The 72089-nt window shown below is 34.8% G+C and overlaps 3 protein-coding genes, 1 long non-coding RNA gene, 10 other non-coding genes and 1 pseudogene across 20 annotated transcripts in view; 6 read left to right on the forward strand and 9 right to left on the reverse strand.

Moving 5' to 3' along the window:
• Positions 1 to 326: 326 nt before the first annotated feature.
• Positions 327 to 446, reverse strand: LOC128190932 (U5 spliceosomal RNA). The gene has a single exon (XR_008244409.1). It is a non-coding gene; the product is annotated as a U5 spliceosomal RNA (small nuclear RNA).
• Positions 447 to 2385: 1939 nt separating this feature from the next.
• LOC128188542 (uncharacterized) lies at positions 2386 to 3870 on the reverse strand. Its single transcript, XM_052859648.1, has 2 exons — positions 2916 to 3870; positions 2386 to 2704 (listed from the first exon to the last, which is right to left on the reverse strand). Exon 1 carries the CDS (start codon positions 3745 to 3747, stop codon positions 2935 to 2937), a length of 813 nt encoding a protein of 270 aa, XP_052715608.1. The 5' UTR covers positions 3748 to 3870; the 3' UTR covers positions 2386 to 2704; positions 2916 to 2934.
• Positions 3871 to 6245: 2375 nt separating this feature from the next.
• Positions 6246 to 6317, reverse strand: Trnam-cau (transfer RNA methionine (anticodon CAU)). Its single transcript has one exon. It is a non-coding gene; the product is annotated as a tRNA-Met (tRNA).
• Positions 6318 to 8500: 2183 nt separating this feature from the next.
• Trnam-cau (transfer RNA methionine (anticodon CAU)) lies at positions 8501 to 8572 on the forward strand. Its single transcript has one exon. It is a non-coding gene; the product is annotated as a tRNA-Met (tRNA).
• A 1279-nt stretch (positions 8573 to 9851) lies between these two features.
• On the reverse strand, positions 9852 to 27697 carry LOC128188141 (uncharacterized). Of its 6 annotated transcripts, none has more exons than XM_052859006.1 (17): positions 27494 to 27697; positions 24951 to 25019; positions 17581 to 18478; positions 16991 to 17173; positions 16793 to 16877; positions 16575 to 16662; positions 16030 to 16157; positions 15484 to 15563; positions 14841 to 14957; positions 14586 to 14634; positions 14260 to 14389; positions 13589 to 13717; positions 13234 to 13302; positions 13064 to 13145; positions 12842 to 12936; positions 12627 to 12755; positions 9852 to 12528 (listed from the first exon to the last, which is right to left on the reverse strand). In XM_052859006.1, the coding sequence occupies exons 3-17, from the start codon at positions 18233 to 18235 to the stop codon at positions 9979 to 9981; spliced, it is 4569 nt and encodes a 1522-aa protein (XP_052714966.1). In that variant the 5' UTR covers positions 18236 to 18478; positions 24951 to 25019; positions 27494 to 27697; the 3' UTR covers positions 9852 to 9978. The 6 variants fall into 6 exon arrangements, with proteins under 6 accessions (XP_052714966.1, XP_052714965.1, XP_052714964.1 ...); XM_052859005.1 differs by lacking the exon at positions 27494 to 27697 and adding an exon at positions 25684 to 25951; XM_052859004.1 differs by lacking the exons at positions 24951 to 25019; positions 27494 to 27697 and adding exons at positions 21075 to 21090; positions 23198 to 24282.
• Positions 27698 to 30754: 3057 nt separating this feature from the next.
• Positions 30755 to 30827, forward strand: Trnav-aac (transfer RNA valine (anticodon AAC)). Its single transcript has one exon. It is a non-coding gene; the product is annotated as a tRNA-Val (tRNA).
• A 1630-nt stretch (positions 30828 to 32457) lies between these two features.
• On the forward strand, positions 32458 to 35877 carry LOC128189360 (uncharacterized). Its single transcript, XR_008244228.1, has 2 exons — positions 32458 to 32589; positions 35576 to 35877. It is a non-coding gene; the product is annotated as an uncharacterized LOC128189360 (long non-coding RNA).
• A 7850-nt stretch (positions 35878 to 43727) lies between these two features.
• Trnam-cau (transfer RNA methionine (anticodon CAU)) lies at positions 43728 to 43799 on the reverse strand. Its single transcript has one exon. It is a non-coding gene; the product is annotated as a tRNA-Met (tRNA).
• Positions 43800 to 45561: 1762 nt separating this feature from the next.
• Positions 45562 to 45633, reverse strand: Trnam-cau (transfer RNA methionine (anticodon CAU)). The gene has a single exon. It is a non-coding gene; the product is annotated as a tRNA-Met (tRNA).
• A 1007-nt stretch (positions 45634 to 46640) lies between these two features.
• On the forward strand, positions 46641 to 46712 carry Trnam-cau (transfer RNA methionine (anticodon CAU)). The gene has a single exon. It is a non-coding gene; the product is annotated as a tRNA-Met (tRNA).
• Positions 46713 to 48977: 2265 nt separating this feature from the next.
• On the forward strand, positions 48978 to 49050 carry Trnav-aac (transfer RNA valine (anticodon AAC)). Its single transcript has one exon. It is a non-coding gene; the product is annotated as a tRNA-Val (tRNA).
• Positions 49051 to 50711: 1661 nt separating this feature from the next.
• On the reverse strand, positions 50712 to 50783 carry Trnam-cau (transfer RNA methionine (anticodon CAU)). Its single transcript has one exon. It is a non-coding gene; the product is annotated as a tRNA-Met (tRNA).
• Positions 50784 to 51191: 408 nt separating this feature from the next.
• On the forward strand, positions 51192 to 51263 carry Trnam-cau (transfer RNA methionine (anticodon CAU)). The gene has a single exon. It is a non-coding gene; the product is annotated as a tRNA-Met (tRNA).
• A 13621-nt stretch (positions 51264 to 64884) lies between these two features.
• On the reverse strand, positions 64885 to 66227 carry LOC128190744 (uncharacterized; annotated as a pseudogene).
• Positions 66228 to 70119: 3892 nt separating this feature from the next.
• LOC128188938 (beta-1,4-galactosyltransferase galt-1-like) overlaps positions 70120 to 72089 on the reverse strand; it is a 3233-nt gene continuing 1263 nt past the window's right edge. For both annotated transcript variants that reach the window (XM_052860271.1, XM_052860270.1), the window contains exon 3: positions 70120 to 71453. In XM_052860271.1, the coding sequence (XP_052716231.1) occupies positions 70517 to 71453 (937 nt within the window). In that variant the 3' untranslated portion in view covers positions 70120 to 70516. The remainder of the gene's footprint in view (positions 71454 to 72089) is intronic.

Raw genomic sequence — 72089 nt, forward strand, 5'->3', positions numbered from 1 at the left:
TATTCAAATATATTATAATACGAGTTTGCCAAAGCACAATTTCTAACTATATTCAGTTTTTAATATATTTAACAAAAAATAAGAAAAAAAATATTGCCTGAAATGTTGGTGGTATCGAACCCATACCATAAAACCCCTTGATATGAAAGGTTAACTTAAGTCAGGAACTCTTTTTTTTTTTTTATCTTTTATTGATATTCAACATAATACACACTGTACATATCAATTCTTAAAAACAGCAATGTCTAATAAACAAATGAATTTATACAAAAGGACAAGCATTAAAAAATAAATATCAACACACCCTCCGTTTCTTTATTTTTTTGACCCTGAATGAAATCAGGGCTTGAAAAATAAGTCTATAGACTCATTAGATGTTCCTCTCCACGGAAATCTTTAGTAAAAGGCGAAAGATTTAAACGTGGATTGAAGAGAAACCAGAGTAAGTCAGGAACTCTAACCACTGAGCCATTTCAGACACAACAAAGTAGGATCTTTAAATATTATGTGTCACTTTGGCAACGAATTTACGGACTTGCATTATTTTTTCAAAACGTTCAATTGTTTGGATACAAAATAATATTTTTAATGTATAGTGGGTCATCTCTCCACGTTTTTGTTGATTGAAATCGGTTTGTTTTCCATTAGACCTTAATTTGACCATGAGAAAAATATGGAGCCCAGACCCACTCTATAAAAGAAAATGCCTTAAAGTTCTAAAAAATGACATTATTTGCAGGTTTTGATACGTATACGCCTGTTTGAGTCAACATATTCCAAGTATTGAACATATTTATAGGTTTAAAATCAATGATATGTTAAATATATATTGTTTTAAATGATTTTTTGTTAAAATATAAGATTTATTGATATTTTAATTTTTCAGTAGCTTGTCCGACCGTGTATGGGCATTTTACACGCCTTATCCACCTATCTTCTTTATAATACCAATTAAACTATCTTAAATAAAATAGTAAAGGAAAAATTACATATTTACAGAGTTTATTATGGGACTATTTTTTGTGGCGGAAGGTTTTTAAGAAGAAAATGAACATTTTTCGTAACTCAGTTGTTTTAGAGTACCATCACTTTACCTTCCTTATTTTCAGTTCAAACACAATTTCCAGATAGTTTGTGCATTAGGATATCTTCATTTTGTTATGAAAAACATTTACAATTTTTCAATATTTCTATCGACATATCCTGGCAAATTTAACTTATAATTCATAAAAGTCAAGGAAAAATGAATTCCAATTTTAGCCTAATATTAGCTTATTTCGTGCCATATCTCAAAGTTTACACAATAGACCCATACTTTTTGTTTTATTTTCTGAAATTTTAACCTTTTTCTGACAAGTTTATCATAATTTAAGAACAAGTTTGAGACTTTTAAATAATTTCATTACATGTTAATTTGGTACTGAAAAAAAAACCCGTTTTATCAGTGCAAAAAGGTCAAAATATCAATTAGGTGAAGACATTGTAACATTTTTCTTTATAATAATTTTAATTTTATTTATTCTTAATTGTATATATTTGTATTTGATGCCATGGTTCATTCCGATAATAAAATATAGAGGGAAAAGTGATGTATGTGCAATCTGCACTTTCAGTGCAGAAAGGTCATTTTAAATACACCCTAGCGCCAAATGAAGCATATGGAGCCCAAAATTTTGTTTTGAATTTTGATTAAGCTATGTTTGTAGATTTTAAAAAAATACTTTAGAAAAAACTTTAAGACTTTTGATTGCAGGATCCAACGTCCTTAAGTTCAAACTCAGTCTGCTGATTACAGATTCGTTAACCTGCAACTCTTAAAACATCTGTAGCTCACCGACCCGACATTCCAACCTAAAGCTCACCAACTCATTGCTAGCAAAACCATCTCAACACACCTATCTATTCACTCTCACTTGAAGTTGCTAGACTCACAAGGAAACAAATCTGTTACTGCTCACTATATAAGAATATAAAAAAATCACTTCATACCAATTCATATGATATCAATAGGATTCCAACGGAGATGTTGTTGTTTTAAGAGAGACAACTCCGTAAAATTTGCCAGTGTTGATAATATCTACTCAGCGCGCTGAACATGTATCTTTTTTACGATAGCAATTTTAAAATCACCTAATTAGATTTTCGCAATACTAATGTAGCCTCAATGAACAATGTTATCATGAAAACAATAATTTCCAATAATATTCAACTATAGAATCCATTTGCATTGTGGTGGAAAATTACATGTACATGTATATGTATTCCTGTACGCCCAACACCCTACCCACTCCAAACAAGTCCAGTTTTGTTATCTCCGACAATCACAATTGTGCTAACCCATGAAAACCAGAAGTCATATCTACGCAAAATATTGCAACTCAATGATTCATGTTTAAATGAGTTTATATTGAATTATTATACATAATAATTATTATAAACAGTTTCATTTCATATTGCATTCATGTTGTAAAAACAGGTACATTTTGCATTAAATTATTATGTATATAACAAGGTATATCAACCGGTACAAAATGAAAATAAACAAGTTCTCAACATATAATCTGTGTAAACTGTGTGTTTATAACTTCAGTTACACTGTCAGTGTGTCAAAGCCTGGACAACAAACATTATCACAGTTTGGTTTGCATGTAATGTTCCCCGTAATGTTCCACGCAATGTTCCATGCAATGTTCCATTATGGGCACTTAAAAAAAAAAGATTAATCTTAAGGTAGTGTGGGACAGCTCCATATTGTGAGGCAATTCCTTTCAGAATAAACAATGAAATCAAGTATAATTTCAAAAATCTTTTTCTTCAATGGCAAAACATTGTGAATTTTGAAAATTCTGAACCAGTGAAAGTATTTTGATTTTTATGTACTTTTAACCACAATAATATCAACAAGTGTCCCCTACCACCCTAAGTTTTTGACAATCAACTGGAATCTTGGGATTTCCCGGATTTGTACTCCTGGACTATTTGTCGGATAAGCGTATCTTGTTCCTGGAATATCTGAGCAAGCGTTTTCCGGCCGTACTTGATGCTGTTCAGCTGTTGCTCACACTCCCCTGTGATCCCGAACCGGTGACAATTCTCCAGCCAGAGTTTGAACTGAACACACTCGTCCCCCTGTATTCCCTGGGGAGACGCCACATTGACTAGACCGTGAAGAATGTCCAGACCCTGGACTCCCTGCACACAGCTGTCCGAGGAGTCCACCGTGGCGCAGTAGCCGTACCCCTCCTGGACCCCCTGACGGGACACCTCACTGTCAACAGGTGCGCTAGACTTCCTCACCTGTGAATAGTTTCTTGCAATGTCTCTGATGATCTGATCTTGTTCCTGAAACACTTGAGAGATGGTTTTTCTGCCGGACACGATGTGGTTCGCTTGTTCATCACAGCCTGGCAAACCATATCGCCGACAACTCTCCATCCACAGGCGGAAGTTGACACAATCGTCCCCCTGAATGCCCTGGGGGGAGGGGTCACTTGCCTCCCCGAAGTCCACGGAAGCCACGGCTGCTTGACTCTGATACATTGTCGATAAAGACAGCGGTCTAACTGTGTTAACGCGACCTAGATTTCGTGACCTACTGTCAAACAACGGGATCGAGGCCTTCGGCCATTGGTCAGTCAATGCGAAAAATGCACACGGTAAATTTTGTGTGGAATGAGCACGTTTGATGTATGACAGGAAAGAAGTTGTTTTCATCATTAAACTCCTGTTTCCGACCGTTGTCCACATATTGTCTGGTTAGTCTGGCTCCTGTTATGCACACACTGAACATTCAGCTTGAACGACTGATCATGCAATATAAATAGGCCTACAGTTATATTTACAAATTTTCCACGCAATCTGTGTCTGCCTGGCGCTTTAAATGGTAGATTATAAGATTGAAATGGAAAACGCACGAGAGATTCCATGCTGTCGTCCACATGCTTTCAGCGTGATCAGTAGACAATGTTCATGTACGTCAGATGGTGATACGATAAATAGGACTTCTAAATTATGATCTCGGAATTTTTTTTAAAATACTAAATACTGCACTTTATAACTTATCAACCTACTTGTAAAAATCGTGATATGCAATATACATGTCATAGGCGTCGGAAGCAAATTGAAAGTGGGGGGGCTAGACTAATCCTCAGAAATATTGAGAAAAAAGTAATTCCCAAAATCATGGAAATCCTAATCCGTGGGGGGGGGGAGTATACCTATACTTCCAAAAATTTTTTTTTCTTTTTTCCAAAATCATGAAATTCCTAATCCGTGGGAGGGGGGGGGGTTCTTTTTTCCAAAATCATGAAATTCCCAATCCGTGGGAGGGGGGGGGGAAGTATGCTTCTGAATCTAACTTCTCAATCTTTCAAGGTAAATTTAGGAACAATAATCTTTCCTGCGAGAAAAAGTGGGGGGGGGGGGGGTTGAACCCTCTATCATGCTATGTTTCTAATGGTAGGTATAACTTTGCAAAAAAGTGGGGGGCTAAGCCCCCCTAGCCCCCCCCCCCCCCCCCCCCGGTTCCGACGCCTATGCATGTATCAGGCACGTAGCAACATTTTTGAAAGTGGGGGGCCAGACTCATTCAAAAACTCTTGACATGCAAAAAAAAAAAAAAAAAAAGAAGGAAATTAGGTATTTCCCAAAATCTTCAAAATCCTAAACCGGGGGGGGGGGGGGGGGTGGCTGGCGTAGTGTATAACTTCTATTACAATCCTAATTTCCTTATTTTCATATCAATTTTTTACATACTCCCGAAAAAGTGGGGGGGGGGGGCCCAACTCCTTGATAATTCAAATTGTTATATGTAATTTTTAAAAAAATGTCTTGTTGCGAAAAAAAGTGGGGGGGGGGGGGAGGGAGCCCCCCACCCCGCCCCCCCCCCCCCCTCTGATGCTACGTGCCTGTGTATACGGTAACGAGAAGAATTAATTATGCACTGCAAGCACCCCCCTCCCCCGTGAAAATTTCTTCAATGCCATATCTCTATCAATTACTATATATTTATAAACAAACAATATTGAATTTTATTGATCCCACTGAGTGCACACTTTTTTTCGCAGCATACCTTAAATAACTGAATTTGCAATGCGTTCCCCCCTCCCCCGGCCCCCACCCAACTTTAACATGGTGAAGTAGAGAACTACGCACTCAAAATGTTCAGGATTGGGACATTTTTTTTTCTTTTGGTTTGTGGTTGTCAAAATATCAAGATATTTCAAGATATCAAGATACATATCAATATATACATGAATTAAGGTCAGACGACACGTTCTTCGAGAATCTTTTTTGTATCTCCTCGTAATAAAGAGTTCCAATAAAAAATATTAATTTTATAATTACTTTAAAAATGATCAAATTAACTTGAATTTGGTAATATGTGTACATGGTAGAGTGGTTAGAACCGTGGCCGCTCACTGCCAGAAGCGTATAGGTTCTAAAGGTCGTGAGTTCAAAGCCCCGCCCCGGCGGAGATATAGTTCTAATTTAGTGAATTTCTCTGCTGTAGATGTATTTATTTTTATATCAGCAATTCAAGTGTATTTTCAAGAAGATTATATAGGAAATTGCATACTCTAGTATTTTGCAGAAATGCCTGGTAAGGTACCCTAATTTTTTGCAAGAAAGCTTGTCAAAGTAGTAGTAAACCATTAACAAATTCCTAGAAAAAGTTATCTAAAATTGAGGAACGTGTCGTCTGACCTTAAGATATTTTGCTACGTTCCTGAGCAGGTACAGGTATACAGGTACGTATAATATAATATTTAGTATGTACACGTCCCTGATTCGTACGTATATTGTCATCCTCAGTAAATTTCTGATGCCGCATTGATCTTCCTTGTCATCATTAGTTTTTGACATCGATAATTTTTCTTTTTTTGTAGGCTTTTTTTTTAAACTTAATAATTTTTTGAAAACTGAAAACGAGTTTGTAATTTATAAGAAAATTAAAACAATTTTGATATCAAACTTTTGTTAAAAAAAATATTCAGCCAAGGTACTACTTTAAATCAATTTAATGGACAAAAATACCTCACAAATACCAGTTCACTTTGGCCACCGATTTGTCATGTTGTATAGATTTTGCATTGAATATACTGGGTGGGTGTAAATACAAAATTTACAACATGATTAAACATGTATGTTGTGTAAATTTTGTGTAAACTTTGTAATTACACCCACCTATAGTTTATTTAAAATTTACAACATTGCACATAAATGAAAGCAAAACTAAAAATTTTTAGCAGAGCGTGGTTTCGATCCACGGACCTCTGGGTTATGGGCCCAGCACGCTTCCACTGCGCCACTCTGCTTGTGTCGTGTTTCGGAACTGTACACGTATTTATTGTGACACATGCAATAGTTTACCATTATTGCATCATCAGTGGCGAACAGTACTAAGGGAAATAATTCAATGTTGCGGTCAGTCATCAGTCATACATGTAGAATAATACTAGTACTATATTAGATGATGTATTATACAGGAACTAGCCATGCCGTTTGAAAGAGGTAAAAAATAAAAATGCATTTTGAAATACAGAGGAAATCACAAACAGATAAATTAACCACTGTCATCACTGACTAATATTAAACTTAGTTTGTTATCAACTTTTTGAAAAAATGTTTTGTCCAGTTTTATTTCTTTTATACAACGGAAAGTAGGAATTACTGACTGCACAGAGTTGAAAAAAATATGCTCGCTTTGACAGTTAATTGTCAATTTTTATACTTTTGTTCAAAGGCCCCTGTAAGTTAGGGTATTTCTATTATTATAGTAAGATAAATCTCTCTGCCATAATAATACACCTTTTCTTCACAACTGAGATGTTTATCAAAGTAGCGCTATTGGCCCTTGCTTAGAAATTTAAAATTAATTTTTTGGTCTACTTAACTTTGAAATTTTTTTGACCGATAATTTTTTTTTATTATAATGTACATTCATCTACGGTAAGTTCGGGAGGCCGCATAATCAGCAAATTAACGATCAGATTTATAGCCTTAAAGTTTCAATATGATATTTAAAACTGAATCATTTGTTATATTTTAATACAATTATAGCTCCTTAATTAAAGGTAAGGAGAGAAGTAAGGTATAAAAATGGCCTCCGCCATCCAGGCCTCTAAACTAACATATCAAGGGATCGTAAAATCACGTCTCCTACTCACTTATTTGAAGAATATTTTGTCTTTTTTATGCTCGATTCCTTATGAATGAATGAATGAATACACGTAAATGAATGAATGAATATTATAGTATAAAACCACTCGAAACTACTTGGATATGTCACGCGCAATCGACAATGGGATATGAAGTACATGGAGCACATGTACAGCGGTTGGTTGACCGCAACATTGAATTATTTCCCTTGGCACTGTTTGCCACTGATGATCCAATAATGATAAACTATTACATGTTTCACAATAAATACGTGTACAGTTCTTAAAATTTACGTAAGCAGAGTGGCGCAGTGGAAGCGTGCTGGGCCCATAACCCAGAGGTCCGTGGATCGAAACCACGCTCTGCTAAATTTTTATGACGCTTTCTTCTTCATTATAAAATCTAAATAACAAGAACCTTTCTAAGAATGCAGTTGTTAATTCCGACGCTATTTTCTTTATTAGAAAATCAAAAAACGAGCTTTTGAAGAATGCAGTTGTTATTTCGGAATGCCTTTATTTATTATTTTTGTACATAAAGAGGGCTGGTGGTACTGGCCATTGGTAGACTATTTTATTCTCCTTAGAAAGAGAGTTTTATAAAGATATAGCACACTCTCTTTTTAGTTAATTCAGCATTTAATTTAGTTCTACAAAAGCTTAACGAAGGTATACACTGACAATTGTTTGCTGATTAAATATAGCGCTTCTTGTAATATAGTTAGAGTGTATACTTGGAACTTATGGTCTACAGATTAATGTTGATACTTTTAATGTTATATTACTTACACTATAGTATCTATCTTTGTCTCTAACAACGGGTTTGTACAGCTTTTATTAAAGTGTTCCCAGTTTTTTTTCATTAAATCAAAAAGACAATTATTTTCATTTTAGGATAATTCAATATATCCGGTATATTAACAATATTTAGTTAAAATATACACGTACAGTACAAAATATCAGATCTGATGGCAAATATCTATAAGAAATTTAGAAGTCTGTAAAAAGTAAAAAATAAAATTCTCATTTAATGGAATGGAGCTCGGTGTTCAAATTCCTGTTCACAGAGGTAGCATCGTTTGATGGTGTGTTTTTCTCAAATCGATTGATCAGAGAAGTGATGGCATGGTGTTGCTGACCAAGAATGAATGAATAGAATATAACCACTCGGAACTACTCGGATATGTCACGCGCAATCGACAATGGGTATGAAGTACATGGAGCACAGCGGTTGATTGACCGTAACATTGAATTATTTCCCTTGGCACTGTTCGCCACTGATGATGCAAGAATGGAAAAATATTGCATATGATATGCTTTAATATCCATACATATCCACAAGCAGAGTGGCGCAGTGGAAGCGTGCTGGGCCCATAACCCAGAGGTCCGTGGATCGAAACCACGCTCTGCTAAGTTTTTATGACGCTATTTTCTTCATTACAAAATCTAAATAACAAGAACCTTTCTAAGAATGCAGTTAATTCCGAATGCCTTTATTTTTTTTTGCTAAATATTTTTGACGCTATTTTCTTTATTAGAAAATCAAAAAACGAGCTTTTGAAGAATGCAGTTGTTAATTCCGAATGCCTTTATTTTTTTCACCTAAAGAGGGCTAGTTGGTTCTGGCCATCGGTAGACTATTTTATTCTCCTGAAGAAGAGGTTTTTATTTAAGCATTGAATCCTTATTTTTTGAAAGATATGGTCTCATGACTGCAACGGTTTGTGCATACAAATTGAATAGTGCGCGCTAGCGCGTTATGAAAATTTGTTTGCACACACCGTTGCAGTTATGAGACCACATCTTTCAGAAAATAAGGATTTAATGCTTATATTTACGTTTTTTAACATTTGTTCTCTTTCCGCAAATATGATTTATTTAAAAAAATCTCGGCCTTATTCAACGAGTAATGCGTAATTAACGGAAGAGCCACTGGAACAGCCGAATTATGCTAACAAATATAGTGCACAGCGTTTTTAATTCAATTAACACAATTCATTTTTCATTCTGTAATTTGATGAATTTATATTTGGTATACTAAGAAATTAATCAATTGAATTCATTCAAATCATAAAAAAATATTTACATCCATGAAATATTAATCAGCCCACGTATAATTATATCAGGTCGTGATCCGGTTTGAAGTCGAGATGAGAGTCAGTCATGTTCTGAAGGAAAACTGAATGTATACATACGCACCAGATTGAGTGATTGGGTCTTCTGTGTTATGCGTAAATATCACTCAAATCTATCAATGCAATTTAATAGGAGGAAAGAAAGTAAATGTAAAGATATAGCACACTGTCTTTTTAGTTAATTCAGCATTTAATTTAGTTCTACAAAAGCTTAATGAAGGTGTACACTGACAATTGTTTGCTGATTAAATATAGCGCTTCTTGTAATATAGTTAGAGTGTATACTTGGAACTTATGGTCTACAGATAAATGTTGATACTTTAAATGTTATATTACTTACACTATAATTGTATCTATCTTTGTCTCCAACAAAGGGTTTGTACAGCTATTATTAAAGTGTTCCCAGTTTTTTTTCATTAAATCAAAAAGACAATTATTTTCATTTTAGGATAATTTAATATATATATTAACAATATTTAGTTAAAATATACATGTACAGTACAAAATATCAGATCTGATGGCAAATATCTATAAGAAATATAGAAGTCTGTAAAAAGTAAAAATAAAAGTAAGAATCAAAATATTTGGTTGAAAATGTGTCAGTAAAAAAGGCGACATGTATAAAGAAACCCTGTAAGGCTATGACATCGTAATGTCTAAAAAGACCGAACTATTGTGCTGTCTTAAAAGTCCATGACCGCTCCCTGCATAACTGTTGGTTTAATAACTGCTGTTGCACTTTCCTCCCTCCGCGGGTTTCGCTGGCTATTGTAAGGGGATGGAGATAAAGTCACGTGATTTTGATTCAATTTGGCATGCTGAGGAATATTGGTCTGTATGGAAGGGGCGTGGCTTCCATACGAGGTTAAAGGTTGATGCGTATTTGACGATTGCAGACTATAGTTTGAATTGCTTCCACTTTGTCTATCGTACACATGATTAAGGTTCCTGCGCGCGGTCTCCACGTTTGATTTGGCGTCCTTGTCGGTCTGAGTCGGAGTTTTGTGGTGTTTGTATCTGTCGAACACTGAGCTGCTGGCCGCCTTGCGTAGCTGGTCTGTGTAGCCATCAATGTCACTTAGACCCGTGCTCTCTCGAGAGTGAATCGGCTTTGGTACGGGAGCGTTCGAAGCATCACTTTTGTGTACGTCATAGCAATTGGAGAATTTGGAATGTAAGTAGTTTGGTACACTTTGTGACTGTTTGCTGTCGAGCTGACCGCCACTGTTGACAGGGGTCTTGACTAGGGTGGATTCGTTAGAGTGGGAGTTATACTGGGCTTTACCCTCGGAGTAAGGGTAGTCCAGTCGCGGGGGGAGAGGGGGCGGGTCTTCCTCGTTGTTACCGATCTGCTTGTTCTCATTTATTGGAATGGAGCTCGGCACAAAGTTCTTGGTTTTGTTCAAATTCCTGTTCACAGAGGTAGCATCGTTTGATGGTGTGTTCTTCTCAAATCGATTGATCAGAGAAGTGATGGCATGGTGTTGCTGCCCTCGGAGTCTCTCGGGAATGATCGGTTTCTCTGGGTCGTCGGTCGTTTGTGAGAGGTCCATGTGGCAGTGCGACCGCTGCATCTGCGGCGTCCGCGGTGGTTTTTGTGGTGGGACGTCTCTTTTTATTGCGTTGCTGCCCACACTGGCCGTCACCGGTTTCAGGTTGTTCTGTTGCTGATATAGCCTCTGCTGTTGCTGGGCCGCCTTTTGCTGCCGTTGATGAGCACGACCCAACGTGATCTTTACCGGCTTTTCTTCACTTGGTTTCGACGATGGGGATTCTGAATATAAAGCACTAAGTTCCTTTCTCCAAGATGATTCTTTCTTTGGGTCTCTTTGGGCAGGGGTGTTATCCACTGGAGGAGGAGGTCTGTGCTCGCGCATCGGTACCTTAAGATCTGTGTGTGACAAATCGGAGGGGGTCATTTCCGTGAGCTGTTGCGAACCCATTTCTGACTGGTATTTCATGGCAGACGACACGTCCAGTCGGACCTGCCTGGGGTTACTCTTTGATTTGTAACTTGGCGCGCTCCCTGAGTTAGGCTTAACGGAATCGTTGTCTCTAGATTGAAAAGAAATGTTGTGATGATCAGAATGAGTAAGGGGCGCCCGGGAGAGAACGGGAACACCTCTGTTTCTGTCAGAATCCGCCTCGACGTTATTGTGTTTTTCATTGTTATTAATATCACTCTTGGTAAACGGTCCAATCACATTCGGAGAAGCATACCCGTCCCTGTCCACCGACGCAGTAGTTGAGAATGGCGGAGTGTGGTACAGCCCCGCGTACTCAGTAGAGACGTCCGACCCGTCCCTTCCCGGGTGTCTCCCGCGTCGTGCAGCCGGCACCCGGTGGTCGAACGTCCGTCTGTCGGCGGAACTAGTGAATGGGTAATGACGTATACTGCTGCTGGACGTATCTAAATGCTGCCGATCGTCGCGGCCGAGGCTCGTCATGTAAGGGTCAATGTTATCAAAGTCTGTGGTTATCTTCAAAGGAGTAAACGATGGCGACACTTCCAGAGGTCGACAGAAAGCCTCGGGGGCCTCCGAGTTCTGGTGGACGCTGAGCTGACTTGGTCGTTTTGGCGTGTGGCCACTTGATGAGCCAGTTATCTTCTGAACAAAATTACTGCGTAGTTTGCTAAAGGTGGTGCTAGAGGGACGCTTCGCTTGCTGTTCCGGAGTTTCAAGAGTTCGACCGTCACACAGGGGTTTATTGTCATTACCTCTCTGGGGACGACCTGGCTCCCGTTTTAACCAGGTCTTAATGGAGAACGGTCCTTGTTTGTCCAGGAGCTTCTGATCGCCGGCGTCAGGGAGCGGCATTGGCGGCCTCTCGTCAATGGGATCCACAGGGACGTCCTGCTGTGGCCCGGGGACCATCTTCTCTATGTCCTCGTGGTTCTCATAGTTTGAAGAACCCTGTAGATGAGAGGGCTCCTGGTGGCCGTTCATCAGTGGCTGGGGCTTGTGAAGACTTGCAGGTGGTTCGGAAGTGAGAAGTTTGGGTGAGGAGGATGATGTTATATCCAGATCAGGCTTTTTCTGGCTTAAACTGGCTTTGTCTGGGGTTTCCTGAGGGGTTTTAGCGTCGACGGAATCTGCCCACGTGTTAGGCTGTTGAGGTTTGAGATTTTGATTACCGGATGGCGGCCCGTCAGGGACACTTCGATGTAGCGTGGTCAGACGACGAAGCATGCTGGCCCGGAAACTGTCGTAACCATGTGCCGAGTTCACAGACTGCAGGAAGAGTAAAGTAGACGTATCTAAGTTATAATGTCTTTAATGGTATATTGTTAATAATGTAAAGTGATGTGTAATGTATATAAAATAATTACCATTTGACCTTTGTATTTGAACTCGAATTCAAACCGGTCTTTTGAAATCTTTCTGTGAGCCAGCTTCCAATAGTATTTACAGTCGTGGAGAAACACAGCCCAGATTTGGAAAAAATCTTGTGGAGGACACTAGAAATGACATAAATATTAGACATATAGATATTAAACCACAACAAACAGTCGGAATTCTGTAGACAGAATAACTGAACACACACCTGAGGATTGTCGTACATAAAGTAGAGCTTGGTCTTTTCGAACACTTCCTTTGTTTCCCTGAGATGAGTATCGGCGTCCGTCATGACCTCTTGAGCTGCAAAGAATTAACCAGAACAGTAGGTAAATTCAACATTTAACTTGTTTTCAGATTGATGGCAAAAGTCACAAAACCATCGTTTTTAGTGATCTATGAGGGTTGGCACAAATAAACAAATTTTTACCTGAACTGAAGAAATGTTCGGCAACTGTCCGGAAGTTGTTAATGGAAGAAGATGACTCGGCCTTGGTCAGCTTTTCCAGAGTCTAAACGTTAACAACAGAATTTATAAAATCAGGTAAGGACAACGTGATACAGAGGGGGTATTCAGATAGTGCACGGTATTACATGTACCTTGTCCTGGAACGAGCGGAATTCCGCATGGAGCGAGGCCAGAGACTCGTGTATACTGTCAAAGGACACCTGAAATCAACCAACAAGCCTGTTAGTTTACTTTTTCAAAGCCTGTGTTTTATATCTGATGTTCGGTTATTTATTAGGATCTCTGGATTATGTACAGTCACATAGATTATTTTTTTCATAACAGAAACAGCAAGAATCTATTTATCATCGATAGTCAACATCGACTGCTTGGGGAAATAGTTAATAAAAAACAGCAATCAAATTGAATTAACTATTTACTGCTATGTTTTTCAACAACATTGCAGTAAATTATGGCAAAAGAAGATTTAAGGTGATTGTTTCTGACCTGCGCAGCGTGCCTCATGTTGGAGGGTTCGGGCAACCGGAAGCGCGTGGGACATCCGATGTCTATTTCCACCTCGTAGAACTGACAGTACATCTTCATAATGAACTCCAGCAGGTTCCCCTTGTCATCCTGTCAGAACACAACATAACAGGTCGGTAAGTTGGGGAACAACGAATTTATTCTTTATCAAATAAATAATTTGAAAACTTTACATATTGTATAAAGTGTACATATATTAGTCTGCTGTCATATTGTAAATTTTGAATTACTTGGTGGGTGTAAATACTAATTTTTAAACATAACAACTCATGTTTTATAAATTTTGTATTTACACCCACCCAGTAAATTCAAATAAACATGCCACTGCCCCTCAATGATTCTTGTATCATTGGTATCTGCGAATAAACATCTTTATGTAAGATTTTATCGCTCGCAGTGTCAGTGACAAAACACGTGTGATATCAGCAAGTTTAATTACAATATTGATACAGAAAATCTTCTTACAATTTTAAGAAATTCTTTCAGCATTAAAAGGACTAACAAAATCTTGATTATACATCTATCTACATTTGTTTGAAAATTCTAGGAAATCAAATGTAGATAGAAAATGTTCAAATTAATATAGAATATGATTGTCTATATTTTTATCCCTCCCAACAGTGGAGACTTACGATGTCCTTGATGTCCTTGAGTTTGTTCAGGATGTTGATGCTGAACCCGTCAGCCTGTCCATTCTGGGAGGATCCATTCAGGTAGTTCCCCACCGCCAGCAAGGTCTCCAGGAGATTCTTCAGGGACAAACTGAAAGGTCAAACACACGGTCAGCATGTATATCTGTACGTATACTTAAATACCATCTTAAAATCTCGTTAATTTATATCAAATTAACATTGTTGATTTTTGCAGTGCTTGAAAAAAAAATTGAATATTGCGACATTACTATTTGAGGGTACAAATATTTATTTCTTTTCTTAATGCTTTAGTAGAATTGGTTTACCTGTTAGTAATTTCGTCACACGCAGTGTGAAGCTCTCGGAGTTGTTGGTCTAAAAATAATTATCCATATAACGTCAATTCGTCAAATAATGTACATTAACATTAAAACATTAAAATAATAAAAAAACAAAGATTGAAAAACTTAAATAAGGAGTCAAAATTGGAAAAATCGAAATAAAAAAAAATCAAAGTTGGAATAATGAAGATACATAAATAAATCATAACATTTTAACTTTAGGTCAAAACTGGGTCATACCCATCTCAAACAGCTGCCACTGCGCCCTGTATCGGAACCGGAGAAAGTCGACACGCTCTCGGAAATGTTCCATTTTGGACAATTCATACAGAAGATACTCCGGATGATCCAAATTCCCTACGATAAACCGGTAATTCTTAATCTCAACCACATTTAAATAAAAGTACCGATAAGATTTTCTGAAGGTAGTATGGGATACTTCCATGTTGTGATGTACTATTTATCGAAATAAACAATAAAATCAAGTAATTTTATAAATAGTTACTTTCCCAAAAGTTGTCACCTACATGTAACAGCGTAGCACATTAATTGGGTTAGCGGGTTCACTATGAATCTGCAAGTCATGAATTCGAATCCCGCTGGGATTTTAAAATTTTTACCTATCCAAAGAAACTTTAAATGTATTTTTTAGTCAGATATAGTGAATTTGAAAATTCTAAACCAGTGAAATTTTTTTTTTTATAACAATGAACTTTAATTTATATCAATATCGACAGATGTCCCATACCACCTTAATCTCATTAAAATTTTAAAGTAACAAAAAGTATATCATATTTTCTTTAAAAAAAAGGATATTCAATAATTATTTTCCCCATTTATTATAACTACAAAATAGGCTTATAAATTAAAGCTCCATCGATACCTGGTCCTTTTCTCTTGACATAAGCATTGATTTTGTCCACATCAGAGCCAGCTCCGAATAGTTCCATCAGTTCGGCAAATCTAAATGTGTGTAAAATAATGTATCATTTTCTGCCATCTTATCGCACTCAGTAGGTTGAATGTCAGATCGTTTTCACAGATTAAACATGATTCCTTAAGAGGATTTCATTTCCTCCGATTAACCCCGTAACCCGCCACAAAACAACTTTACATGCACAAAGGAGATAAAATACTGGAGAAACATTTTGTTTTTAAATGATTATTTTTAATGTTTATTCCAGAGGAAAAAAAAAAACAATTTTCACTATATTTTGTGAAGTTTGCAAATCAAATGATCCCTCCTCATGTTAAAAATATATTTAATTCATCATCATTTGTATAATTAATTAAACCTGTTTCTCATGCAAACGACATGTACATGTATTGAGCACACACATTATTATTATAACTTCCTATTGTTAGTATGCGTATTTATTATATGTCGCCTATAACTAATACAGATTTCAGCAAACAAACTTTACTATACCTGTCCGTGTTGATGGGGGACACCTCTAGGCTGGTTATGGCGTGGGTCAGCCTAGACACGGGGTGGGGCAGGGCCTTCATTGTGAACGCCAGGCGACCCGACTTCTCTCGCTCCAGAATAGTGACCAACTAGTAATTAATAGAAAGATAATTATCAGACAAAGTCAGATTAGTTACCGCGGCCGGTACCAATGGGTAATCTTAATGGGTAACTTTCAGATAACAACCGCAGTATATTAGTATTTTCGGTTAGAATGACAAGTACGTTTTGTAGTTATTTCAATCAGTTTTCCATTACTCAACCGGTTATTAAAAAATCAATATTTTCCGACAAAGTGTCCATTTACTGGATAATCTACCGCAGATATTTCTACGACAAGCTCGGGCACCTGCTCTTTATCGAAAAGTTCATCAAGAGCAAACTATGATTTATCATCAGCGTTAAGAGCTTCATTAACGCAAAGTATTTGAATTTGAAATTTCATTTTATTAATACTACAGGTTGGCCCAGTCAGGACTGCATCGTATGTATTTAGTACGATATACCTGATGCTTAGTTTTCCCACGTTGTGCTATGACGTCACTATACAAGGATACTCCATTTGATGTAGTCCCATCTTGTTGCCGAAACAACCTATAAATGTCAAACACATGCACTATCAAAATTATTGAAACATGGACATTTTAAATACCATGATAGATCAATGCGAACAAAATCTCGTTGAATGCTGGACAATTTACTAAGAGGGCACTCCATTACAAACCTTTCTACTTCTTCGTTATCAATCTTGGGCTCCAACATACTGTGCCATATTGTACTGGTAGTGGGGGTTCTGTCCGGCTCGTCCCCTGAAAGAAACGAAGAAATTAGGTCAATGTGTGTTCACTCTAAGAAACAAGCTAAATGGCTCTCTCCATGGACCGGGGACACGGGGAGAGGAATGTAGTAGCACGTGTCTTACCGGGACGCTGGAGGATGATCCTGTTCCAGTCCAGGGCCTTCATCCTGACGGTTGGCCGGACCAGGGGCTTGTTGGGATACACCACGTTCCCCCTCCCGGGCCTTGGTGGGAGGGGAGGGGGGAGCTCCAGACTGTATGTGAGCGTGCTCTCCGGCTGTCGCCTCTCCTGGTCCAGTTTTGTATCTGTCAGACAAAAGTTGTGTCCATCAACATCAGCCTCTTTCATTGGTCGAAATTCTAATTTAACTCTCACAGAATCATGCCTTTACTTTTACAATACATGTGGAAGGATGCAGGAAATAGCGTAAGGGAGTGTCAATTGTAATGGTGGTAGATAAAAACTTTTTTTCGCATTAACTGTTTTATCAGATACTTTCACACCGATGTACATATTTTGGGTAATGAATTTAAAAGTATTAGATAAAACTTTTTTTTCATACACCAGTTCTGGACTACTCGGTGTCTGATCCAACAAAATGTTTCGCTGGAGGGCAAATATTCTTTGATCACCCAAACGTAAATGAGAAATGGAATTTTTCTCAACTTAACAATAAAATTTTTATGTAAAGAGGTTTGGTTTTCAATCTTACCTATTAAATTGAGTAAAGAGGATTTCTGAAAAACTCCGCACGAATTAGGTTTTGTCCCTGAGTTTTCAAGCATTTCTGCAATACTACGTAACTCCCCCATCTTGGTCATTAACTTAGACACCCTGTCCTCGTAGGATTTCACGATCTCCGTGTGGTCCCTCTTCATCCGTTTCATCTCCTCTATTAACTGTTTCTCGTTATCAGAATAACAATACTGAGAGTCTGGCCATCTCCGTGTGGCAGACGGCTCGCCCATCCTCTGGAAACTCCGATCGAGTTCCATTTCCAAGGAATGTCCCTCGGCTCTTTCTATCGACGTTTCCTCTGGGATCGCCTCGTGATCCCTGGTGGTCGCCATGGAGAACGGCGCCGACGCCCGCGAGGTGGTGTTCTTGTATTTGGAGTAGCTGTGTGATATAGTGTCTGCAGAGCTATCACTGGACGCGGTGCTCGCCCTTTGGATGGCCCACGGCGTCAGTGAGGCGTAATGTCCTGATCGGTCAACATCCGGGGTATTTTTAGTGTCCGGAAAATCTTCCTCAAGGTCTTTGAAGAAATCATTGATCAAAGATTTCTGTTTGGTTTCGGCCTCTGAAGAAACGGTGTCCGCGTTGTTGTTTCTGTTGATTGATGACGTAGGTTCTGATGACGTCATGCTTCGATAGTGCTTGTCCAGATGCTGATTCTCATCCTGCCACACATACAGCAGCTCAGAATCTTCGAAAAAGCGGGCACCATGAATACTTTTGATGGTACCCTTGCGAAACAGATCCTGAGCAAATTGTAATGCAGCAGTCCGCGTTTTGAACCTGACTGGATTTTGCACAATTAATGTCGTCACGAGGGACGAGCCTTTGAAAGTTCCACTCGTTCTTCCGGGGGTCGGTCGCTCAAACGCCTACAATGGGAAGGAAAACCATGAATTAACATTAGTACTACAAACACATACCAGCTGTTCTCAGGTATGGCATTCCTTCATGCTTTGGATTTATGTTGCTACACATGAATGATTTCGAGGTTATCTGATATTGCCGATATACTACATTAGAGGCTTTAAAAACATGTGTACACACAAACAAAGGCACAAAGATAGAGTTTCCTAAAATGGGACGACATTACAAATATTTATCGATGGAATTTTTAAACACGCACGCATGTAGTTATTAAATATTTGATTGCTTTGAAAGCAACATTCCAAGTTGTACTTCTAAATGCAGCAGTTTAGTTGTTGCTGGAAAAAGGGAGGGGGAACAGTGCTGTAAATTAGTTTATATTGATGGGTATAGCGAGGCAGTACTGTAGCATTGTTGGTAGGTTAAGCCGTGCAGCACTGTGACTGCGTTACCTGTTCGGAAGAGTTTATCCAGTTATATATGGCTTGTTTCCTATAGAATCGAGCATTCTCATACAAGTCGTCCCCCTGATGCCGCTGTCTGTACGTTTTATTGGGGCTAGTTGCATCGCGAATCTCTTTGGGTTCAGCATGTTTTGGGGGACCTTTGTCGTGTACGAACTGTGTGCCAGACTCTACGCTAGCGTGGGGGTCCCTGACTCCTCGCGAACTGCTCACATTGTCCCTAGAAGAGGTCATGCGCCTATATTCTTGCGCCAGTTGCTGTACATTCCTGTATGTTGGTTGTCCCGAAACTCTGCTTAGGCCACTTAATTCCTTCCTCGAATACATGATTCAAGCACAACACTGAATGCACCAAATCAGATATTTGTGAAAGTGAAAGTCCAGCAAACAGTTGAAAAGGTATTCGATTATCAGTATCCAAAACAAAATCGTTGTTGATGTTTCACAAACCCGATCAGACATCGGACATGATATACCGGCATGTTATTCAATCCGTCATAACTGAATTCATTGAATACCTGTGGAGGTTTTAATTTTACTGCACACACCTAGGCGGCCTTCTGTTTTCTACTGTTTTACATATGTCCTCCAGATTCCTTTTTATGTAGCACTTAGTAGATAATCTTTCTACATTTTTTGTTCTTTAAATCAAGACATTAATCGTACACTCGCCCAGATTCCAGGTTGACAACAAAAATTCAGAAGAACATTCTCCTGTCGTCCCAAAAGAATCGTCGGCAAAGAAATTCCAGTTCACAATAATCTTAAACAAACATAGTTCTTGGGATCTGCGAATGCTACCTCATCATTTTATCTATAGAGAACTAATCCGCGCTAGTCTTTTTTTTTTACTTTCCCGGTCTTTGGCTGTACAAGGTGCGTCCATTGTGTTTGTCCGGCGATCGATCCATCCACACTTTGTCCTCGTCAGGTCTCTATAAATGCCAGAGCTCAGAACAGGACCGATTTCTTCCCTAACTCACGGTAACTCGGTCTGTCTCTTTGTCAGCACTAGCCGGTCTCCAGTCGGGTGTTAGATCGACACAGTTCAAGTGGATTTAAGATGAGAAAGTTATTCTATCCATTGCAGCCCCGTGAATAATGGAGAGCGGTAGGCCTCCCGAACCTTTCACGACTCGTCTTTTTTATATGTTGTGACAGACGACGGGTTCTCCTTAATATGTCGCCGCCTGTGAAACCGACCCCTTGTTGTACACCAATTTATATAAATAAATTTCCACTAGATAAATTTTCTCTATTGCGACCTAAACAACTTATGCAAATGAGTTGACGGGTCGGCCTAATCATCAAGGTAACAAGAACTCTTCAATAGATTTCGACTTCATACGTATATATATTTCAAACAAGTGTCAATACAACTTTTAAATCGAAAAATTGTAAAGGTTCACATAGGAGACTGAGCGAGCAAACACTAGTTCCGCTTGTCTGGAAGAGCATGTGTTTGCACAAAAGATTTAGAGTGTAAGGATCCCTATACGCTATCGTTTGGCATCTATACACTTTATTGAAATAATCAATTGATTAACTTTTTAACATTGTGTAAATCCCCCGGTAACCTCTGTGTTGACATCCACCGCGTTCTTTCTGGTTTCACAAAGAGTGGTCATGGAAGGGTGCGCTAACTGTTAGAGAGAGGAGGCAGACAGGGCTGGTCACGTGATACTTATCTTGACGGCAAAATCAGATTTAAATCTCACCTTCTCAAAAAAAAATTGCCAGAGTTCACCTGAGATAATTGGAACACTTAAGTTGCTGTGCAAAAGACAAGTATTAACATTTTTATGGTTATGTGTTTCAGGAGACCATTAGGGTTAATACCAAGCAAAATGCTCCATCAAATTGATCGACTTTGTTTAATAAAGTAACTCTTATTTGGATATAAAGATCATACTCAAAATTCTTAAACCGCACTACAGTATCCAAACTATACGCATAAAGCAAATGCAAACATTCCTAAAGCTCCCAATATGCATGTATATACATTACCCTGCATGAATGCAAGACATATAATACCTGTAAACAAACATACAACCTGTGCACAATATATATGTAGCCGTGGTTATATAATGCATTTTACATTCCGGAAAGCCAAATAACGAAAATTTGTCAGGTTTACCTTCGGAAACCACATCCTGCGGAAAACAACAATCGCCAAAATGTATTTTTGTTACATCCACAACTACATGTATCTATAAAACTAATCACCAGACGCCATCATTTTGTATAAATACTGCAGCAACCGTATCCATGCTGCAATTGACTGTGTATGTAACATGTAGGAAATCGGTCAAAGTTTAGACATCCGAGTTTGCCATTAAGTTGTCCAAGTTTATGTCACTACAATAACTACTCCCATCTAATCGTGTTAGCGGGTCACAAAGGCACCGTTAGAGGTAACGGTTTAATGACTAATCTCTTACATCAATCAGTTTATGCCAATATGAATTTTTGATTGAAGATAATCTAATTAAAGAAACGCACGAGATTAGCAAGGTTTATACACCTACACATCAAGGCCCTTCTGGTCCTGAGTCACTAGAGTGAACGCGGGGTGGAAATAGCAGGCCGGTGTGTAATGCCAGAAAGTGTGCCAATTTGTCACATTCACACGCCATTTAATTAATAAAGTAGCAGACCTCTTTCTCTAGACTGGAACGTACAATAAGTTCTTTCTTAATCACTGACCGCAAGTTCTGTGGAAAAGTGCTTGCTAATAAATCATCGATAGCGGTAGGTTCAATGAGAAAACAAATTAAAAAGAAACCAAACCTGGGTCTTTTTTCACACTACCAGGCACCAATATGAGACAATAAGGAATCAATATATATATATATATATATATATATATATATATATATATATATATATATATATATATATATATATATATGGCTCCATGCAGTCCACTTGCAGAACGTCCAACACCCCGGGGTAACGCACAAAACTGTACCCCGCAATGCACAGTGTCAGCCACCTCCACACCCCGTAGTCCCTGTGGGTCACTCAGCGAGACTACCTGGTCATCAGTCCCGTCAAGGTAAAGCTGTACCCCTCGGTCTGTTTTTCTGGGGCTTCAATGTATACATGTTTGCCAAACAATGTTGTTTGTGTGTACATTGTGTCTCTGTTTGGTCATTACAGAAAAGAAAATAATTGAAGGGGGATATCTAGGCCGTAATCGGCCGAATCGTGTCTGTCCGAGATTGACAAATGTTTAGCCCTGCAGGCTCAAACACTGCACTGTATATTAATACTGAAGGCCCTTAATTGGTTAATAAAGAAATTGAATTGAATTGTAAGTCTGTATTTGCATGCAATTGGTTTTCCTTTATCCTATATACAGGTTATCAAAGAAATTAACCATGCGACATTGAAGTCTGGACACGACAGAGTCCGGGCATTCAGCTACCCTTTCGGTTAAACAAAATTTACTTTTGCTTATATATTTTTGTGGGACTTTTTACTCAAAATCTATCATACCAGCCTGAATGTAAGCATTTCCTTAGTTTTTCCCATAATTGTCTCTCAAATACCAAAATCCCATGGAAGAATGATGGGATTTTTCATCCCATCTCAAATTCCATCAGAATCCCATGGGAGAAAAAGTGCTGTTGGATAAATTGTCCCACCATTGTTAAAAGATGGGATTAATTATCCTATATAGGACGAACGCTGTTATTAACAAATTTTTCAATATTGATCAATTCTTTAATATAAAAAAGACCGGAAATGCAACCGGTTTGTGTTTCCGGTTTTGTTTGTTGTTTCTGCAGCATAATTAAATGCTTATAAACCTTTTTGTTAAATTGCCTGAGACATGTAATTCTATTCTTGCACATTGATAATAGTAAAGGAATTGACCGTCGCTTTTGAGCAACTCGGTCCACGATTTAAAAGGAACTAATTGATCGCAGGATGTTGTCATTCATTACAAAATGTCATAGAGGCTGTCTATTTAAATACCAATTTAAATCTCAACAGAAGGTTTGCAACAGATGGCTGTTCAATAATTTTGCGTATAAGAGTGTTTATCTCCGCTAGCTACATGTATACTGAGGGAAAATATTTTAAAGGTAATATAGTAAAAGTTAATATTCCATGTGTTCATATTATCAAAGTCACTTGACATTGATTATTCTCAGATGTTAATTAGAATAAAAATGCATCCAGCAATATCACTATAACTAAACAATCAATAGCTGATTTTTATCGGACGTTTTTGTATGGAGTTGTTTTTACCTTTCTTGTATTGGTAAAATGGTTCGGTGGCGGCAATGTGCGCTTTTTCCAATCTTCATTCTCACAAGTTTTGATTTTCACTTTGGCTCCAAAACAGATGTCCCTTCCCATTTTAGTCCTGATTTAAATCCTATTGTATCCTTTGGTTTGAATTGCGACTCATTCTAAGAACGGTGGGACTAAGCCAATGTGAATGCATGCGCTTATTATTGTAATCCATTATGGTGTGCATGCGTATTGAGTCCGTTAAATCCCTCACCCGACATGCAAGCACGTGCCACTCCGGAGTATCCAATCCAGTAATCAGAAACAGTCGATGGATGTCCGGGGGAAAACCTCTCCATAATGCATGCAGGTTCTCCGTCCGGTGCACGTTTTTGATTGAGATTTGCCTCGCTCCCAAACACAGCCACGCAACGCAGTGTGGATTTTATCTTGATAACGTCACTTCTAATAGGTAGAACCGGAAATTTTTCAGCGCTCGAGAAATATTTACATTTTTACCTGTCCTGAATGAAAATGAAGAGCGGCCTATAATGTCTCGCGGTGTAAATGTGTACACAATATTGGACTCAAGTAGGGGGGACACTAGCAGTGTTTTGACGGGGTCTCTTTGCAGATGTCCAATTTGTTTCCAGATTACTGCGTTTCAGTGTTGAGAATCGATAAAGCAAATCATTTGTGAGGTAACAGTGTTAACTAGTTTTCCGGTTTGTTAGGGTTTCCTACTTTCAGTTCACGCGGTCCATTTGAAATTCCAAAAGGTACCGGAAATACCATTGATCAAATTTAATTAAGATTTTAAATATTATGAATAACCAAATTACTTGTATTCAATTGGCTACATTTTTCACTTTAGATTTTGCACGTGACCATTCAATAGATGTTCATCATTCCTTAGAAACAGAAAAGATATTATAGGTGGGGTGAACTTTCTGTCGGTTTCAATTATGTAATACACTAATTTTCTTGGATCCACCATCCCTTCCCAAGTCCAGCTTTTTAATTTTCATTGCTGAATTTGAGACGGTCATTTTGAAAGGATAACGCACTTTGTGCTTCTCTCGTTGGTCCGTTCGGTGGAGTGCCCGAATAACATGTTATTTATTTCGAGGGGTCTTTACTTCACCGGGAGAGGGCGTTTGGCCCTAGTCCCACTCCCTCAGCCACCATTTCGGGAAGGTACTCTCGATAGACTTCTTGTTCTAACGTGCTGGGAACTGAAGGGGGGGGGGCTCACTCCATGTATATATATTCAGAACAAGTGCGTCGTTTGTTGAAATAACATCGTTGAACATTAACTTGATTGTGTGTAAGGACCCTTGTACCACCATGTATTGGCGGTCTAAAATTTATTGCTTCACGGGAAAAGATAAACCGGCAAACCTTTGTGTTTAGAAATAACTTTTTGACCGCACATTCCATCGGCAGAAAAGATTCGGGTATATGAAAAGGCATTTGACGGGTAGTCTTAACCTCTCAGCAAACAATATGGGGCCTGTTTCAATTACAAATCGTCAACTATTTGCACGCAAGGTGCAGTTTGTCAACAGAGGGCCATTTATAATCCTAATCTCTCCAACATTCACAATTAAGGAAACTCAACATTTCAGGATCATTATTTTGGTTAATTGATAGCTTTCCTTAAACATGATTACTTCTCCTTTGTAATTTCAAGGGCTGCGGAGATAATCGGCTTAAAAGAGAAAATCTTATTTTTGCACTGTCCTTTCGTGTGAATTGTTTTACTTACCTGGAAGAGAAATCTTTCCTTACGGGAATCTCACACAAAGGCTCGCCGATCCCACAATGCAGGGTTAATCTGGCAATCACAATAGATTTTAACTCGTAAATTAAACAATTACAACGCCGATCGCTTTTGAAAAGAACATAGATAGCAATAAACCAACACAGGGATTATAGATTTCTTTTCAAGAGATTCTTCTTTTTTCAAGTGAGGAATTTACTAAATGTACAACGCCATTCCAACTTCAGGCGGTTTTTTTTTTGCGTTTTGCAGTGTCATATACATGTATAGGTACTTGACACCTCGTATCGTATTGAAATATTACTGTATAAGTTTTAATATGTACACTTCATATAAAATTGAACGAAATGAGATCAGCTACAAAACGTTCAGTGTCGAATCGTAAATGTTGAAACTACTCCTTAGGAAAAATATAAAAATTATAAAATGACAATAAGGGATTGTATAATTTACTTACAAAAACTAGTACTGTATCGATCTAAGAACAGACCAGTCTGTGGGATAGGAATGTTAATAAACACCTATTGCACACCTTTAATTAAGCCGTGCTCGTGATGTGACCTACATGTACAATGTGTCCCCCGGGGTTAAATATGTGTATAACGTAGACAAACACAAATTTGTATAACAAAAAATGAAAGCCTGTAAAATCGAATTCTTGGTGAATATATAAAAAGACTTTTATAAATGGAGAGGAAAATTCTAAAACAAGTCTTACCAGTTATGGGTTTCGTTAACTGACCACCGAGACTCACAAAGACACTAGTTGTACTAAGTAGTAAATGCACGGCGGACACTAATGGACTACACGACACTTACTGCCCGCTGTGTTAGTCCTCTGTCAGTGAGATGTTCGGACCCACACCAAGACACGGACCCCTACTCACGGGCACGGGTCGCTCTAGTCAGTCCCGGTGTCGAACTCAGTACAACCCATTAAGGAAATTAACACAACGTGTTCGGATACGACCCTCTCCGGTCGGCCATTCATGAAAGGCAGGGAATACCTACATAATTACCTAAAGGAGAGGGCCTTTTAAATGGTAGAAATTGTCTCAATGTCAATGGAGGAGCGACCTAAAAACACCCCCATTGTAAAGAAGTATTTTATCTATCATAGATTGAATGCCGGTGTGTCCATTACCCTCTGGTCACACACGGGCCGTGGATGGGGGGCCAGGGGATGCACGGAACATTTCAATGGTCCGATATTATCAATTTATCACCGATTGATGGATGGATGGATGGATGGATGGATGGATGGATGGATGGATGGATGGATGGATGGATGGATAGATAGATAGATAGATAGATAGATAGATAGATAGATGAGAGTGAGAATGTGTAAGGGTTTCTAAGTTTTTTGATCTAGTATCAATGAAGAATTTTGGTTAGGACATATAGCAACAGTACTATCATTTTTAATGACGTGAGGGTGCACATGTTCATTTTTTCGGCCCATGCATAATTCATTATGTGTTATGGGTGCGCGAACTTAGGTGTGATATTACGTCTGGATCTGAGTTTTTCCAGTTAAGAATCTGCTGAGGTGATACGCATTCCTCAGGTATTGACACAGGTGAATTTCTGACCTAGCAGTGAGATTAAGGTAATATGATGTCACGAATGATCGGTATTAAATGTCGTCTGTCAGTTTTCTTGGCGGGATTTGTCACCGATTTGTACAAAAACAAGAACAACCACATTGGGTGTGTATATACATATCGCCGCTTTATGTTCGGGACTGGGCCAATTCTCCATTAAATATTATTTCGATTACACTCAATATTGATCATCCATTATTCTGATAAGGATACTTACAGCCTTTTAAAGTAAAAAGGGTTTTTTCTCTCGATTGAAAAACATCAAAGAAGAAATACCTACATCTTGATTTAGAATTTGAGTAAGTGTAGAATCTGTTAATTTGGTTTGCTTTGAAGTTTATGTGTGGTAAATTATTAAGAATGATCGACGTTCATGCTCCAGCTACAAGGGCTTGTCATGAACCCCTCAGAGACAGGAAACTTTATATCACCGAAAAAAATAACTAGAATTCGGGGTTCAGGATTAAATTTCTATGGGTTGCGAGACGATGTCATGTGCATTCTTTTGGTTTTTGGTTTACAAAGGGCTATCTCAAAGATCTTTGGGGGCGATCGGGAGAAATGCAATACTAGCCTAGCTTTACTCAAAACCACTGGCTGAGCTACCACACTGGTGCACCCCATGCAGGCTATATCTTGTGAAATATGTCAGATTGAGGTAGATACGTGCTTTTGTTTTGTCTATATATTACTACATTCCGATTATCCATATCATTTTAAATAAGAAAACAAATACATACAATGCAATTGCACTTTGTTTGTATATTTACATGTCTGATCAATTTGTACGGGGTTAGACATCTCTTCTAATCATTATATATGCACAGCTACCGATTGATATCATAATACATATGACCGTTCTGTTAATATAAACAAAAGAGCAGAAAAAAAATATCAGACTGAAAAATAAAAGCCATTGCATACCTTGTGTGGGGATGTCCGATTATATCCTCCGATTAAACGTATAACAACTTAAATGAGAACTGGCCCTGTCTTATTGTGTTTAAATGGCTCTGAATTGTCCCAGGAACCAAGAGGGAATCATTCTGTTATAAGTCTAACAACACACATCGTAAAACCCTCATACCTACTTAAACCGGGGCCTTTGTCAAAATAGTCGGTCCCGCTTGATAAAGCGATATGAATGAGAGACGTACACGGTCAAGAATTCCCGCTATCCGCTAATGACAATACGATCCGGAATGTCAACTTGCCCTGGGGGTTCTAGACTTTACACATGCCACCGTTACTTACCACCTATTAGTGTTGATTATGTTATTTTCTATTATAATGTATAATGATATCAAATGTACCAACAGTGGGCCTACGATTTGGGTCTTGTATAGAATAACAAATTAATTGGTGTAATTTTCTCTGAATCACTGGACTGTTGATAAGTCAATTGTCGGTACCGCTGGGGGTGGAAATGCAGTGGACTTAAAAACATGCCCACCCAGCGGGTATACGATGTCTGGTCCACCCCGCGGACATCAGGCCTGACTTGTGTTTTATTTGGAAGTCTACTAGAACTTGTGGCCGTATCAGGTCAAGCCCCTTTCCAACTGAAGAAGAATAATTTTATTTAATTTTTGAAAAATGATTTCATATTGAAAAATTGATTTCTTAGTGAGTATGGTATTCTTTAATCAAGAAAAAAGTGTCTTGGTCACAAAGTTTAGAGTGAAGAATGTGTTAATTGATTCACAATGTAATTATCAAATGAACAAGCGGGAAGTTTGTGTGGAATTTTCCTAAAGACCTTATAATTAGATAATAACGATAACATATAAAAGAAATATTACACAATCGTAGCCAATTAAAAACAAAATAAATTATTCGTCATTGCAAAATTGAAGAAAAAATACTCAATTTTGAAATAGAAAACAAATTCCAAATTTATGTATTTCATACTTTTTCTTTCTTTCAATTTAATTTGTGTTGAATATATATACCTATGATAAATAATTATTTTCACATGTATATACATATTAATTTCATATATATCAATCTGGGCAGAATTTAAATCAGAACAAAAGTATATTCTAAACAGATTTTTCTTAGTCTCATAAGCTGCTTTCGAATCCTTTTTATAATTATCTAATACTAATTCCTTCTGTGCATTCATGTATGTATCAATATATGTTCGCAATCAAATAATATTTAGATTCTCACTATATAACTCTATATAGACGAATAGTCAATAATTGTAATATCAGCTCGTCCGAAAAATATTGACCGGTCAATATTTTTTAGATATTGACCGGCTAGGAATAATATCTAGAGAACATTCCCTCTATTTCAAATAATCGCCTCTGATTTGTTGATTCGTAAACGGTAACGTAAATAATTCTTCGCGACTCCAAAACAATGTGACGTCATAATAGACAGTCAGTCAAGGCGAGTAAACAACGAACGCGCAATGCAACGGTTTGCTATCATAACGGATATAAGGATTTGCGAATTACTGTGAAGTAAAATCAGGTAGAACACCTGTCTGATAATTCTTACGGTCGGCGGAATATCACAAGTGACCGTTTGATGCTGACGATATTTTGGAAATGAACTTTGCACAAAATTGAATTCGTGAATTCTTTGTTGAGCTGAGAAAATTACGGCGATCTGTTTTCAATTAATTTCTTAAATTTTTGTTTGTTTCTTCATATAACAAAACAAATGTTGACTGTGTTTTCGGGCAACATTGATTATATTAGCCCCCTTGGGACGAAAGTTTTGCCCTCCGCTTCGCGTCGGGCAATATTTCGTCCCTCGGGGGCTAATATAATCAATGTTGCCCTCAACCCCAGTCAATATTTGTATATTGTTATATTCAGTAGTATATTCTCACTATATAACTCTATATAGACGAGTAGTCAATAATTGTAATATCAGCTCGTCCGAAAAATATTGACCGGTCAATATTTTTTAGATATTGACCGGCTAGGAATAATATCTAGAGAACATTCCCTCTATTTCAAATAATCGCCTCTGATTTGTTGATTCGTAAACGGTGACGTAAATAATTCTTCGCGACTCCAAAACAAGGTGACGTCATAATAGACAGTCAGTCAAGGCAAGTAAACAACGAACGCGCAATGCAACGGTTTGCTATCATAACGGATATAAGGATTTGCGAATTACTGTGAAGCAAAATCAGGTAGAACACCTGTCTGATAATTCTTACGGTCGGCGGAATATCACAAGTGACCGTTTGATGCTGAGGATATTTTGGAAATGAACTTTGCACAAAATTGATTTCGTGAATTCTTTGTTGAGCTGAGAAAATTACGGCGATCTGTTTTCAATTAATTTCTTAAATTTTGGTTTGTTTCTTCATATAACAAAACAAATGTTGACTGTGTTTTCGGGCAACATTGATTATATTAGCCCCCTTGGGACGAAAATATTGCCCTCCGCTTCGCGTCGGGCAATATTTCGTCCCTCGGGGGCTAATATAATCAATGTTGCCCTCAACCCCAGTCAATATTTGTATAGTATTGAATGATAAAAAAAGCTAAATTCAGTCAATATAAAAAAATGTAGAAATCTAAAATCACTCATGTTCTTTGAAAACTTTGAAAAATATCAAATCTTCTGCGATAAAAACCGGGTTACTGGGGGTAATAAACTGACCATGTAATGCCCATATTAGTACATGTAATATGGGTGCACATATGATTCAGTAAGACTTTAGAATTTTAATTTTAAAAAAGTTGATCAATCCATTTTTTCTTCAAGTTCTCATGATCAACTGTGTTTTTGTCTTTATTTGATTTTGATAAATAAATAATGATTTACACAGTATCGAACATTTAAACTGAGAAATTAAATGACACGATAAATGACCTTTATTATCCTTGACTTCTGCTCAGGAGCTGCCCGCTGCCATTATTTTAAGCATCGATTTCTTTTTTTTTTATTTACACCCCCACCCATTCTTTCCCTTCTCTTAAATACTTGAGGAAGAGTACAAATTGATAGAGACTGTTGATATCTGTGTATTGAAGATTCTTTCAAACCACGGGGTACTACGCCTATAAGATAAAACCTTTTGAGAAGCTGAGCTCATTGACTATTCCTCATTTCTTATCGGGGGGGGGGGGTGGGGGGTGGGGGGTGGGTTACATGTAGATACTTGTACTAATGCAGTCATATGTTAGGTTGTTATTAAACACGGAGAGTTTCATCGGTTCCATGGTGTAGTGGTTATCACGTCTGCTTAACACGCAGAAGGTCGCGAGTTCGAGCCTCGCTGGAACCTAGTTTTTTAAAGGTTTTTATTTAAAACACAAATTGATTTCTTGCTCTTGCACCAGAACAGAATGTATTTTTAACATATGATTCAAGGGATATTTAGATAAATGAATAAGAAAAGTATTCAACATATTCTGGCATATGAAATAGTAACGTTTTGTTTATTTTGACTGATAATTAGCTCTTTGATAAGAGTTTTGACATTCACTTGGTTTTTCGCATTTTGTTACATATATACAGCGTGACTATGCATTTATTATAATGAATAATTGTCCAGATTTAATGATTTTTTTTAATTATGCATGAAATTTAAGTTTTTAATAAAAAGCAATATTTTCTTAACCCCCACCTTCCCCTATACTAGTACATTCGATCATTAATGTATATATATGATTCCTTGGTAGAATATATGAAGCTAATAAAAAGATTTTGTTTCTTAACTTGTTAAGGTCTTCCGTTTCTAACGGAAGACCTTTCTATTATTGTGCTGGTTAAGATTATTCTTATTTTTCTTTTTAGGGTTTTCCGTTTTTCAACGGAAAACCCTTCTGTTATTCTACTGTTTCTTATTATTATTTTTTTTTTTTATCCGCAAATTTTGTGTAGGCCATTTCTCGTACATTTGTTGTCTGATTGTTATGAAACTTTCAGGGTATGTAGACAATGTTAATATCTAGGGACGTTTTTTTCAAATTTTTAAAATTCACTTCCGGTTATGAGTTATTGCCCTTTAATTGAAAATTGGGGGGTCTTTTGTCCAGAGTTGATCTCGGGAACTACAAAAGATAGTTGCATGAAATTTAGCAGAATTGTTGGTAACATTTTATAGTTTTGCTGGCATGAAAATTTTGGCAAAATGTTTTTTAGTTTTTAAGCTATTTGCCGGTAAAGTTTAAGGTTTTGGGGGGACTGAAATTTTGTTGCTTTTTGTATAATAACCTTTAAACTAAAAATAATTTGTTAATACATATAGAACAAAAGTTGTTAAGAATAACGAGAGCTTTCATTTAAAATTACGAAAAAAGGGCTGGCCCCTATAATTAGGGGTCAGCAGCTCATACACGTATTTTTCTGATAGCAAAAATCGTTATCATTTTATGAAAAAAAAATTAATTCAGTTATTGTTAATATATTAAATAATGTCATTTGGTATCAAATTTAAAAAGTTCTGTGCCCTATTTTTTTCAAATTTCATAAAACAAATATGTGTGAATCGTACATGAACGAGTTAATTTGTCTACATAGACACACAAGCGAACAAATGCCGTTTTAAGGCCCAGGCATTTACTGCATTACATTGTGTTGCGTCTTAGATAAATTGTTGTAATTCAATTTCATTTTTTTTTCATCTAGGCTATATCATTTATGAATTCAACTACTTTTTTAACACGTTCTAATCGGCCACGCAGAACAAATGTTTGCAATGTTTGTCGCGGACCCGCGAATGTAAACAGTAACGAACGGCATATTGTAGAAAAGAGAGAGCGTAATGCAGAAGATAAGTTGTGCATTTTTCGGTTTACACATGCATTTTCAAGTTACTGTGAAACAGATGAACATGCACAGGGAACAATACTACATATTTGTATAAGGAGGGATATATTCTCGTGTGAATCGTTTACGAGGACCCAATTCTGACAGCCACACTTCTGTCGACCATGTCGACGGATGTTTATGTTTCCATTGATCAGCCGTTGATAAGCTACGAGTAATAAAGGGGAAAAGATGGACATTAAAGTGTGTGATCTATGTGGATGTTACTGAAGAAGGTGAGGCTTTTTATTCCTTTTAAAGTTTCTTGTCTATAGTGGTTAAAATGTCAGCATGTTAACTGGTTAACATTTAGTCTATAGATGTACATGTAAGTACGTGCACACTGTCACTGATGTATGTTATTTTTCTAGTCCAGACAATATAAATCCTTTTAACAGAATTGAATCCCAAATGTTGTACCTTTCACTTGTTTTTTTCTCCTTTTTACCAGAATTTTGTGTAAATTACAATTCAATTTATTGACAAAATCCACATGTGGCGAAAGTCATACATACAGTATACAAATATACATGTAGTTGGTACTGTACATAGATTTTCTTATGATATGTCCATCGCGTATGAATTTACAAATATATCTTGATGATTAAACATCTGCTGGGTTAAGAATTTTAAAAGAATTACAGAGTTAGATGTTTTGTTATGGTGTGGGTGTTTGTTTACTAACGTGTAATTTTTACATTGTTTACTGGATGTTTAGACTTGCTCGAGGTTCATTGGTGACTGGAAAGGATGACCAAATTTATCTATTTAAAAAAAAATTAGATTGTGAATTTTCAACTCAAAATTCAAAGCAGGGTCTAATTAGAAACATATGATCATATTCTTGTGCGGAAGACTCCAAATGTAGACATAAATACCCTGTAGACATACATGTAACATCAAGTAAATAAAATTGTATACGTACTTCAGACTTCAGAGTTAAAACATGACTAAAAAGTCTTTAATATTTTTATGATGCCGATCAATGTATCATTAGAGAGGTTTAGCAGACCAACGGGTAACCGGTACATGTACTTGTACATGTAGTTTACAAGTTAGAACTATGCGTACCACTCTACCAGTTCACATAATTTTTCTTGTTTAGCAGTTTTGATATGTACTTGAATTGTCCTTGTTAATGTTTAAAATGTAATTTTTCATTTATATTCTCTTTTTTAATCTGACTACTGGCAGTACTGGCATGCCAGCAGTTCTTGTCAAGGACCATTTCTCGCTGGTGCAATGTTACATCATATTTTCGTATATAATTTTATGTGTTGATAAAATGACGTAACAATGCACTGATGAAAAATGGTACTCAACGATAACTGATCGCAAGCCAATATTGATTAATTACAGACAAAAACTGAAGGTTGCAAGTGTTATTTTTTATTGAACACCATTGTTTAAAATAACTTTTTATATATGTGACGGTCAGACCGGTTTAAATACCAGTGTTCAGTTGGTAGAGCACCTGACTAGAGATTCAGGGGGACCAGGTTTAATTCCTGGTTTGGTCCTTCATTATTTCTCCCATCCTGTTACAATATTAAGGCTTGGACGTTTCTGTACTTAGCCGATTCGGTACATATCACTATACATGAGATGCGATACGATACATATCACGATACATTGCAACTAAATGAAAACATGAATAAGGGTTAAAAATTTATTCAATCTGTCGATGTATTACCGCATGTCCAAAGTTATTTTGATATATTTAAAATGAGCGTTGCACAATTTACAAATTACTTAAGTCTCATATACACTATTTTTTCATTAACAAGTAATCCAAAAGTTGTCGACACTCCAGATTTAGCTTCCTAACAGGTTTGACAACTTTACGAGGTTTTCCGCCATCTTTGTACTTTCATATTAGGCGCGCAGACTAAAAATAGCCGATATATGAAGCTCAGATATTTTTGGAAAATAAAAAAAAGTCCGCATAGGTATCGTAACGTATTAATGGTAAATGTAACAATCCAAATATCGTCAAAATAAATACCGTGGTGCATCGGTGGATCGTTCCATCCCTATACAATATTGGTGTTGTAACCAACCTCTGGAACTGACAGGTTAACTCCTGCCAGGGGAAGAGCCAGGGGTGATCTTTGAGGGTGAAGATCATTTAAAGGGGGGGGGGATGTGACGGTCAGACTGGTTTGAATACCGGTGCCAGATACATGTAGCTCAGTTGGTAGAGCACTTGACTAGAGATTCAGAGGGCAAGGTTCGAATCCCAGTCTGTTCTGTCATTATTTCTCCCATCTTGTACATATATATCAGATCTATTCAAGTCAGTGTCAGCTACATTATGCATAAACAATTTTACCCGCTCCTAAACCACAAACTTTCTTATTAGTGGATTCAGCTTACCGCTGATTGGCTGCTGTTGCAGCAGACTTATAATATATGCACGCACAAAACACAATGAACTTATCAGAGAATGAAAAATTCATCGAGTTACTTTCAACTGTTGGAATTTGGGTATTTTTTATAAATGTATACTTGTGACAAAACATATGATTATGTGGTACATACAGCTGTAGCTTTATGAAGAAAATTTGGGTTAGACATATATATCTACCATGCAAGTAAATGATATTTACTAAAACTTCCAATTTATGACGCACGAAATATACGCTACTTTTATAAAGATTGACATACATGTAATGTAACACATTCTGTGAAAAATAATCTATTAAAAATTCTTCATTAAGTTTACTCATACATGTTTTATGCTTATTACACATAGTATTGTTTTAAAAAAATGTAATTTAAAAGAAAAGAAACCAAAACCCTCGCCAAATTTATTTGCAAAATAAAAACCCGGTAGAATTGATAAAACATGGTATACCAGAAGGAAATACATGTACTTTGACGCTGTTCAGATGGGTAATATTCCTTTGTAATTTTCGAATTGAAATGCTTGACTGTTGCACTACAAGAAATAAACTCAGCTCTCTCTCTCTCTCAAACTCTCTCTCAATCTAATAAGTGTCTATACCTAAGAATTTTTTTTAATATTATATTATGACTTGATATGCAAATTTTTGATCCTGTACTGCCTAAATGTTATGTCATGTATTGGGATATGTAATACTTATTACACTGCATGGTCAGTGTATTTTTTCCAGAAATAATATGCATATGTTAATGTAAACACAGCTATTACTAGTACATGTATGTAAAAACAGCTAATTATTTTTTTTTTTATTTCAGCTCAAAACGAACTCTTGTTCCGACATGGCACCACATTGCTTTTACCTGTTGATTCTTGTGGGTCAACTCTTGAGATTAACCTGTCACCTCTATCCACATGCATATTCCTTGTGTTCTACAGACTTTTTACCGGTAATTCAAATTAAATCGGATAATGCATGAACAATAATGGAACTTTATGAAAGCATCATCCCATGTTGTGGTTTGTGTTTGATAAGAAATTATGAAAAACAAAATTAAGGCTATTTAAAGAAATTCATAATTGTTGTGAAAATTTGTTTTTCAATAAAAGTATGCAATTATGTTTCCTTTATTTTTTATTTTATAAAGGTATTTAGATGTGTTTACATAATTGAACCCCCCCCCCCCCCCCCCCACCCCACACCATCCAATTGTCTGCATTAAGATTACATTTAGGATATGTAAATGTACATTTGACTTTGAAATAACATCTGCTATGATAATTACTTTTGAAATGAACAAGAAACAACCTATTTCTACCTTTCTAAGGTATATATGCATAAAAAAAGGAAAAAAACATGTCAAATTTTAAACATTTTTCATGGAAATCAACTCTGTCTCCACCTACCTGGGTGTTTGAATTTTATTTTAATTTAAGGCAGATATCTAACTTGTAGGTTGTATCTTACTGTTTTAGCATGGTTAGAAGGAGACTAGAAATCAAAATAGATTAGATATTCACTAAATATGATTGTTAGCTTACTTTTTTTCATAAAAACAAGAAATCACAAGCAGGACAGCTGTCTATTTGTTAATTAAAATGGTGTAAATCATAAAATAAACAAATAATTAGGATCAAATTTTAGAATCATCGATGATTGTTTTCAAATATGTGTGAGATATGACTCAAGGAAATTGCCATAAGTTTCATAAAATTAGGTAAAACATTTTTAACCATGACTTTTTATGAAAATCAAAAGATGGGGGGGGGGGGGGGTATACATGTAAGGATATTTCTAAGTGATGTGAAGCTTTTATCATGATTATATAATGTAGATGCATGTTGTATTGAATAAGGTTTCTTTTCAAAGGTGGTTGAACAACAATTGACCTCTAAAAGGTCAGGTAAAGATGTTTTACTATGGAGAACCCTGTAAATCTGTGTTTACTAATGGAAATTGGAAATGGGGGGTTCACTTAAATGGCCATATTTTTATTAAACCTCAATGGAATTTGCAATATGTGGTATTCTTTTTCTCAGAATTGCATTAGCTTTCTTATTCTAAGACAAACCGTCTTTTCATAAAATGTTAGTGTACTAATTGCAGTTAAAGGTACATGTACAAGGAATAGTTTCGGATAAAGAACCGTCAATATTTTTGTAAAATTGATAGTGACTGTACTTGAAGATTTACCAGTGTTGCGTAGATTCATGAAATGAATTTTAATGTTTATCAATAGTTAATGGGATGTCTCTTGTTGGAATTGGTAAGGCCTAAAAAAAAATAGTGTGTTTAGGGTAACACTAATGAAAAAATTAGGTTAGGTAGGTGGGGATTTTTTTTTATTTTATCTATTTTTTTTGCCTGAATCCTAAGAATGTTTGTTTGTTTCATATTTAAAAACGTATTTTTTATTGGAAATAAGATAAAATTCACAGTCGGATAAAATCAGGCATCTAAAAATGGGAGGATCGGGCCATTTTTGTAGGTTAGGTCGGGTTACCCGAAACACACAACTTTTTTTTTTTAGGCCTAAGCAATATTAAGGCCCCTAATTTTAAGTACATGAGAAGCAGTAATAAATTGTGAAACTTGCGGCTTTGACTGTTGTGTTGCCTTTACACAGTGAAATTGAAGGTTACAAACTGGAGGTTATATAACATGAAATGGAGGTGGATGGGATATTATATGCCTATTTAGTATCTACTGGGTATGAGGACAATAGCAAGTTTATTGTCCCTCAAGACAGCAACTATTTCATGAGGCAAAGCCAAGGGAAATAGTTGCTGTGGGGTGGGACAATAAACTTGCTATTGTCCAGATAGTCAGTTAATTGGTATATTATTGTACCGAAGAAAACTTTATTTGTCAGCGATGCAGAATTTCTTGATGATAAACAAATTAGAGTTATCAAACTTTGTATTTAATGCGGTGATCTGATTAGGTCAGAGGTGTTCCGAGTTTAAAAAGGAGGGAAATCAAATTCTGCTGATGAATGGTTTTGATGACTATTCACCATGGGCAGATACCATGGATACTATTTCAAATTAGATAGAAAGCAAGTTTGTGTGGGCGCCTTCTAGTGATCAGTTTGTCCGTCTGTCCATCCGAGATCGCTTGACCGGAGCATAGCTTCTCTCCCCTTGGCCCAATCTGGCTCATACCTCATCCACAGGGTTCCTTTGGGTTAAGGATGTGCAGTGACCTTGAACCATGTTGTTAGGTATAAGGTTAAGGTCATAGTAGAATTACATATATAAAATCCTTGTCTGGGACATATCTTCTCTCCCTTTGGTCCAATCTGGCTAATACTCACAGACTGTCTCTATTGTTAATCGATGTGCAGTGACCTTGCATGAAATTTCTAGGTAAAGGGTGAAATATCATATCGGATCATGCAAAAATCCTTTTTTCAGAACATATATACTTTCTACTAACCCCTATAGGGCTCAGACTTCACATAAGCAGAGCTTTTGAGTAAAGGGTGTGTAGTGACCTTGAACCTATTTTCAAGGTAAACTGTGAAGGTCATAGCAGAATTATATTTAAAAAATCCTTGTCTGGAGTACATCTTCTCTCCCTTTGCTCCAATCAGGCTCATACTTCACCCACATGATGCCTTTGATCAAAGGATATGCAATGACCTCTAATGATATTTGTAGATCAAGTGTCAAAGTCATATCAGATCACACAAAAATCCATATTTTAAGAGCATATATATACTCTCCTTTTAGCCCCTAATTGGCTAATATTTTGCCTAAACAGAGCTTATTGGTTAATGGCGTGCAGTGACCTTGAACCATGTCAATGTGAAGGTCATAGCAGATCTTAATAAAATTAGTTTTAGACAGTAGAATATTTCCCGGATATGCTTAATCTTGGTCAGATTGAACAAAAATGCCTATATGTTAGGGGCAATGAAATTGAATTAGAAGTTCTATGCCAGCTGGAATAATTTCAAGTTATAGGTCAAGGTCAAAGCAAAATTCTCTAAAATAACACCAGCGGGGCCCTTTGAAATGTTCACCATTTCAATGTTGTCTGGTTCATAGTAATTTTAAATAAAAATATTCACAGAGGAATAATAAAATTAAGTAAACTATACATCGATAAGTTTCTGACAATTGATGATGCAACAAGCGCATAGTACGAAAGGTCAACCCTTTGAAAAGCAGTGTAGAGGAAATGTTGCTCGGAATTATGTTTTAAACAAATTGATTTTTTACGGAAATTTTAATTTTGCATTCTGGGTCAAGAAATTAGATGTTAGTTCCAGATAAAGTTAACTTTTACCTAAAATGAAGTCAAATTTGTTAAGTCGTACTTAAACACATTCTGATTTTTTTGTTAACTCGGTCTTGAAATGGTTATGTTTTTTGTTAATTTGTACTTAAAACCATTTGGATTTTGTTAAGTCATACCAAGAATCATTCGATTTTTAAAATCTTTTTTGGACTTAAGTTACTTTTGTCATTAGATTAAGAACACTGCTTCTTAGAGGTACTTCTAGCATTACTTTCGACATCAGCGGAAAACCCACTCGTTGCTTTGCAACGAGCTTTGCTCTAGTTTTTTTTTTTTCTTCCTAGACGCGAACTTTGAGGCTTCATATCGTGCTCATTTCTGAACGGTTTTTGCTCAAATTTTCAGGGCTAATGGACTTTACAAAACACTATCTTCATCAATTCATAAAAGTTAGAATTCCCTTTCCGGTAACGAGTTATTCCCCTTTTAAATTTTTTTAGGGCCTTTGGTTTCCAGACAAAGGCTCCGAGACTATGATAGCAGGGAATGGGAATCTAACGAATTTGAATAGCAGAGACATTGTAGTGGTGCACATTAGTTTTTGTTTTTAGATTACGTTTTTTATTTAGGAAAAGGTAGGAGGTCAAAAAACAGGATTCCAAAAAGTGCAAAAATTTAGACATATTTTCCTTTATATCTTTTTAACGAAAAATATTTTGTAAAGACATGTAGAATAAAAGTTGTGCAGAATATCAAGGGCTTTCATTTAAAACCAATAAAAAGGGCTGGCCCCTTAAATTAAGGGCCAATAGCCTCTAAAAGTTTTTGCTTAATAACTCAAAAACGGTTAGGATTTTAATATGGCTGTCGCAGGAAAAGTTGCTTGTTGGGATCTCATAAAGGTCGTAACAATGTTATTTTGTAAGTGATTTGTGTAGTATGAGTGTAAAAAGCTTTACATGTTGACATGTACCTGTTTTCATTTGACAAGTTAACGAAAGTCTTTGTGCGTACAACTGGCATAAAGTTGCCGCAGAAAGTATGCTGGTTTATACAGGAGGCATTAATTCATAAGATTTTTTGTTGTTGTTGGAGTATAAGCTTTTCCTTTAGGAGTTAAAGTCATTGTTGTTAAGTTCTTATAGTGCACAATCATTAAAAACGGCAATTGGAAAACAAAACATTCTTTTTCTTTTCTAGTAAACCACAAAATTTGGAATTAAAAAACTCTGTGCATTACATTTTAGTTATTAACTCCATGCATTTAAAATCTACCTTGAAACAGAGCTGCATGTGTGTGTGTACCATTACGTAAGCTCTCCCTTGTCCGCGGCCGAGAAAATCGGTTACCATGCTCGCGGCTGGACTACCTAGCGGTCAGCGGTTATCTAATACACGAGAGTTGCGTCTCTCAAATATAAGTTTATTTAGCCGCGAACTTAAGAATTGTTTTAGTTTTGATTACACAAAATCTTTTGTGGATTAAACGAGTGGATGTCAAGTAAGAAATAGTTCATTTAATTAATAAAAGCAATTTCATTCTCTAAAGCAATAATAGACATAGATCAATTGTGGGGTTTAAGTTTAAAATATATAACTTCTATTTGATAGAGGAAGGTCATTATACTGCAAACTTTTCAAATCTTCCTTGGTTCTGAGCTGTGCGTTTCTGTGCGTTGTACCTTTACGTAATCTATTCTTCGTCCACGGCCGAGGAGATCAGCCACGGCTGCATTACCTAGCGGTAAGCGGTTATTTAATACACAAGATTCGCACACCGCGACTTACACTTACATGCATATGAACGTGTTTGAGTTAATATAGCCGTATATACAAGAACTGTTTTAATTTTATGTTATAAAAGTTTGTCCTAATTGTATATATATTTAATTAAATATTTGAGTGTAAATGAATATTAATGAACGATATTACTCCAAATCGGAAAAATCGTTAGACATAAACTAATGGTTCGTTTGTTCAGGTAATTAAAGTACTTTAAAAACTGTTCAATTAATGTTTTAAATCAACACCCCCCTTCAAATATTAAACCTTTAAATGATGATCATCCCTCGCACATGGCTGAGGAGATCCGGCGCGAGTGGATAAGTGATCCGCCGTCGGTTCGTATTCTTCTACATGTACCTTATGACGTGTTTATGTTTCATATTTTGCACGGACACAACTATATTTTATTATGTTTTCAACTATTATATTGGTTTAAGACGAAAATATAAATTGATTTTACTTGTACAGTTGATTAAGCATTGATTTATACGATAGCGTACAAGGTAGTTTAAACATGAAATCAAATTATAATCAAAGTTCCATGTTTGCGGTAGGGGCTAGCACGATAAAGGAATGCCCTGAATTGAGGCATTCGATTATTATTTTAAAAAATATTCACATGAGTTTAAACAACTTTAGATTAGATTCTATCGATCACATATTAATCACTTCTGTAGTTTCATTGTGGAAGCGAACTCATTGCTGCCCCCCCCCCCCCCTTTCCTCCCGCCCCGCTGACAGGTGCTCGCGCTGGATTTTTTTTTAATTGGAGAAAAGATAATAAGATCTGTCGAAAATCATTTTTGGTGGATTCTTCTTATGTGTAACAATTTGTTTCACTTTCCCACCCCTTTGTTTATTCGGCCAGTCTGTGTTGATTCAATTGCCGCATGCGACCGAGAATCTTGTGTCGCTTCAGCGCATACAGCTCAGAACATTTATAGCCCCAGGTCATCAATTGTTATGTAATTGAGTAACAGTTGGAAGGGTGATTTTACTACATAAAATAATAAAATCATAATATAATCTATTTGAATTGAGTACCATGCGTATAGATTCCCATAATAATAATTTTTTTTTATTTCCTCTCTATGTTTACATTTAATTTTGTTCAAATGATTAATAAATTTTCTATCATTTAAATTGTGTGCTTCATCAAATACTGATTCCGATTACCTTGAAGTCATTAATTTTCCATTGGCTTTTGACAAAAGAGAGACGCCTGACCATCCAATGAAAACAAATACACAGAGTTTGATTGACAGGTTCAGCCAGGTGCAGGTCTCACCCGATGTCCGAGGTTATGTGTGCTGTTTGTACACAGCCGAATGGTCTCAGTAAGAGTTATCAGTAGGAGTTATCGATGTAAATAAATAATAAAAATACATGCCTATCAAAACATGATCGTGCAAGTTAAAGTTGATTTAGGTTTGTTCCAATAGAAATCATGTTTCACTAACTGTATTTAATATTTTTTATGTATAGCGAATTTTAATATTGTTTCAGTACTGAAACATCGCATGAAAACGTTAAATATACATTTACTCTGTAACTAGTCGTCTTTTAATACATATACCTTTCTTTTGTTTGTTAAAAATTCGTTCAATTTTGTTAAAGTAATGTAAAACACGGGCGCCATTTTGAAACAATGAACTTGTCAGAGAGTTCCGAATGAAATCTGATGAACATTTCACACGGTTCTCGCACGCTTTGCCCGAAACGCTAAACGGTTTACATGAAACTCTAAAAGGTTTACACGAAACGTTTCTCGCACGTAGGGCGCACGCTTTTTTGATGTAGTAGTACGTTTTAGGTTCTGTAAATTTTGTCAGCACGCAATTCTAAACTTGCACATAGTCTTCAAAAAATTTAGAAATATTTTAATATAGAAGTTATCTTTGAGAAAAGTTTACGTGTTTTGTAGGCGGGTTTAGTTTAAAAAAGAAATACACTTCCTGACATGAATCACGAGTACATACTGTTTATAACAATGCTTGCTACCCTTTGAAAATTTAACTCGCCATTAAACATCTCAATTTTTAAAGAATGTTTGAAACGATTACATAAACTCTGCTCGACAAATAGTTTTCCTAAAATATTTTCTTCCTTTCTTTTTTCAAAACACGTTTTATATACAGGCTTTCAATCACAACACGTTTTTATAACAAAAGCAGAACTGAAAGTATAGTCATTATAATCGTTTGACACCATATAACATATATTTTCAACTCGCAGCAACAACGGAAGACCTACTCGGGGCTTTGCCACGAGCTCTGCTCTAGTTGTTTTTCATATTTGTGTTTTATTGTTAATTATAGCACTTTTTCCAGATCAAACGGAATATTGTAATATCATTTCAGAGGATACGAATAAATATATCAACATCCTTCGTAGGTTTCATAACCTGGAATGAGAATCGTATGCTGTGTTACTGGATAGTATATTTTGATAATACGAGGAGTCTGTACTGTGCTGATTCAACGTTATGAATCAAACCAAGGCCGATAACTGGCGGATAAATAGCATCTGGTTAAAAATGTTCTAGCAGAGCGAATATAGTGAATATACCGCTTGTTAATGTTTTATACAGTGGATAATTTAAATTTACCATATCAAAGATAAAACTTTAGTGTAAAGTGAACTTCTTTTATAATACTATTCGTTAATGTAAAGTTATTATAATACATTAATTATTGAAATATGAAATTTGTGTTCTTGAGAAAACTACAGAAATATTTAAAAGAGTTAAATTTCTCATGTTTAATTCTATCAATTAAGTTGATAATCCTTTTCCTTTCCATTCTTTTTGGTGCTGAGTAAATGCCTGGCCTTCTAACGGAAAACGTTTATTGGCATAAACTTGTAAATATACTGTGCTGATTTAGCTTTGTTTGAAGATTTATGTATAACATCGACATTTTGGATGTCAAAAAGAATATTAGCAGAGCGTGGTTTCGATCCACGGACCTCTGGGTTATGGGCCCAGCACGCTTCCACTGCGCCACTCTGCTTGTATATAAACAGCGCTAGATTTGAATGAACATTCATGTCAAATGCGTACGCATAACAGATTGCATCAGACATTTCACACACCACAGTTAAGTAGGGTCATTTTGTTTTAATATTTTAAAATCTAAAAGTGAGAAATGTACATTGTACCAAAGACATCAGAACAGTTTTCAAGTATCAACATCATTATGTACAATTGAAGTTTTATAGAGTGTTTTTGCATATGCTGATTTTTTTGTAAAATGAAATACATTTCTGTATACCTACGTGTAATAGTGTGTGAGGAAATGTCTACAATAACGTTATCACATAAGTTAGACAGTTTCAATCACGACTGAAATATATGCTGTTTACGGAGAGAGAATGATACAAATGATAATCTCTTTGTATTTAACATTGAAAGTAAGGAAATTTTGAACAGCATACCAGGTAAAGATATCTTAATCTTGACTGTTAATATTATTTAAAAAATTAGTTTAGAAAATTCAAAGTAGTATGTTAACATCAGAAACATAACAAACAAAAAATAGATAAGAAAAAAATAAATATAAATAAATGAATAAAACTATGAAGATTTTGCATCATTGAATGCAATACCTCTTCTGAAACTTCTTAACGATGTAACATTTCTGGAATTTAAGCTGAAATATATAGTAATATATAGTTTATTATATCCGTGACAAACTTTTGGCACATATCAAATCTACACGTGGGAAAACGACCCCCACCTCCCCGACGTGTATTACATTCAGACCCTTAACTACAGTTTGGAAAACGTATCTCTTTTTTAAACATCACATATACCAAATTGTTAGAATTTTATCTATTGCTTGTTACGCCTCTATGCAATTGGGACCTTCTTGGTTTATTAAGAAAGTGATTTTCTTGGAAAAACAGTAGGTAAAATCTTTTAGTCTTTATGTTAAGTCAAGCTTTTTTCTAATATCTTAACATCTAAAAGTGGAAAATGTACCACAAGCATCAGACCAGTTTTCAAGTATAAATGTCAATTAACCGTTATGTACAAATATTAAAGAGTGTTTTGCACCCCCTTCCAATGCCAAACCTTTTTAAAAAGCCCAAACTTTGATATGTCTCTTTATTTATTATCTTTATTCATTCAGACCAACAAAGACATGGACTAAAATGAAATTTCAAAGGTGTGTGAAGATACATGTTATTATCCACTCTTTTAGCAAACTGGTTTGTGAAATTAATATATGTATAATTACATCACAATAAAGATGTTAAGCTTTTCTTTAAGATTGTTGGAATAATTAAAGTACATGAGAAGATACGCATACTATCTGACTTTCTTGGAAATGGAGTTTTTGGAAATGAATATAACTTTTCTGTAGGCATGTTTTTACTCACAAGAATTGTAAACACATATATAATATCTACATCTACATACACTTAAGATACTCCTCATGTGGGAAAGTAAAAAGACAATTGCCTACCAAACGATTTGATGAGACTCTTATGCTATTCGATGACTTCATGTAACAAGCGAGTTTTTGAAATCTGAAATAGTATTGTTTAAACTACGTCACATTATGGAGGTGTCCCATACCACCTTAACATTTTCTTCGTCATTCTTTTCGGTGTCGTGAGATTCCCCCGCTTTCATCGGCACAAAATCTAGAGGCACTCTGAAAATAGCTAGCAACATCTGATACTTGTAGAATACTCACTATGCTAATTCATGTTAGATTCACACCAAAAAAAATTACTGTTGATTTACAAATAATGAAAGAAAAAATTTAGCAGAGCGTGGTTTCGATCCACGGACCTCTGGGTTATGGGCCCAGCACGCTTCCACTGCGCCACTCTGCTTATATATTAGTGGTGGTAGATTTTTTAAAAGTCATTCATGTCAAACGAGCGTGTGTAATAGCTACACCGGTTGCATCAGAAATAAAAATGTCTTTATAAAAAAACGCCAGCCACTAGAATCGATTATTAAAGGTCAGCGTGGATTGGGGTAATTTATTCAATGTATAGACAAAATATAGAAAATAATGATTTATTTTATCAGTATTCAAAACGTTGAATTTAATTGACCGTAAAAATTCCTTAATTTTGAATGAAATAATAAGTCAAAAAATGCACTTGTTGGTTATAATATCCAATTAAACATTTCTCAACAAAACTAAATAATAATCAATAATTTAGGTAGAACTGATATGTATATATGTTGCCAACATGGAACGAGTGATTTGAAAGCAGCATTTGAATACAGAAAATGTTTAATAATATTCATTCTAGGGAAATCATATGTAAATTATTTACGTTTTTCTTAAGTTCGTTTGATAATAATCCATCTGTTGCCTTCACAAATGAAAATGAATGCTTTGTTTTTTTGAGTGGAAGCCTGCTTTTGAAACCTATAATTTAATGACAAATTGGGGATTTGTGATGTAAAAGCACAAACTATATTCACTGTGTATATTGCATTTGTTATTGCTTGTCTACATTTTGAAATATTGCAGGGAAAAGTTAAATTTGTTCTGTTTCACGATACTCTAAAACGTTTACCAAGATGAATCAGTTTTGGATTACTATCAACTGGTGATATTTTTGCACATTCACTGGTGCATTATACAATCACGAAGGAATGAAGTGTCCTTATGTTTTTTTCTTATCCCATCATTTCACAAACTATTTCCCACATTTTACACATAAAGCTGAGAATTTTATATATGCCGCCAAAATGATCGACTCATCTGGCTGTGGTTCGTGAAATGAACGTTTGTGTATATCTGATGCAATCTGTACAACTATTACATGTGTTGGTTTCACGTACATGTTTATTCAGTGAAATGTAGATCTGATTAACCATAAGCAGAGTGGCGCAGTGGAAGCGTGCTGGGCCCATAACCCAGAGGTCCGTGGATCGAAACCACGCTCTGCTAAAAGTGTTTTTGCACAAAACACGCAATGATAGTATATCAGCAGTTATTGTCATAGTAAATGAATAATTAGGAATCTCTTTGAATGTAAATTCAGTAATGATATGAAGTTAAGATATACATGTAAAATATAAAATATGCATATGAAATTTTGCAGAGATTTTAGTATGTTGTTTTGTTTTAGTGTTGAAATAAAAATAATAGTCAAGATAACGAAGGAGTCTTCTCGTTATCAAACATACTTCATATAATAAGAAATTCATGAAATTTAGACACAGTAAAACAGATTGTATAACCAAATGATTCTGTTAGTTTAATCAAATTTGACCTCCTTGTTTTTGCTTAAAGGTCATGTCAAGGTCACTAACTTTTTCCTCAATTTACCGGATTATAAAATAATCTGTTTAACATATGAAGATTCTATTTTTCAATGAAATGATAGAATATCAGAATGTCTTTCAGCTTATACTAATAAATTGGAATAAATATTGAAACTAAAATTGATATGGCTTAGCCCGCATTTCCTCTAATTTTCTTAAATTTTTAAGATATTTTGATTATTTTTTATGCTTCCAATATTAAAATATTTCTGATTTTTACATATAATTAAGACTTCATTTAAAGATATAAATTGACAGAAATGCTTATATATTGCCTTTTTAGTAAGAGAGAAAAACTTAGTTTTGTGATTTTTTTCACACAAATCAATGTATTGAATGAGCGCTTTAAAAACTTATTAAAATGTAATTTGATAAGCAAATCTTATTTTAAAAACAAATTCTGAAACCCGAGTATCATATCATCAGTTCATATTTAATTATTTAGTAAAAGATCCAACATTATTGTTAATGTTTTAAAAATGCTAAAACAGACTCATTAATCTACATCAATTCTGAATTGCAGAACATGTGATATTTTCCTACACCAATATTCCGCCAAAAATATAGGCCTTGTTATATTCTAAACATTTACTACTATTTCGCTGCCAAGTTATATGATAGTAAAAAAGAAAGAAAAATATACTATTTTTTTTTTTCTTTCATTTTGATTTAACGAACAGTTAATCAAATTTACGTTTATCAAGTCGAAAACCGGAAAAGACCCCTTCCTTAAGGCATATCTTCCTAATAATTAATTATTAATATAACACTACAACGTGTGTTTTTTACTGTTCCAAGACTTTGTTGACGCTACATTTACCAAGGGGCCGGTTTTTTAAACAGAAATAATTTCTAGATATCTTTTAAAATATGTTTCTAATAAAAAATAAGTTTGATGTTGTTTATCATTTTCATACATAGTGAGAAGCTGAGAACTTTTTATGTGATTCAGAATTTGGTTGTGAAAGTGTTTGTTTAGGCATATGTTACAGTATACAAAGAAATAGATAAGCCGAAACAGATTGCTGTAATTAAAAAAACTCAAACTAATACAGCATTCCTTTTAAAGGAATGATCGGCATTTGTTATACTAACTAAATAGGTTTAAGCAATGTATTTTTAGAGAGTCAAAAATGCTTAGAAGCTCTAATATTAATATGAACATAAGAAAAAGGTTTTCAGTTTAAGTTGTATGAAATATCATAACTACCATCAAGAATATAGTTAATATGAAAATGTACACTAACGTCATTAAGTTGCTTAATAAGTTCACCTCTGCTGAGTGTATCTTGGACATTCGAGAAAAAAATGCAAATTTTCTTCCGATTCAGACCCACAGTATGAAATCGAATCTCTGTAATTACAAAATCCTTGAATAAGTGAGCATTCAAACTACTAGCTTTATTCTGTAATTTACATAAAATCACATTTTCTCTCCTATTGCCTAAACTAAAGTGATTGTTAGCTTAGGGTATATTTCGTTTTTTCAAGTTTTGACTTAAAAAGGGAAAAAGTTGATCAATTTTTAATTTCAGCATCAAGATTATTCCATAATTTAATTGTAGGTGGAATAAAGCTATAAAGTAATAAGAAGTAGTCCAACATAGCTGCAGACAGTAAAAACTGCCATTAGACCCAAGATTTTATGCATGTTCAGTTGGAAAATATGGTCGAATTAAAAATAACAAGTATTGTGGCGCTAAACCATTAATTATTTTGTAGAATAAAATAAGTTCATATTTATCCCTTCGAGATAGTAGGGTTTTCCAACCAAGTTCGCTATTTAAGATGCTTTTAGAAGAGTTAACTCTCAGCCTTGTTATTAAATTTGAGAAGTCTAATCGGTTCATTGGTGTAGTGGTTATCATGTCTGCTTAACACTCTAATCGGTTTCATGGTGTAGTGGTTATCACGTCTGCTTAACACGCAGAAGGTCGCGAGTTCGAGCCTCGCTGGAACCTACTTTTTAAAAATTTTATTTAAAACGCAAATTGATTTCTTGCTCTTGCACCAGAACAGAATGCATTTTTAACATATGATTCAAGGGATATTGAGATAAATGAATAAGAAAAGTATTCAACATATTCTGGCATATGAAATAGTAACGTTTTGTTTATTTTGATTGATAAGAAGCTCTTTGATGAGAGTTTTGACATTCACTTGATTTTTTGCATTTTGTTACATATATACAGTGTGACTATGCATTTATTATAATGAATAATTGTCCATAATTAATAAATTTAACAATTTGGTAATTTTGAATTATGTATGAAATTTAAGTTTTTAATAACAAGCAACATTTTCTTAACCCAATTCCCCTTATACACGTACATTCGATCATTAATGTATCTATGATTCCTTGGTAGAATATATGAAGCTTTTCTTTCTGATGATAAAAAGGTATTGTTTCGTTACTTTTTGTTTTTCATATTTGTGTTTTATTGTTAATTAAAAAACTTCTATGACGTCACCCATTGTATTTAGTCATCGTTTATTTTCACTATTCAATCAGCAGTTGTTAGATATATTAATATCCAACTGATGGGCAGTTGGATATTTTTAATATCCAACCGCCCATCAGTTGGATATTCAAATATCCAACAGTGCATCAAACAAATAAAAATGACAAAATGTTGAAAACGTGTATTTCAACATAAATCCAAATTTATAAAACAAAATCTTGTCATCCATACATGTATATCCGATAAGCCACGAATGAAATTTAAGCAGAAATACATGTATTTCCTTTTTCTTAATTTTAATAGACTTGGGATCACATATTAAATCACTTCCATAAACACTTTTAGACTTCCTCTTTGAGCCTTGAACCATAACACTCCTTTTCATTAGTTTTAACAATAAAAGGAATATTGTCGCACTATGACATCGTAAGACTCCTATCAAATTTTTTCACAAATCATCGTCTGTTAATTTACGTCAAAATTCTGATTTTTCCTTTCTCATTGCAAGTCTAAAATATCATTCAAACGGTATCCGTGCCTTTCCCGGAACTGTGGACTTCTATACTTTGCGTTAAAAAATTCATCATCTAAATCTATGTCAGCTCAGTACAGCGGAATGGTTTTCTTTAACATGAGCACCTGTTTACTCGTCCATGAATAGAAGGTGTGTTTGGTAAGACTATTGTGTATGGTACTGTCGGATTTATAAATGAGCTAGGTGCTTTTGTACATGTATAACAGCACAGTAGGATAAATGAATGGGTCATTGCTTCTCTGAGGTCCATTGAGGGGAATTTTTTTTAGTAAGATAAATAACTCGATAGTGTTGAATAGTTTAGAGAAAACATCCCCTCCTCGGGCCTTCGGCCCTCGGAGAGAATGTTTTCTCTAAACTATTCAACACTTTCTCGTTATTTATCCATTACTTATAGCAGGTTTTTTTTTCAGATAGAACGGAATATTGTAATATCATTTCATAGGATACGAATAAATATTTCAACATCCTTCGTAGGTTTCCTAACCTGGGATGAGAATCGTAAACTGTGTTACTGGATAGTATATTTTGATAATACGAGGACTCTGCACTATGCTGATTCAGCGTTATGAATCAAACCAAGGCCGATAACTGGCGAATAAACAGCATCTGGTTAAAAATGTTCTAGCAGAGCGTGGTTTCGATCCACGGACCTCTGGGTTATGGGCCCAGCACGCTTCCACTGCGCCACTCTGCTCATGTTTATGTATTGTTAGATTTAAATAGACATGTATATCAAACAAGTACGTGTAATACATTAAACTGATTGCATCAGAAAACATGGAAGTTCATTTCACATACCACAGCAAGAAGTCTAGACAATCTTTCAACTGGTGATATTTTTGCACATTCACTGGTGCATTATACAATCACGAAGGAATGAAGTGTCCTCATGTTTTTTTCTTATCCCATCATTTCACAAACTATTTCCCACATTTTACACATAAAACTGAGAATTTTATATATGTCGCCAAAATGATCGACTCATCTGGCTGTGGTTCGTCAAATGAACGTTTGTGTATATCTGATGCAATCTGTACAACTATTACATGTGTTCGTTTCACGTACATGTTTATTCAATGAAATGTAGATCTGATTAACCATAAGCAGAGTGGCGCAGTGGAAGCGTGCTGGGCCCATAACCCAGAGGTCCGTGGATCGAAACCACGCTCTGCTAAAAATGTTTTTGCACAAAACATGCAGTGATATTGTATATCAGCAGTCATTGTTCTTGACATAGTAAATGAATAGTTAGGAATCTCTTTGAATGTAAATTCAGTAATGATATGAAGTTAAGATATACATGTAAAAATATGCATTTGAAATTTTGCAGAGATTTAGTATGTTGGTAAAATTTGTTTTAGTGTTGAAATAAAAATAATAGTCTTCTCGTTATCAAACATACATGTACTTCATATAATAAGAAATTCATGAAATTTTGACACAGTAACCAAATGATTCTGATAGTTTAATCAAATTTGACCTCCTTGTTTTCGCATAAAGGTCAGGTCAAGGTCACTACCTTTTTCCTCAACTTACCGGATGACAAAAATAAATGTAGTTCTTTGCAGTTATGTAGACCTCTGTTTTAGATATGAAGATTCTATTTTTCAATGAAATGATAGAATATCAGAATGTCTCTCAGCTTATACTACTAAATTGGAATAAATATTGAAACTAAAATTGATATGGCTTAGCCCACATTTCCTCTAATTTTCTTAAATTTTGAAGATATTTTGATTATTTTTTTATGCTTCCAATATTAAAATATTTCTGCTTTTTACATATTATTAAGACTTTATATAAAGATCTAAATTGACAGAAAAGCTTATATATTGACTTTTTAATAAGAGAGAAAAACTTATTTTTGTGATTTTTTTCACACAAATCAATGTATAGAATGAGCGCTTTAAAACTCTTATAAAAATGTAATTTGATAAGCAAATCTTATTTTAAAAACAAATTCTGAAACCCGAGTATCATATCATCAGTTCACATTAGTAAAAGATCCAACATTAATGTTATTGTTTTAAAAATGCTAAAACAGACTCATTAATCTACATCAATTCTGAATTGCAGAACATGTGATATTTTCCTACACCAATTTTCCGCCAAAAATATAGCCCTTGTTAGATTCTAAACATTTACTACTATTTCTATGCCAATTTGTATGATAGTGGAAAAGAAAGAAAAATATACTATTTTAATTTCCTTTCATTTTGATTTAACGAACAGTTAATCAAATTTACGTTTATCAAGTCGAAAACCGGAAAAGACCCCTTCCTTAAGGCATATCTTCCTAATAATTAATTATTAATATAACAATACAACGTGTGTTATTTACTGTTCCAAGACTTGGTTGACCCTATATTTACCAAGGGGCCGTTTTTTAAAAACAGAAATAATTTCTAGGTATCTTTTAAAATATGTTTGTAATGAAAAATAACTTTGATGTTGTTTATCATTTTCATACATAGTGAGAAGCTGAGAACTTTTTATGTGATTCAGAATTTGGTTGTGAAAGTGTTTGTTTAGGCATATGTTACAGTATACAAAGAAATAGATAATTATATTTGCCGAAATAGATTGCTGTAATTAAAGAAACTCAAACTAATACAGCATTCCTTTTAAAGGAATGATCGGCATTTGTTATCGTTGATCGGCTTCCTGTTAGTGTAATGCCAAAACATTACATGTAATAAACATGATAATTAATTTAATTTATTTATTGAGAATTGAAATGGACTGGGTAATAGGCAAAACCAATGTGAACCCTCTCCAAAATACTAAGTAAAGTTGTGGTGTTATAAAGATAATCTATTGAATATATTATTACCAGTTTATAGAGTGATATCTTATTGATATTTTTTTTATACAAGACAACGGATAATTGAATTTTAAATAATAATCCTGACTTTTACCATATATAGATACGTAAGCTAATTAGTTGGTTAATATACATATATACCGGTATGTATTCACACCTACATTTTCAAACTCAGCACCTCATTCATACTCACAGACAAACAAACATAGGAATGGTGTTCTGATGATACAGCCCATTAGAAAGAAACAGTAATTAAAAAGATCACTAATAAACAACTAAATATATAATAACTAAATAGGTTTAAGCAATGTATTTTTAGAGAGTCAAAAATGCTTAGAAGCTCTAATATTAATATGAACATAAGAAAAAGGTTTTCAGTTGAAGTTGTATGAAATATCATAACTACCATCAAGAATATAGTTAATATGAAAATGTACACTTATGTCATTAAGTTGCTTAATAAGTTCATCTCTTTGCTGAGTGTATCTTGGACATTCGGGAAAAAAATGCAAATTTTCTTCAGTATACCCACAGTATGACATCGAATCTCTGCAATTACAAAATCCTTGAATAAGTGAGCATTCAAATTACTAGCTTAATTCTGTAATTTACATTAAATAACATTTTCTCTCCTATTGCCTTAACTAAAGTGATTGTTAGCTTTGGGTATATTTCGTTTTTTCAAGTTTTGACTTGAAAATGGAAAATGTTGATCAATTTTTAATTTCTGCATCAAGATTATTCCATAATTTAATTGTAAATGGAGTAAAGCTATTGTAATAAGAAGTAGTCCAACATAGCTGCAGACAGTAAAAACTGCCATTAGACCCAGGATTATATGGATGTTCAGTTGGAAAATATAGTTGAATTAAGAATTAAAGTATTGTAGCGCTAGCCCATTAATTAATTTGTAGAATAGAGCTTCAGTTCACAAGGACCAAAAACTCAACAGCCAAAATTTAACACCAAGAAGCATAATCTCATAATTTAATAAATAATGCACCAAACACATCATGTTTGGTTATATTTAAACGAATCAATTGGTTATCATAAAATCATAAAAGTTTTATTGATTTTCTACGGAAAATATGAAAAATATTACATTTTTTCTTGCCACGAACTTCCAAAAAATCACAAAATTGCATAACATCTCAATCTGTCATGGGAAGTTTAAAATGAAAACGATCGCAAAATTTTAACAGAAGTGATATAATTGCTAAAACTTTAACAACTTTGAGGTACTGTCACCTCACAAAAGCTCTGGCATTTTTATTGAAATCAGATTAAAACTTTTTGAGATATAAAGCTGAGAAGGTGTCAGAAAAAATAATAATAAAAAGAAACCGAAGAAAAAAAAGAGGGTCTTTCTTTTTCAACAGAAGATCCTAATAAAATATATTACAAAATGTGAAATATAAGAAATGAGTGCATATCTGTGCTGAGGTATAATTAGTACGATGATATTATGCAAAATGTATTTCAATTACATCGGTATTATAATTAACAGATATGTGGTGGCATGGTTTCCTGTCAACAGAAGACATTAAGGGCTAAATGCTCTCTAGAGGATTCCTATTTTTATCAATATCAGCCTGCAAAGACGAAACATTTCCTCTTCGTTTTAAGACATCAACACAAAAATAACCATTAAAGTAATAATTTAAAGCTCCTAACCGACTTGTGTAAATGTTAATCTTATAAAGCAGATAGATTAGGGTAAAATTTGGTTTCTAGACATCTTTCTTTTGGAAATGCTTTGCAAAGGGGCAATTTTGTTCCTATTACAAAAATTTATAATTTTGTCTTGGGGGGGGGGGGGGAGGAAATTAATCCCTTTATGAGCCATTTCTATGACTATAAAAATAAATAGAAAATCTGACCAAAAGGTAAGTCAAGAATATTAAGATGTAGAAGATGACTATGGGTCTGATGAGAAATAATTAAAATCTGAAAGTCAGTTTTCTAAACATCTAAAGGTTGAATGTTGGGTTTACGTGAACTGTTTGGTGTGGTGCCTCTTACCAGGGATAGGCCGATATGCAAACAAGTCTATGTATCAAACAATATAGGTCGAGGTACACAAGTATTTCTCCTGTAAGTCATTAACTTTTCTTACGTCATGACTTTTGAAGATCATTTGAGGCACATATAATGGGACATTGTTCTAAAAACTGCTTTGAAATTTAACGTTGTCCAAAAAAAAAATCAAGTTACATCATCCAAAAACTATTACACCACAGGTCATTTTGAGCTGTCTGGTCATATCTAGTAACCTTAGAACCTATTTTTTTTTAATTCTGTGCGTTACATGTAGATTAATAGAACACGCAAAGTAATGTTTTCCCGGTCATTTACGCAGTTTGGCTGTAGATAATGATAAACAGGATCTGCTTTTAAAAGACACTTTACACAAAAGATGAACGCGTGTTTTAAATTCGTTCCCCAATCCAGATGGTTATATGATTGTTTTAGAACTTTGGAAATTATTTTAAAAAACGCATGTTAGCTTGCAAAAATGGTTTGGTAAAATAATAAATAAACAAAAAAGACATTTGTATGATTGTGGCAAGACCCTGAAATTAGCAATAGTTCAAAATCACATCAGTATTCCACAATGTGCTATAGTTATCAAAGAAGTGCAATGTAACGCTCGGCTCCAAGGAGTCGACCGACGTCCATCATTTCCAACAATTGGTACGCTCTACGGTATCTAGAGTTCAGAGATGGAAAGCACACACTGAAAGCTCGTTTGGCTCCTGATTGATACGTGACAGTTGTAGGTTGACCGGCTCTATACTGTCGCTTGCGACCAAACTTTGTGTGTCCTGGATGCCATTTTAATTTTTAATATATTATTAAATGCATATAATTGACATAAAAAAAGATGCAACTCTCTATAATTTATTGATAGTTAGAAGAGTTCCCAAATAACACAGTCACATACCCTTCCAAACACTAGAGGATTAGTCTTTTTTTACATTAAGCCAGACGCAGTGTTGACCTCTAGTTTTAGTTTGACTGTCGTGGTTAAAAAACATTGTTTCTTTTAAAACATATGTCTTCGGACATTTGGTCATATTACAAAAATTTAAACAAAAAGAAGGTAAGTTTTTGACATACCTTTTGGAACGTCATGATTTATAGTTCTAAAGAAAGCATCAATCATAGTGTTAATTCATCGTTTAGTTATGTATTTTGACATTTGATAAATCATAACTTATTATTTGCATTTTAATGTTGGCATTTTCGGTGTTCATTGGAAGCAATGAATTTGATTGTATCAAGGGATCTATGTCCACCTCTTCTACGATAATGCTGAAATATCCAACTAGCCTAGTAAAACTGATATATACAGAGAAAGTACTAGAGTTGTTAAAACGAGAGAATTTTTAGATACATGTATGTTTCCTGTTTCTAACTTTGAGTTGTAATTTGTGTTTAATTGTCATACATCAGAGTTCATGAATTGTTCATCGAAGCTTTTACAATAGTTTTGAAGAACGTCAAAGACCACAGACTTCACAGGATGAATTCGGGCTGAACAACTGCATCTGAAGTAAAAGTAATCAGAATTTTTTTTTCAAAATTAAGAAATTATCGTTTGGGATCCGATTTGTCAAAGGTAGGATGTAAAATGACTCATACTACATGTACCTCACTATAAAGAACTGTTTGAGTATATATTGTATATTTTTTATGTCTATAGACTTGTTTTACCCAAACGTCCGCGGGAATGGACACTGTTGTTGACAAAGTTTGTTAAAACAAAGAACCAAACACTTGTCATTGATATTCTTTAGCCGAAAATATATCAATTGAAATGTTTTCTTTGCAATTTTGACGGAAGTCAAATACACACCTTAATGACATTCTTTGCTGCATCTCTCTGTTAGTTAATGATACCATTACCGTCGTACATGGCTTCGAGATATAACTGCAAAGTTGCTTCCGTCCAGATCTGTATTCGGAGGAGGGGATTCTTTTTGCTTTGGACTGCACTTGTAGTCGCGCACTGGCGAGTCCATATCCACAACAGAAATAAAAGAAACGGTGTCATTGTTAGAGCGAGACATATGTTCGTTGTCAGAGTTAATTCCAAACGCCGAAAAGACGAAAACGTCTCTCCTTCTGGGGATCACAGACCGGAAGTGTTCCGTTAATTTGTTATCACCTGATTGTAGGTCGTTGGTTTGGGTCAGCCTCAGCTAAACATGAAAGCAGTATATGGTAGCATACAGGGAAAGAAACGGAACACTTCGCCCGTTCATTTGTCGTTTTTCTCATAACGACATCTTGGTGCATAACGTAAATCTTAATTCTGTAATAGACATGGGTTTATGTGAGCTTCATTCCACTGCAAACATATTATTTCAAAAAAAGGAAGGGTAGCACTGTTACATGATTTATATATACCTACTCTTGTAATTAGATTGTTTTCACTGTCGTAACTTTTCAATCAAAAAGCCCTGTTTTCATGGTGTGCTTCAAATGAAACCCATTACTTGTGTGCACTACGGTATCAATTCTGAAGGCGATGGATTTATCAGAAAGATAGGAAAGTGCCGGAATTAGGAATACTTTATATTTTCTAAAAATTGTCCTCAAAATCTTAATGATGGCAAGTTTTTCCACTTAGCGTTTTCGTCCGTAATGGATTAAGCTAGAAAGAAATAACACTATGGAGAGCCAGATACAATAGATCAGTTTATCATATATCTTTGTGTTCACTAGTAACATGTAGATATCCATAGTAAAACTTTCTCCTGTAGTCAGTATTCGTTGTGGGTTGCGAATAATAAATTATTACAGATAATCATCAATTTCTGGGACATATAACACATCAGACAGGAAACATCTGCATTTTAGCGATCATTCGCCACTTAATGTATGACACAGTTGGCCTAAAGCTGATCAATTGTCGTTCTCAAAATGATTCTGTCAATTATCCGCCTGTTAAGAATTCGTTTTAATTGGTGTCCGAATGATATCTTACCGATAATTTAAAAGGACGATTACTGTTTACGAAATTCAGGCTGGTTTATGATACATTGAGGAACCTTTTCGATACATTACAAATTTGGTGTTTTGTATGTTTTAAAATTCATTTTGTTGTTGTTGTTGTTTTGGGGGTTTTTTGGGAGGGGGGTGTTGATTAAGAGAATGGGCTACTGTAAGTGTTCATTGCTGATTTGATTTTTTTCAACATTTTTAAAAAAAGCCTATTTCTTCACAAATAGACATTAAATGCAAATAGGAAAAACACGTCTTGCCTTATTGTATTGTAGAATGATTAGAATTCGTGATGGTTTAATGTTCAAGGATTTGTGGAAACACCTAATCCAGGACTTGATTTTATGGACGAATTATCAAACACAGTACCAATTCTTTATTCTTCCAAGTAAATCCAAGAATTACGTCCTTATTTACCTTTCAAAATTTGAATACTAGTGTACACGAAAATTGCCGCCTACGAAAAATAATGATTCCACAGTATTCTAAATCTTTGGAGGTTGTGCTTGATATGTAGGTATAATCAAATTTATTAAATTTTTTGAAGAAATTACTTCTTTGTGCATGAACTGGCATTAATTTTTACGAAATAATCTAAGCAACATTCGTCATCCCATTGTCTTACATTCGTGTGGGTTGAAAATATTTGAGACTAAACACAAATATAATATTAACGTTTTCTTTTCCTGTAATAAACATAACAACATAAACAGTCGTTTAAATGATTAAGTCGATTGATCTACGAAACACCATGGAATTGATTATAGGTCCCTAACTGATATTTAATTTCGATACTCCCTCCCACATTAACATATCTAGGGGACCGTTTCATAATCACATATCATTACATTTCCAAAACAGATGGGGTTTTAATTAGCAAAGCTGTTTAAATCTGTCAACGGTAAGCTGCAAAATCTATTCAGAAGCATATTCCTTCCTATTTATCATTTATAGATATGAATATTTTTGATATGAACTTGTACTAAAAAATTATATGAAATGACATGAAACATTTCTTTCTTATTTCATATCCTTTTAATGCAAATACTGGTTATCATTTTAAAACCTCAATTAAAGTATTAACAGAATTTCATTATTCTTTCCTGTTGGTTGTACAAATAGGACATATTTCGGTAAACACTTTAATGATAGGACAAACACCTTTAGTGGTTCATTGTAGAAAAACAAATATTAAAATTCTTCACTAGTATCATTACTCTCTAGGTGATATATCAATCCAATAAGAATGAAACAAAAATAAAATGAGTTGAGTACAAGGAGTGATGAGAGCATCAACTCTCTGTGCGTGAACTGGCATTAATATTTTCTTTTTAAATCTTATTTGAGGAAGTAGGTATGCCTAGAACAGAATGATCTAAATGGATGACGACCGTTTAACCAAAGAGATTTCATCTGTAATTTTCAAATCAATGGCAAATAGACCTTACAAAAACGTATTCTATGAATTTATTAATAGAATTTTCGTTTTTACAATTATCATCTTTGTTGCAAATTCAAATTATTTGCATAATATCGAACCATTTAGTAAACCCATGAAAACAGAAACTTTTTTAGTATGCATTGTCATCAACGACATGACACAAAAAAGGAAAACTTCTAAACGAAGAGAGAGTACAATTTCCGTTGGATTTTTTTGTCGAAACAAACGTTCTCAAGAAAGTGAATTTTTTAAAGTATATTTCATAAATTTTACTACATAAGTTTTCCATATAAAATTTTACGTTTACTAAATAAACATTTGTTATTAAAGTTTACTTGTTCTTCGTAAAATTTAATCATCATTATATTGGGAACTTTCAACTCACCTCTAAAAACTTTATCATTACATAATTAAATTACTGGGTACCGGATGGACGATTTTGAACGTTTATTAGATTTATTTAAAGAGATGAGGAAAATTACAGAAAGTTTCATACCATCAGATATAGTACTTAATTTTTAGTCTATTAGCAAATATAATTATACATTGTATTCAGGGCATACGTGTTTTAGTCAAGAAATAAAAGGCTGCGATAGGAAAATCTAGTATATATTGTAATTTTTCATTGGCAAGTGTTTAAAAAGGACGACTATATCTTATAAAACACATTAAAAATCAAAAGATCTATCGAGCAGAAATGTAGTTTGATTATTCATCAAAATACATTGGTGTTATTGTTGTTTCTGTGAAGATTAAATCTGTGTTGCTGGGTTCCACATAATATATCTATACTACTATATTTAGATAATAGACTCGAATTTTTGGGTTTTAATACCGAAGAATTGAAAGACTACTGTCTTTCGTTTTATATATTTTTAACATCATTGGTACTTGGAGATTAACAATTTTATTTTATTTTTTCTCAATCAGGCGTCGCTAATTATTAATCAAAGAAAATTCTTTTAAAAACCCGGATATCGTCTAAATTTTTGGATTTTACAATCTTGCGCATGCACATTACATTAACACTACATCACGGGATGCTCTTTAGTTTATGTTTCCACTTTATCACATTTGCATGGATAAACTCAAAAACGAGAATACAAATGCGTGTAAATTTTCATTACATTTGCTGTAGATTCTGTTCATGAAAGAAAATACTGGGGATAACTCTAACTCAGTTCGCTTAATATGAAAAATTCCGATAGTTTTGAATGTCAACATGGTGTGCAAATTTTATGTATCATATCTATTTAATCTATTTTGTAATTGCCCGACATAATATGCAATGTCAACGCACGGGTCAAAGTCTAGTGATATTTAAAAAAAGAACAATGCAAAGCATGTCGTGACTACGGGCATCCTGGTTTATAGAAATGTTAACCGAGAAGTTGTCGTAAGGTTAATGTAAGCCTACAGAACTGTTGCACATACACCAATGAAAAGGTCAGAATCTTTATAGTACATTTGTACATGTACTAATATTGTTCAGTAAACGTATCACAATGTGATAAAAGACGCTTATGCTTAGAGTACTGCTTATTGACTTAGTTTTAAACAATTAGTTCATCTTAGAGTAATCATAAAAAACTTTCATAGATTGTCTACTGTTCTTCTCAAAATTCATTGGAGGTTTTTGTAAGCGTTTGTGTCCTGTTTTTTTTTTTTATAAACTGTACTAAACCACCGTAATAACGTTCTAGAATGTATGTACGATTGACCCTCATAGTGATTCACATTATGGAATAGTTTCCGAATAAACCATTATTGATTGTGCACGATATCTGCCAGACAGAGTTAATTGCATGATGACGTTAAAGCTAATTCCCCCACGGAAACAATATTTCCATTTACAACAAAATGAACAGATGTCGCGAGTGTCAATTATGAAATAAGCTTTTTAAAGTTTTCTAGAAGAAATTTTAAGAAATATCTAAAATTAGACCCATGCAAGAATAAAGATTTAGGTATTAAGTTAACAAAAAATTAGTTTAAAAATGACAATAATGCTCATTAAATTGATTTTTAATTATTAGAAGAAATGTCATTTTTCCTCTACCATTAATTTGATTTTTTTAAAAATAGAAATCAAAAAGTAACGAGAGAATGATACTGTTCCTATAGCAGACTTAAGTTATACATAAAGTTAGTTTATGGTACAATAAACAAATACAGTTACGGTTGTACTTCTAGAAATAATTTATCGTTTAGAAAACCATTGTAATCGAACAAAATCTTCATCCTCTTTATCCTGAAAACTAAAGATTAAATAAACTACAAAACTATGTTCACGCTGTAGATTGTGTTTTAAATTATGATCTCTTCTAAAGGAATATAAGAGGCTTAGCCAATTAATCATATCTTTCGTTCGTTTTGGCGACAACTTTACTTGTGCATAAAATTATCATTTTTATTTTACTCAGTGATATTTTTAATTGTTATCTCCTTTTATAGAAATGAAAAGCAACCAGTGATTTTTCTGATCCACGATTTATTCGAAATTCTTTTAGATTCTTTTTTATTATAACTAAGAGAGAACACATTTACAGTAAAAAAAATATTGAGCCCAAATCATTTGTATACTATTTATTAAATTTGTTAAAACCACCCAAAAAACCCTTTAGAATTGTTCAAATTGTTATAATAAAAATCTAAAGTTTGTTTCTCAAGATATGCATCTAAAGTAGTTAAATCCATAATTAGATATCAAAATTACAAATCAACTAAAACTAAATTAATGATAAAAAATAAATGATATTTCGTTGAATACTGTGGTTTCATTAATATTCAAGGGTATCAATTTTCGTGGATAAAGTGAAAATCACAGTTTCAAGGATACGTTAATTCGTGGCCAATGACCCTTTCAATACAAAATGTTAACAGAAATTGCATTTCAATGAACATTCAATTTCATGGATCAACTCAACAACGAAATCCTCGAAAACTGGTATTCAACGAATATTGATGAAACCACAGTAATGAATAATCAAATTAATTTAGCATTATTGTTATTCATATTACTCAATTTTTGAAAGCAATAACAGGACTTACCTGAGGTGAGGATGAAACATAAATGTATATTGTCCTCAAGTTTAAATTGTAATTATGTTTCTGTATATCATGGCGCGTAATAATTATCTTTTTGAAACGAATATTGTCAAAAAATATAAACTAACAAAATGAAACCGTGTCTTTTGGGTAAAAAGCTCAAGCTCGCTCTCTCTCTCTCTCTCTCTCTCTCTCTCTCTCTCTCTCTCTCTCTCTCTCTCTCTCTCTCTGGGGGTGGGTGGATGGGTGAGTAGGTGGGTGGGTGTGTGTTTGTGTGTGCGAATGTCGTTGTTTTATGAAGACGCTTTCGTTGTTTTTGTCGCTTTCTGTTGTTTGTTGTTATCGTCGCTTTTTGTTCCTGTTTGTTGTCCTTTTTCGTTGCTTGTTGTTGTCATTAATTTTCGTTGTTGTCAATGCTTTTGTTCCTTGTAGTTGTAGAAATCGTCAAACGCTTTGAAAAATCCATAATTGTAATTCATTTTGTAAATTAAATAATTTCAAATCAAACGTTTCTCAAAAGATCCTTCGACACAAAACAGAGTTTTGTTTAGATGAAGGACTGCATATTCTTAAAATGAAATTGATTATAGTTAAATAAAAAAAAAGGTATGCTTTTGAATTTTATTCATCTTAACTCTAGCTATAAGAGATATGTTATATCAAGAATATTGTATATGCTTTTTATAAATGTATTTGGTGAAACACATAGTCACACCATCTTTTAATTATAAAATCATATGTAGAGTCAGGCAAGGGTTATAATGAGGGTTAAAAAAAATTTAAACTTTTAACTTTTGCAATATCACAGAGTTTGTTAAATTATAATACAACAATCTGAAATAAACAAGGGCATCGCTAAGCGGAGCATTCCCTAGCGACATGAGTTATTGTGTGGGGGATGCATTATTCAGGAATATATAGTTATGCAAATGTAAATGAGGAGACAACATTCTACTAATCCTCCATTACTACAAAAACTACATTTCCTTTACCTGCACTATATCTAAATCCAAAAAATATCAAGTTGTTTATTTGAACTGCTTACTTTCTTTTTGGTTTCACAGAAGTGAAGCGGGAGTAGTTATTGTAAAGTCATACATAAAATTTCTGTTTATTTTAATGATAAATAAAAAAGTACTCAACTAAACGAATTGAAAATTAACAGGGTTTGCGCCTTTACTATGCTAAAATAAGTGTACAAAGTTTGATAAATAACCGTACAAGGTTTTTTTTAAAACTTGCTTCCAAGCTGAACACACACACACACACACACACACACACACACACACACACACACACACACACAGCAGCGATGCTATATCCCCTTCGCGGGGATTAAAAAGATTTATTTTTAAATTACATGCCCGGGTAATCATTTAGGTCATTACCATTTGGGATCAAATAAAGAGCATGAAATTTTTCATCGTTTTGAAATGAGTCAAGGTATAACAAACTGGCATTAACTTTTTACTTTGTCGTCTCTGTGAGAACTTTCATGACGTCGCTAAAAATTGATTTTGTTTTTGTTTTTGTTTTTGTTTTTCTTTTTTTGTTTGTTTGTTTGGTTTTTTTTTTTAAATATGAAATAAATTTTATTAGTCTATCGGACTAGAAGTTTGCAATTGTTTGAGATGAAAAATTTAACGATAAATTAATGTGACAAACATATGATATGATTATATCAAGTAATTTGTACAACATTAACAATAAAATTTACTAAAATTAGGGCCAACAATCGTTCACTTTATCGTATGATAAAAACAGGATACCGCACCGACGACAATTTGGAAAATTTATTGATAGCTATAATTTTATTTTCAATAACGAGAACATTACACCTTCAATTTAGAGGTAATTCACTGTAAGGATATGCCTACATACACATAATTATTGTGTAACGTGAAAGGGGTCACTGCCTGTGTTCCCCCGCAGGCCCGTACCCGAGATAAAATCGGATAGCCCTGATCATTGATTGCTGCCAATATTTACAAATGCAGACTTCAGTCACCGCCCCTGCACATATATAGGGACTCAACGTTACGCACGCAGGGATGACCGCACACCTAACTCAACAGGTACCAACGTCAACGCAAGCAGGGATGACGGCACGCTTGTGCCAACAACGCAACCTAACGCAAGCAGGCAGTACCGCACATTTGCGCTAAAAAAGCAAGCCAGAAAACTAGCACACTAGTGCTCCGCTACAACCACCACCTAAATGTATACAAGCAGAGATGTCCGCACACTTATGTTGATGATATACAGAGAAGGGATCTCCGCACACCCTGTATCGTAGGTTAGATCACACGAAGATTAGATAAAATAATGAAGTCCATACACTAAAATCTAGCCCCACCTGTTCAAGTTTAACCCCAAACAGTCGTTCGTTTCCAGGGATTAGACACTGTCCCTATTAGAAAAAATGACAATAACAAACCGCCAACCATCTCAAAAATCCATAGGACAAAATACAAATTCAAAGCAGAGCAACACGGACCTCCAAATATATAGAGGTAGGATCAGGTGCCTAGGAGGAGTGAGCATCCTCTGCTGACCGGTCACACCCGCCATGTGCTCTTTGTCGTAATCGGGAAAAAATCGGAAAAGTCCGTAGATAATTAGATGATTAATTATACTTTGATGTATCTTAAAATGTAAAACCAAACATAAACAAACTATCTAGACCTAACCCACAAAATACTTTTACATAACTACTTATAATGTACAAAATCGCATATTACACTCTCATTATGAAGGACGATAATTATAAATACAGGTATTCGCTACGTCATAGTTATATATATATTAATTAGTAATATTCGTCTCCAATATCCTTTTTAGGTGTTTTATTTTTTTTTTTGTATACCACTATATCTTCCTATCTTCAACATTCAGTTGGTAACTTGTGGTTACAGGTTCGCATCCTACATATGTAGCCTTATTTTTTTTTTTTCATTGTCCTAATTATTTAGCTCGTTGGCTTGCTATAACTAACACTCAAATTTTGGTTGGTCATTAGAAATGAATTACTTAAGCATTCAATGTTAACAATAAAAATAAAAAATTAACCAAAATGGTTATTATGCCTTTTTAAAACTGATCAAAGCATTTGGGGAATTGTGTTAAACATAAAAAATATCTGGAACCTAGTGGATTGGTCCAAGTGGAATGTGAAGTAACGATCTTGTGCAGAGCGCCTATAAATCTCAATGTCCTATTATCCCTATGATGGCGAATATTCGATCGTGCTTTATTTCACGATAATGATGAACAAGAGCGACCTCTGGTCGAAAATAGTACGATATGCCTCCCTTCCTGAATTTCCACACATTATGTACACCAACAACTTGGACTTGTAATGGATCCACTATATACGTTGACCTCACGGATCGTCCAAAAATGCGTGTTATGAAAGGGTATTTCTTATAAGGCTTTGCGATTTCATTGATTACGTTGGAATCTAAACCCGTATACGGCCATGTCTAATGGAAAAATAACGAACGAAACATATAGGCAGCCATGTTGGCTGGCAGTGAGTTCAACATGTCGTTCCATGATTGATGGTTTTTTGGGATAAGAAGTGCGTCCAGATCCTGAAAGATGACATTCTTATTGGCTCCTCAATTTCTATTCAGACAGTCACCAAGCTTCATAAGCTGGCCAAAGTAGTGAAGTCTTGCTCCTTTTGATGTACCATCCGATCCGTTGATTTGCAATGCCAGTGGTAATGACCACTGTATGATTGTAGCAAGTCCCCAAGATTTGCCTGAGAAGACACTAATAGTTGCGAATTTGCAAGTCCATGTACATGACAAAGAAAAAGATAAAGATAGTCAGACTGAGAGAAATTTTCACTGTTGCTGTGAATTCCAAACGCCTAAAAAACGAAGACCTCACTCTTTCAGGGGATCACAATCTGGAACTGGTCCATTATTTTGTTGAAGTTTAATTGTAGGTCCTTGGTTTTGGTTAGCACCAGCCTCGGCTATACATGAAAACAGTAGATGATAACATACAGGAAACAGGAAAAGAAACGACACACTCCACCTGACGGGTTTATGTGTCTTTCCTTTGTTGTGACACCTTGTTTTATATCGTCAAAATGAATCGTAAAATTGATTTGGTTCCCAGTTTACCATGCATACATTAAATAAATGTAATCGATAAAAATAATGAAAGGACGCCCTATAACACCATTTATACATCCCACTTTGTGTAATAATTGGAAACATTGATGTATTCTACTCTTTTGGTTAGATATTTTTATTGTCATAAACAATCATTGTGTAATTAAATTAAACCCCTTACCCATGTACACTACAGCATCAATCTCCATATGATAGATTTGTGAAAAAAGATAGGAAATGTCATAATTAGGAATACATGATATGTTCTAAAAATCGTCCTCAGAATTTTAATGACGCCAAGTGTTGCCACTTAGATGTTTCCGTCCGTAATGGATCGAGCTTGAGAGGAGGTAAACTATGAGAACGCAGATAAAATAGATGATTTTATCACAAATTGATGTATTTTCATGTAAAATGTAGATATCTATGGTTAAGCTTTTTCCTGTTGTCAATATTCGTTGTTATAATGCGGATAATAATATGTGACATGTAAACATCAATATCTGGGTCAAAAGGAAACGTCTGTGGACTTTAGCTACCCATCGCCACCTAATACCGGTATATGACACAACTGGCTAAGGTCGACCAATTGTCGTTCTCTTTAAAAAAGATTCTGTTCATTAATTGCCTCTTTAGAATATACTTTTATCTGGTTTCCTTATAATATCTTGCATATAATTCAAAAGGACAATTATAATTTATGAAAATCAATTTCGTTTATGATATAATTTAATGTTGGCTGTAACGCGCTTTCTAAAAAATTATTTTATATCGTATGAAGAATGTTGCCTACGTCATAGTAAGACTAACGTCAAAAACGTATCAATATGCCTGACGGTGCGTTTGAATTTTGTACGATTTTAGGTCATTTTAAAGGTCATATGACCGTTTTTATCTACAATGAAGAGTAAAAAAAAAACTAAATTATAAGCAATGAATTCAATATTTATTAGTTTTATACGATATAAAATGGTTCGAAACAGTTAACGCTTTTTTATAAACCGCTTCGCGGTTTTTAAAGCGTAAACTGCCCCAAACCATTTTATATCGTATAAAACAAATAAATATTGAGTTCATTCCTTAAATATTGTTAAATCTTTTGGATACATTGCACATATTAGGATTGTTTGATTTTTATCTATTATTTTTTTTTTGTAAAGAAAGATAATGGGATACGTTGAGAGTTCATCGCTGATTTGATTCTTCTCAACAGTTTTGACACTTTCTTCACAAAGAGATGTTAAACGCAAATAAGAAACACAGGTCTTGCCTTATTGTACTGTGGAATGAATATAATCTGTAACGGTTTAACATTCATGGATTCGTGAAAACCCCTAACCAGGAACTTTATTTCCTCGACGAAATATGAACCTCTGTACTATTTCATTATTGTTACAAGTAAATGCAAGAATTTGGAACGTATTTTACTATCAATAATTGAATATTAGTATACCAAAAATTGGCTCACAACCGTTTGGATTGGAAATATTTCAGACTGATTACCAAATATGAAATAAATGTTCGCTTTTTTTCTTGCAGGATACCTACAACCGTTAACAGTCATTTAAAAGACTAAGTTGATTGAAATACGAAACACCATAAAATCAATATACGGTATCTAACTTATATATGTACTTTTGTCCCCCCACCCCCCCCCCCCCCCAATATAAACTTATGAAGGAGCCCTTTCAAAAGTCAAATTTTACTAGATTTCCAAAGCAGTTGGGGTTTTAACAAAGATGATTAAATATGTCGACAGTTAGCTACAGTATCTATTTCAGTAGTATATTGCTGTAAATGTTAGCTACAGTATCTATTTCAGTAGTATATTGCTGTAAATGAATCGTTGATAGATAAGAATGGTTTTGATCTGATCTTTAAGTCAAGATTATATGAATCGACAAAAAATCCCAATTTTTCGTAACCTTTTACTGTCAACACTACATATCATTTCAAAAGCTGAGTTAAAGTTTTAACAATATTCTAGTAAACTATCTTTTCCTTTTGATTCTACTCATCGTACACATTACGTGTTTCACGGCAGGAAAAACAAATATATGTATGTACAAACTTACCATTAGTATTGGTATCATTATTTCTATTGAACTGTTCATCGCTGCTAACTTTTTGAGGCTGGTTATATTCAAATGAAATGCACAATTATTAATATAATTTATTTTTATGTCTTTGTGTATCTATTTAGAATATAAGTTGTTTTGTTTATTTCCTAGTTCATTGTCAATTTGTGCATTGATTCAATGTAAACAATTTCAACAGTACAAACCAAACTTTTCTATTATGATATACTCTGTCTAGAGTTTTTGCTTCCACCACTTTTTGCTTGATATTTCAATAATCATTAATACCTTTGTGCTCAAACTACGGTCATCCACTAACACGAAAAATGTCTAGATTATCTGTTTTGAAACGCCCCTCTACCGCTTCAGGTTTCAATACACATCCACAAATATAAGCCTACGGGGATTTTGCATCACATAAGCCATGAAATAGCCCGGATAATAACGTTGTAAAATTGTTCGAGGTAATTAATAACAGTGAAATTAGTTCCCCGCAACGAGAGAGAGAGAGAGAGAGAGAGAGAGAGAGAGAAAGAGAGAGAGAGAAAGAGAGAGAGATTTACCAAGAATTTATTTATGATAAGTGAGATGTCCTAATGTTAATAATATCACAAAAGATTTTTGAAAACAGTACTTACACCAACGACAAGACCATTATTGTTATAGTCCTAATATTACTTTATAAACGTTTCTCAATGTCTTAATGATAATTAAGACGTCTATGTATCGAGTACTGCTGATGGACTTTGTTTCATACGTTCTAGATTATCTTACGGTGAACACAAAATATTCTGTAGATTTTTAAATGAATGTTTGTCATGAGACGTTTTTGTAAGTATTTGTGCTGTTTATTATCTAATTCTACTATACCGCCGTAATAATGTTCTAGAATGTATGTATACATTATGGAATAATTTCCGAATAATTATTTGCCAGACAGTTTTAATTGTATAATGACGTCGAAGTTAAATCAAATTTCTCGCCGAAAACAGTTTTTTCGTTAATAACAAAATAATCAGACGGCGGGGGGGGGGGGGGGGGGGGGGGTCCATGATGAAATATTTTTCCAGAATATTTTTTTAAAGTTTTCTCAAAGAAATTAAAAACAACAAAAGTTGAGTCAAAAGAATAACAATTATGCTAATTTGATTTGATGTTTAATTGAGTGAGGAATACATAATTTTCTTCCGACCACACAAAATGACCAGAGGATGATCTTACTAAACTAGGACACTAAGAGAGAACTCAGTACTACTGAGTTCAAATCATTTGTATACCATGAATGAAATTTGTTAAAACACCCGACAAACCTTCGAATTGTCCAAATAGTTATTATATAAAGATAAACTTAAAGGGATGATCACAATTTTGCTTAGAATTTGTTTATAATGTTCTAGTATAATAGTATCTAATAAAATACTGATATATATATATATATATATATATATATATATATATATATATATATATATATATATATATATATATATATATATATATATATATATATATACTCGTCAATCACTTCTTCGTTTAGAAATTTATTAAGGCAATCCTGCACAGATAATTCGTTCCCGGCACAAGGAATTTCGGTACTAAATATGAGCAAAAAATTTAGAATTGCGAACTGCGTTCTAGAATGCAGTTCACTTTTGAATTGTAAATAATCCCGAATCTCAAAAGCTAGAGATGACCACTTAATTCACTTAATTTTCACAGTGGAGGTGGTATACCACTAGGAGATTACCCTGAAAATTTCAGGCCCCAAATATGAATTATTAATTTTGAATTGTGAATAGCGAACTGTGATTTGCGTTCCAAAAACTGATTGCCAGCTCTGTATCTTGCTTATAACTGACACCCAAAGTTTGGTTTATCATTGGTCTGCACATCGGGAACTTAGTTGATTGGTCCAAGCGGTATGTGAAGTAATGACCGCCATGTCCGCTGGATCTGGTACAGAGCGCCTATATATCTCAGTGTACTATTATCCCTCTGAGAGCGAATCTGTTGATTTTGTTTCATTTCACGATAATGATGAACAAGAGCGACCTCTGGTGGAACATGGTACGACTTGCCTCCCTTCCTGAATTTCCACACATTATGTACACCAACAACTTGGACTTGTAATGGATCCACTATATACTTGGACCTCACGGATCGTCCAAAAATGCGCTCTTCTCGGTACTGTTTAATGAAAGCGTATGCCTTATAAGGCTTAGCGATTTCATTGATTACATTGGAATCTAAGCCCGTATTAGGCCAGTCTAAATGGAAAAATGACGAACGAAACATATAGGCAGCCATGTTGGCTGGCAGTGAGTTCAACATGTCGTTCCATGATTGATGGTTTTTTGGGATAAGAAGTTCGTCCAGATCCTGAAAGATGACATACTTACTGGCTCCCCGATTTCTATTCAGACAGTCATTAAGCATCACAAGCTGGCCAAAGTAGTGAAGTCTTGCTTCTTCTGATGTACCATCCGTTCCGTTGATTTGCAATGCCAGTGGTAATGACCACTGTATGATTGTAGCAAGTCCCCGAGATTCATAATGGTTCAACACTACATCAACATTCCACTCTGTGCTATAGTTATAAAAGAAGTAATGGTCGGCTCCAAGGAGTCGACCGACTTCCACCATTTCCACCAGCTGGTATGCTTTACTGTATCTCGAGTTCAGGGGAGGAATACACACTGTGAAAGTACGTTTGGCCTCTGATGGAAACATGATTGGAAGCACCACAGCTGGATTCTCCTTGTTGTCTGCAACTAAACTCACTGTGTCCAGATCGATGGCATCTTTAACCATACAAGAAAAGGCAGCCGCAGTAAACCTAAAAAGAAAGTTTTAATAAGACAAGATGTCTAAGTTGCATGTGATTGAAATTAAAATGTAGCTTGACTATAATCTGTGGTGTTGGTTGTGTGTTAAAACAAACACCCCCAAACAATAAATCTTCCTCAAATCACACCACGAGTTTTGTATACACTTCCACATCTCGTTTGGCTGTCATGGTATGTAAACTGAAGCTTGAGAAAATCTTTGTATCCTGGCATATGGTTAAAATATACTGATCGGGTCCTTTATATAATGAGAGCACATTTGTCATCAATTGTCAAAATTTAAATACAAATTTCAAAAACTACCATGGAATTTTCTGTCTCCAAAATGACAAAGGAAATATGATCGATAATTTGTGCTGGACAACACATTTCTGTGTCCATAGTTATTTGGTGTTGTAAGTTACTAGATGTCATAGCATTGACATTTTGTTTGTTACCCCATAAAACAACATTATTCACATAACTGAAGAAAGCAAGACTGAGAAGTTTTTTTTTAAATCATCTAAAACTATTTGGTAAAATCAACTTATAATTTCATGGTATTGATGGCATTTTCAGGATTTCTTTTAGGCAACGAATTCGTATCAAGAGATCTGATTTGTCCATGTCTTCCATGACCATCTTGA

The sequence above is a fragment of the Crassostrea angulata genome, chromosome 6 (genome assembly GCF_025612915.1).
Source record: "Crassostrea angulata isolate pt1a10 chromosome 6, ASM2561291v2, whole genome shotgun sequence".
Lineage (NCBI taxonomy): Eukaryota > Metazoa > Mollusca > Bivalvia > Ostreida > Ostreidae > Magallana > Magallana angulata.

Coding starts and splice junctions, on each gene's coding strand:
- LOC128188542 (XM_052859648.1), bottom strand. CDS start 3,747: ATGTGGACAACGGTCGGAAACAGGAGTTTAATGATGAAAACAACTTCT.
- LOC128188141 (XM_052859001.1), bottom strand. CDS start 19,264: ATGTATTCGAGGAAGGAATTAAGTGGCCTAAGCAGAGTTTCGGGACAA. Junction 18,479..18,925: donor GGATAAACTCTTCCGAACAG/GTAACGCAGTCA, acceptor TTCCCATTGTAG/GCGTTTGAGCGACCGACCCC. Junction 16,663..16,792: donor GATAACGAAGAAGTAGAAAG/GTTTGTAATGGA, acceptor TGACATTTATAG/GTTGTTTCGGCAACAAGATG.